The 51,536-nt window shown below is 42.5% G+C and overlaps 2 protein-coding genes across 3 annotated transcripts; both read left to right on the top strand.

Moving 5' to 3' along the window:
- The first annotated feature begins 13,765 nt into the window (after window positions 1–13,765).
- On the top strand, window positions 13,766–14,151 carry LOC115864211 (large ribosomal subunit protein eL42-like). Its single transcript, XM_030877732.2, has one exon. The coding sequence runs from the start codon at window positions 13,783–13,785 to the stop codon at window positions 14,101–14,103; it is 321 nt and encodes a 106-aa protein (XP_030733592.1). The 5' UTR covers window positions 13,766–13,782; the 3' UTR covers window positions 14,104–14,151.
- An 8,672-nt stretch (window positions 14,152–22,823) lies between these two features.
- On the top strand, window positions 22,824–49,930 carry ACTG2 (actin gamma 2, smooth muscle). 2 transcript variants are annotated; one of them, XM_030877597.2, is made up of 9 exons: window positions 22,824–22,876; window positions 32,367–32,536; window positions 32,924–33,052; window positions 38,637–38,747; window positions 41,251–41,335; window positions 44,011–44,172; window positions 44,982–45,173; window positions 46,895–47,076; window positions 49,732–49,930. In XM_030877597.2, the coding sequence occupies exons 2-9, from the start codon at window positions 32,411–32,413 to the stop codon at window positions 49,873–49,875; spliced, it is 1,131 nt and encodes a 376-aa protein (XP_030733457.1). In that variant the 5' UTR covers window positions 22,824–22,876; window positions 32,367–32,410; the 3' UTR covers window positions 49,876–49,930. The 2 variants fall into 2 exon arrangements, with proteins under 2 accessions (XP_030733457.1, XP_060165267.1); XM_060309284.1 differs by having other exon boundaries at window positions 22,861–23,046.
- Window positions 49,931–51,536: the final 1,606 nt, after the last annotated feature.

Genomic DNA, 51,536 nt, shown 5'->3' with positions numbered 1-51,536 from the left:
TTTGTAGCACATAGACCCAAGTCAATAAGTAGCAGCTATCAATAATAGTAATAATAATAATAATAAGGCCCAAGGCCAGTAGTTTGCTCCAAATCACACTTTGCGGACTCTCGTCTTTCAGAGGAGCATCCTTGCCTTTCTAGAGAGATGGACAGAGGATCCTAACAGCCCAGGCTCAGCTGAGTCCCTATACGCTGAGGCCTTTCCCAGGGAAACCAGAGCACTTAATCACAAAATGAAGGTGGGGGGGGCGTGCCTTTCATTAAAAGCCACCCTTCTGTGGGCAGGCCTGAAGTGTCAGATAAAGCTTTACCTTTAGATGACTATCCAGCAGGGCTTCTCTGGTGGCGCAGTGGTTAAGAATCTGCCTGCCAATGCAGGGGACACGGGTTCGAGCCCTGGTCTGGGAAGACATAACCGCGGAGCAACTAAGCCCATGCGCCACAACTACTAGAGCCTGTACGCCTAGAGCCCGAGCTCTGCAACAAGAGAAGCCACCGCAATGAGAAGCCCGCGCACCGCAACGAAGAAGAGTAGCCCCTGCTCACTGCAACTAGAGAAAGCCTGCGCACAGCAACGAAGACCCAACACAACCAAAAATAATACATAAAAATATAAATAAATTTATAAAAAAAAAAAAAAAGAACCATCCAGCAGGGAGGCTACCAACCCTACTTTTAAAGCCCTCTAGTCCCCCTTCCCCCATCCCTCCCCTCTAGCTTCTCCGGTCTCCCAGGCTGAAAATAGCCACCTGGGGCACTACATAACAAAGGCTTGCCAAGAAGGATGCAGGCAGGAATGGGGAGGGAACTGCCTGATAATAAGTAAGGGAGGGAACGGGGATCCTGGGACACCTTCCAGGTCAGCCCAAGACCCAGGACTCCTAGAAAGAGGAAAGGGGTGTGATGTCCATTTCGAGCTCCTCCAGAGTTGGGGTCATCCCTGAGGGCAGGCAGGAAAAGGGCATGTGTCTTTTTAGTTAGCTGGCTGATAGGTTTCAGAGTTCTTCCTTTGGCTGTCACTTCTCCATTTAGCACTGACTGTCCAAGTGCTGGCTATCTCATAGCGACCACACGTGGGGTTTTTGGTATATTCTGTGCAAACAGTGCCCCCCACCTAAACTGCACACTTCCTTGATATGGGAAATCTGGTCTAGTTCAAACGCTTTTACCCTCCCTTAGCCCCACTCTAGGGATACACCCTCCAGGGGTGCACGCACAGACTTGCTCTTGGCTTAGATATTGGCAAGAAGGCTGAAGCCCACCCACCTTCCTTGTGCCCACTGGACCTGTGAGGACACCCCAAATGGGGTTGTCCAGTCTGCTCCACAGACTTCCCCACTGTCTGCCCTGTCTCATTGCCTTCCTCCAAACCCCTTCAGGTGGGCTCAGGGCAGATCAATACAGCCTCTGCACTGGCAGACACCCAAAAGGAGAATGAGAACTATTGCACCTGGATCTTCCAAAGGTCCTCTTGGAATCCCCACTCACTTGGCAGGGGTTACTTATTAGCAAGCCCTCCCCTCCCCACAGAGAAAGGAGAAAATTCCCTCTCACCATAACACTACTCTCCTTCCAAGGCTGAGGGCTCCAACTGGGAAGACTCAGTCTCCTTCTCTCTCTAGCTTTCTCACATAGGTGTCTGGGGACTCCAAGTGGGGGGCAGGGACGCTGCTCCCAGAAAGTAGGGGGTTAAGCTGCCCCTCAGTAAGCCTTGGGGAAGGCATTAGGCTCCGTTTTTTGGCCATCTCCTATAGCTTGTTGTTTGCAGTTGGGGCCATAGCAACGATTCAGGGAAACAAAAATGTTCACTCAACATTCTGTACACAGATAAGAGTTAATCCTGTTGTTCAGATCCTCTAAATCCTTCCTGATTTTTTTGCCTCCTTGTCCTATCAGTTACTGAGAATTTTCTCAGTGTTAAAAATCTATCAACGTGATTGCAAATTTGTGTCTTTCTCTTTTTTGTTTGGTCAGTTTTTGCCCTTGCTCTGTGTGTGTGTGTGTGTGTGTGTGTGTGTGTGTGTGTGTGTGTTAGGTGCATATAAATGTGGAATTGCTATATCCTCTGGTGGACTGACTCTTTTTTATTATAAAACATTTCTTTATCTTTAGGACTGTTCCTTGCCTTAAAACCTTTGATGTTAGTACAACTTTCTTTTGATTAGTGCTGCTTTCAGTTTTACTGAATCCTTGCATTTAAGGCGTATCTCTTATAAGCAGTGTTGATTATTGTTGATTTAATATCATCAAATATGCAGTCCAAAAAAAATTTTTTTTTTCGGTACACGGGCCTCTCACTGCCGTGGCCTCTCCCGTTGCGGAGCACAGGCTTCGGGCACGCAGGCTCAGCGGCCATGGCTCACGGGCCTCGCCGCTCCGCGGCATGTGGGATCTTCCCAGACCGGGGCACGAACCCTTGTCCCCTGCATCGGCGGGCGGACTCTCAACCACTGCGCCACCAGGGAAGCCCCAAAATTTTTTTATCTTTATTTTATTTATTTATTTTTGGCTGCATTGGGTCTTTGTTGCTGCATGTGAGCTTTCTCTGGTGGTAGCAAAGGGGGACTACTCTTCATTGCAGTGTGCAGCCTTCTCATTGCAGTGGCTTCTCGTTGCAGAGCTCGGGCTCTAGGCACCCGGGCTTCAGTAGTTGTGGCTCGCAGGCTTAGTTGCTCCCCGGCATGTGGGATCTTCCCTAACCACGGCTCGAACCTGTGTCCCCTGCATTGGCAGGCGTATTCTTAACCACTGCGCCACCAGGGAAATCCCCACCCAATTGCTTTTAAATTGTTCTCTTTATCTTAATATTCCACACCCCACCCCCACCACCACCCTGCATACCATGGTTCCACTATGATGTGTCTAGGAATGATTTTCTTTGTATTTATCCTACTTGGGATACACAGTACTTCTTGAATCTGTAGCTTAATGTATTTCACCTGTGTTGTTGGAAATTTCTTGTCCATTATTTTTCAAATATTCTTCTTGTCTCATTCTTTCCTCTCCTTCTAGGACTGCAATTACACATGTTAAACCTTTTCACCATATTCCAAATTTCTCTTTTTTGTATTTTTCCAAAATATAGATCATCTGTGATCTGTTTCTATTGTTTGCTTTTTCTGTTTCAGTCTTACTTCCTGGTATTCCTGATAATTTTTCAATTGAATGCCAGATACTGTGGACAAATATTTGTACAGGCTCTTTAATAGTATTATCTTCCTCTAAAGAGAATTTACTCTAAATTTTCACAGGTAGTTAGAAATCACCTTTTTCCAATCTGGAATTGAACTTATTTATTTATTTATTTATTGCGGTACGTGGGCCTCTCACTGTTGTGGTCTCTCCCGTTGCGGAGCACAGGCTCTGGACATGCAGGCTCAGCGGCCATGGCTCACGGGCCCAGCTGCTCCACGGCATGTGGGATCTTCCCAGACTGGGGCACGAACCCGTGTCCCCTGCATTGGCAGGCAGACTCTCAACCACTGCGCCACCAGGGAAGCTCTGGAATTGAACTTATTTTAAGCTGGGTTCAGTCTTTGTGAGGCCTGGTCTATTTCTGGCTTGCCCTTATTCTCTAGAGCATAGTTTTTTTATGGGACAGTATTAGTTAGGGTTGTCCAAAGAAATAGAACCAAAAAGAGAGAGAGAGAGAGAGAGAGAGAGAGAGCGCGCGCATACAGCCAGCAGGCTGCAGATCCAGGGAAGAATTGCAGTTTGAGTCCAAAGGTGGTCTGCTGACAGAATTTCTTCTTCCAGGAAGATCAGTCTTCTTCTATTAAGGTCATCTACTGATTGGATGAAACCCACCCACATTGTGGAGGATAATCTGCATTACCCAAAATCTACTGATTTAAATGTTAATCTCATCTAAAATATACCTTCACGGAAATACCTCAATTAATATTTGACCAATTATCTGGGTACTGTGGCCTAGCCTAGTTAATACATAAAGTTAACCATCACAGGTCCCAGTGGAAAGCCTGGAGCGTTTGACAGTGCCCCTCCTCCACAGTGGGCTCTGAACTCCAGTGTTTTTCTCCCTAGCCTCATAAGTCTGCCAAAAGTACTGATAAGCTTCCCATTCTCTCAGTTACTGCTTCTTGCTCAACTTCTTGGTCTCTGCCCTATGCTGCTTAAACACTGAAAGATGTCTCAAGAGGAAAATGGCATAGAATATCAAGTTCACCAGAATGAGTTTTCTCTCTCCAGAAACCTGGCCTCTTATGTCCTATTTTGGTAGTTGGCTGGTGCCTTCAAACAGGTGTTTTCAGGTTTTATCCTAGGGGGAGGATCATTGAGATGCTGAGAAGACATTTTACTAAATCCAACTCCCAATTAATAACTCTTAATAAACGTTTGGTGGAACAATACTTCCATAATATGTAAAATAATGCATATTATATTGAATTCTATTTAATGGGGAAATGCTAGATCATGATCCTCAATGACACATTGGGAACATGCTTCAGTATTACCTGTGTAATTAACAGAACACAGTTGCCTGGGTGCCACCTCAGATTTAATGAATTAGAACTTGTGAGGGTTGTAGGGATGGTTAAGAACACTGAGCTAGAGGCATTCTCATTAAAGACAAGGATGCCAGTTGTAAGAGCAACACATTAAACATTGTTCTGAAAGTTCTAAATAGTGTAATAAAAATAAGAAACTAAATAAAATGTAGAAATATTGGTTTAAATAAATACGATTTTCAGATGATATGCTATCTACTCAAAAAAAAAAACCCGTCAAACTAATGAGATAGTTTAGCAAGATGACTAGATATGTGTGTATAATAATATATTATATATGTATATAATAAAATGCAAGTTTCCTATATGTCAGTAATCAGATAGAAAATATAACAAAAATGTTAATATAGTAGCATCAAAAAACATAAAAACCTAGTTTGAAAAACAGAACTGTGCAAGGTCTATATGAGGAAAACCTTGAGATGTTATTAAGGGACATAAAGAAAGTTTTGAATAAATGGAAATACATACAATTATGTAAAGGTATAGATGTTTTCTAAATTAATATGTAGGGAATTCCCTGGTGGTCCATTGGTTAGGGCTTCAGGCTTCATGCTTCCACAGCAGGGGGCATGGGTTCAATCCAATCCCTTGTCGGGGAATTAAGATCCCACATGCTGTGCAGCCAAAAATACATAAATGCGTTAATTAATTAATTAATATGTAAATTCAATATAACCAATTAGGATCTCAACTCTTTCAGGGGATATGGTGAGAGAATTTCACAAAATGACTTTAAAGTTTTTCTGGAGAATAAATAAGCAATAATAACAGAGAAATATTTGAAAGAGAATAACAGTGCAATATTTACTTCAGCAGATATTAAAACCTAGAGCTATATTTAAAATGCTGAGATACTGATGCAGAAATGGGCAAATAAAGGAAGACAGTAGAATATAGAAAGAGAGAATATTTTAAATCATGGAGATGGTGTTGACTAGTTTATAAATGATGTTGCCTAGTTAACAAAATGCTGGTAATAGCTTTGAAGGAAGAGAGAAGACAGGGGAGTTTGATCCCTATCTCTTGTTTACATTAGAATAGATTTCAGCTGGATTAAATAAAGATTTCAATATAATAATGAAATAATGAAAGTGCCAGAATAAAATGTAGGTGAATATATAATTATGAGTAGAGGAATTTTTTTAAACGTGGCCCCAAGATACATACCATGAAGGATAAACAGATATTATTACATCAAAAGTTAAAGCTTTATCAGAGTAGCGTCTACCTTGGGAGGATTATCAACTGGGAGAGGTTACATGGAAACCTGATGTGGGTAATGATTATACGGGTATAAAGACTCACTGAGCACTTAAAATTTGTGTACTTTTCTAAATGTATGTTATCCTTCAATTTAAAAACACTTTAAGTAAAACTTCCTTTTTTAAAAAGATACCATGAAAATAATTTTAAAAGAAACGACAAACTAGGAATAACTATTTGTAACATTCACGGCATACAAAATGTTAATTAATATCTTAAGTATATAAAGAATTATTATAAATCAATAAGAAACAATTAGGCACGCTAATAAAAATGCAAAAAAACCTCACAGGCAATTTACAAAAGAAGAAATACAAACTGACAATAAACAAGAAAATATGTGTAACTCACTAATAACCAAATAAATGCAAATTTAAACCCAGTACAGCACTATTTTTCACCTATTAGATTGTGAAGGTTAAAAGGTTTGATGCTCCACACTGAAGAAAGAGGCAACAGCTATCCATAAAACAGTCCTCTCACCAAAAATATTAAAACCCACGCAGGCTACACAGGGATGCTCCCACATAAAAATAGCCCTCCAAGACCACAGGAGATAATTGTTTCTCCTAAACTCATAGAATAAGAGAAATATAAGCAAAATGAAGAAGCAGAGGAACCACTCCCAATTAAAAAATCAAGAGAATTCCCTGAAAGAATAAAAAATGAAACAGACCTCTTCAGTCTAATAGACATGAGTTCAAAAAGGAGATAATAAAAATACTGAAGGAATTAAGAAAAGCTATTGACAGAAATGCAGATTCCTGTAAAAAAAGGAACCAGAAACTGTAAAGAGGAGCCGAAAAAAGTAGAAAACTCATTTGCCAAGACAAAACCTGAGCTAAAGGCAATAAATAGCAGATTGAATAATGCAGAAGAATGAATAAGTGATCTGGAAGATAGAATTATGGAAATCAACCAATCAGAACACAAAGACAAAAGAAAAAAATGAAAACAGTCTAAGAGACCTATGGGATAATGTAAAGTGTGACAAACTATGCATAATAGGGATCCCAAAAGGAGAACAAAGAGGAAAGGGATCAAAAATGTATTTGAAGGAATTATGGCTGAAAACTTCCCAAACCTAAAGAAGGAAACAGATATTCAGGTACAGGAAGCACAGAGGGTCCCAAACAAGATGAACCTAAACAGACCTACCAAGATATATTATAATTAAAATGGCCAAAGTTAAAGAGAGGATTCTAAAGGCTGCAAGAGAAAAACAAAGAGTTAATTACAGGGGAACCCCCATAAAGCTATCAGCTGATTTCGCTACAGAAATGTGGCAGACCAGAAGGGAGTGGCAAGGTATATTCAAAGTCCTGAAAGGGAAAAATCTACAACCTAGGATACTCTACCCAGCAAGATTATCATTTAGAATGGAAGGAGAGATAAAGAATTTCTAAGACAAGCAAAAACTAAAAGAATACAGCAATACTAAACCTATCATAAAAGAAGTAATGAAAAGTTTTCTAGAGGGGTGGGATAGGGAGGGTGGGAGGGAGGCTCAAGGGGGAGGGGATATGGGGACATGTGTATGCATATGACTGATTCGCTTTGTTGTGCAACAGAAACTAACACAGTATTGTGAAGCAATTATACTCCAATAAAGATCTATTTAAAAAAATAGAAAAGAAGCAAGAGTCTATAGGTTAGAGAATATCACAATTGGAAAGTTAATCACTTAAATAAGCCAGTATACAGATTAAAAAAATATATAAGATAAATTTTTGTGAAAGCAATAACCAAAATGAATAGCAAAAGGATAAACATGAAAATGTAAAAGAGGACATCAAAATCATAAAATGTAAGGGATGACAGTAAGAAAATGTAGATGATTTTTTTTTTTTAGAATGTGTTTGAGCCTATATGATTATCAGTCTAAAGCAAGTAGATATAGTAGTGGGTTAACATACTTGAAAAACAAGGTAACCACAAATCAAAAACACAATAGATTCACAAAAACCAAAAAGAAGAGAACGCAAGCATAATACAAAAGAAAATCATCAAACCAAAACCAAATCAAACCAAACCAAAAGGAAAAACAGAAAGATAACGAAAGGAGCAAAGAAGAAATAAAAAATCAACTGGAAAACAAGGTTTAAAATGACAATAAATACATATCTATCAATAATTACCTTAAATGTCAATGGACTAAATACTCCAATCAAAAGACACAGAGTGGCAGATTGGATTAAAAAACAAGAGCCTACAGTATGCTGCCTACAAGAAACCCACTTTAGGGCAAAGGACACACATAGATTGAAAGTGAGGGGATGGAAAAAGATATTTCATGCAAGTGGAAATGACAAGGAAGCAGAGGTCACAATACTCATATCAGACAAAACAGACTTTAAAACAAAGGCCATAAAAAGATTTAAAAAAAAGAGAGCTCCAAACCAAGATCTAACAGGACTCAAGAATTCTAATGAATTCAGGTATAACTCTAAAGTGGTGAAGGAGGTTTCAGGCATAGTTTGATTAAACTATCCCTTAAACACATCCAACTCCCCTTGCTGTGAAACAATGATTATCTGGCAACTTCTGATAGTCTGGATCAAGGGTTGGTTGGCAAACTGTTTCTTAAAGGGCCAGATAGTAAATATTCTAGGCTTGCAGGCCACTTGGTCTCTGTCACAGCCAATCAACTCTACTGTTGTAGCACAAAGCAGCCAGAGACAGTGCATAAACATGGGAATGGCAGAATTCCAAGAAGACGTTATTTGCAAAAACAGGTGGCCAGCCTGAGGGCTGTAGTTTGCCAACCTGTGGTCTAGATGGGGAACAATATTCCTTTCATTTTAAAGAGAATTTGGGTTTATCAACAATATCAACAGTAGTTTATACTTATTACCAAGTAATACATGGAACAGAACATCAATCACCAACTGCTAATGTGATCAGCGAACCAGTCAATTCAGTGTGAGTAGACAGAATTCTGGATTTTGATCCTCACAGCACCTACAAGAGGCCCAAGGTGGGCAGCCAGTATACCTCCCTATCTGAGATCCTATGGCTACAACCGAGTAGATGTAAGAATGAGCTCTAAGAAAAAAAAAAAAAAAAAAAAAAAAAAAAGAATGAGCTCTAAGAACCCAGAAGTCACCATTTTGGCACCACTAAAAAAATGGCAGTTTGGAATAAAAATTGAGGGAATGTCAGTCAGTACAAAATCATCGCAACAATCAGTAAAATCCTCTAATGGGTGGTGACAAAAATTCAATAACATGTTTGTAGAAGAAAGATATCAAGTATAAAAAGTGGCAAACCAAATTCTGGTCCCCAAAGAGGCCTTAATACTAATTCTAGAAACTAATGATTAAAATAAAATGGTGAAATAAAATGTGAGGGCATTAGTATAATTTGTCCCTCAGTTTAATGAAAGGTATGGAAGGTATTGATAGTCACAAGAGGGTAACTGCAAGCTAACTCCCAAAGTGCAGTTAAGAATCATAACATTAATTAGATCAGCCATCTACAGAAATGATACAAACCAAGAAATGTATGGTATCAGTTTTAGGAATAATCCAAATCTAACCCAGGTGATCTAGACAGTGAGTGGGACATAGTTTTCTTTTCTTTTTTTTAAACATCTTTATTGGAGTATAATTGCTTTACAATGGTGTGTTAGTTTCTGCTTCATAACAAAGTGAATCAGCTATACATATACATATATCCTCATATCTCCTCCCTCTTGCATCTCCCTCCCACCCTCCCTATCCCACCCCTCTAGGTGGTCACAAAGCACCAAGCTGCTCTCCCTGTGCTATGTGGCTGCTTCCCACCAGCTATTTATTTTACATTTGATAGTGTATATATGTACATGCCACTATCTCACTTCGTCTCAGCTTACCCTTACCCCTCCCCGTGTCCTCAAGTCCATTCTCTACGTCTGCGTCTTTATTCCTGTCCTGCCTCTAGGTTCTTCAGAACCTTTTTATTTATTTATTTACTTTAGATTCCATATATATGTGTTAACATACGGTATTTGTTTTTCTCTTTCTGACTTACTTCACTCTGTATGACAGACTCTAGGTCCATCCACCTCACTGCAAATAACTCAATTTCGTTTCCTTTTATGGCTGACTAACATTCCATTGTATATATGTGCCACATCTTCTTTATCCATTCATCTGTCGATGGACACTTAGGTTGCTCCCATGTGCTGGCTATTGTAAATAGAGCTGCAATGAACATTGTGGTACATGACTCTTTTTGAATTATGGTTTTCTCAGGGTGTAGGACATAGTTCTTGATGAAATCAATGGTAGAGCCTGATAAAATGACCTGATTAGGTGAGAGCCCTGATATGGTAAGAGTGCAGCTTCCACTTACTTGCTACAGAACACTTACTACATGCCAGAAGCTTTACACACATGATTTCATTTATTCCTCCCAATAGTCATATGAAGAAATATTATTTATGGATGAGAAAATTAAAGCTTAGAGATGTTAACTTGCCTAAAGTTAATAGTAGGGGGCAGAGCTGTAATTCAAACCCAGACCAGGACTCTACAACTAATTGTGTTTTCAAGCGGATCATCTGTAGAACTCTATTCTGCAAAATGTTCGATGGGCAAATCAGTTGGGAAATTCTGAGTGTTTACTGTACTCTAGGACTTCTCTGAGCCTTTACTATAAATTTAAAGACCAGGGAAAATAGCAACTGGATTGACTGGCCTTTCTAGACCATCTCTTTACTTGTCCTTCCTCTTTCTAACTGTATAAAGTGAATAATTAACAGAAAATAATACTTCCAGATTGTGGACTAGATATGGTAGGAGTATGTAATTAGGGTGCTCAAAAATGCTTAGATTTGTGACTCAGTATTTAAAAATGAATATTTATATGTAAAAACAAAAGTAAAGATAGGGTTTTTTAAAAATTAAACTTAAAGAAGTACATTGGCTGAACTTGCCTGGTGGTGCGGTGGCTAAGATTCCACCTGCAGGGGACACGGGTTCGAGCCCTGGCCCGGGAAGATCCCACATGCCATGGAGCAACTAAGTCCGTGTGCCACAGCTACTGAGCCTGCGCTCTAGAGCCCGCAAGCCACAATTACTAAGCCTGTGTGCCACAACTACTGAGCCCGTGTGCCACAACTACTGAAACCTGCACGCTTAGAGCCTGTGCTCTGCAACAAGAGAAGCCACCGCAATGAGAAGCCCACATACCACAACAAAGAGTAGCCCCCACTCGCCACAACTAGAGAAAGCCCACGCTCAGTGACGAAGAACCAACACAGCCAAAAATAAATAAATAAATTAATTAATTAAAAAAAAGAAATACATTGGATAATAATTACAGTAAAGAGTATGCTCTAAGAATAGGAGTAAAAGCTGTTTGGCTTCCCTTGGTGGTTTGGCTCATTGAAGCTCTTAGCTGTAAACAAGCAGAAGATGATGCAATCTCTGACATAATTTAAACTGGGTAAAGCATTTAAAAAAAAAAAAAAAAGGTTTGATGCACTCTAGTTAGGTTCCAGGAAAATAAGCACTCTCATACCTTAGTGGGAGAATAAATTGCAATGACTTTCTGGAGGTCTGGCTTAGCAAAATTATTTCTAATTAAAATGTGTATTCTAGGGACTTCCCTGGTGGTCCAGTGGTTAAGACTCCACTCCCAATGTGGGGGCCCGGGTTCAATCACTGGTCGGGTAACTAAATCCCGCATGCCACAACTAAAAGAGTTTCAGGCATGCTGCAACTAAGACCCAGTACAACCAAATAAATAAATATATATATATATATTTTTTACAATTATGATTTTTAATATGTTTCATCTTTAGTTTATTATCTTATTTTTTTGTAACTATTTGTGTTTTCTTTTTTTAAATTAATTAATTAATTTATTTATGGCTGTGTTGGGTCTTCGTTTCTGTGCGAGGGCTTTCTCTAGGGCTTTCTCTAGGGCTTTCTCTAGTTGTGGCCACTCTAGTGGGGGCCACTCTTCATCGCGGTGTGCGGGCCTCTCACTATCGCGGCCTCTCTTGTTGCAGAGCACAGGCTCCAGACGCGCAGGCTCAGCAACCGTGGCCCACGGGCCCAGTTGCTCCACAGCATGTGGGATCCTCCCAGACCAGGGCTCGAACCTGTGTCCCTTCCTTGGCAGGCAGACTCTCAACCACAGCGCCACCAGGGAAGCCCATATACATTTTTAAATGTGTATTCTACTTAACCAAGAAATTTCTCCTTTTGGAATGATCTAAGGATATAATCCCATAGGTACCCACACATAAGTAAAAGCATATTCATCACAGTATTGTTTATAATAGTGACAAAGTGGAAACTACTTATTACAGTCAATCAGTAAAGGGTAGTTTGATAAATACATTGAAATATATGCAGCTAATAAAGTGGATAATGATGAAAATCTATGTTTATGGACACAGGAAAAATAAGAAATTCCAAGACATTTTGTTAAGTGATTAAAAGTGGGATTTTATTTATTTCTTCATTTAACAGATGTTTCTTGAGGGCCCACATGTGTCAGGTCCTCCTGTAGTCATGGAGGATACAGCAATGAGCAAAAAAGCAAAGAACTTGTTGCCTTTCTAGAGTTGATATTCTAGTGGCAAATGAAAGATAATAAAAAGTGAAATAAATTATGCAGCATATAAAGCAGTGTGTACAGTACTATAAATGTGTATTTGTATTGAAAAATATCTGTTCATAATGGTTGTCTGGATGGTGGGGATTTTTATCTTCCATTTCATACATTTTCTTTTTTTTTCTTGAAATGTTTTGAACTCCTTTTAAAGCAGAAGACATCAATGAATTTCTATTTTGACAAAACATAAAAAGACAAAATTTTATTTTAAAGAGTGTCTGGATAAATGAGATATGCTGTTTCCTTCCTTCAGAGAAATTGAAACATCAACAACTGTGAAATGGGAGAAATTTTTTGACATTATAAATAAGTGCTCACCTCAATACATAAGGCAAATACTAACAGCCATAAAAGGGAAAATCGACAGTAACACATTCATAGTAGGGGACTTTAACACCCCACTTTCACCAATGGACAGATCATCCAAAATGAAAATAAATAAGGAAACACAAGCTTTAAATGATACATTAAACAAGATGGACTTAATTGATATTTATAGGACATTCCATCCAAAAACAACAGAATACACATTTTTCTCAAGTGCTCACGGAACATTCCCCAGGATAGTTCATATCTTGGGTCACAAATAAAGCCATGGTAAATTTAAGAAAATTGAAATTGTATCAAGTATCTTTTCCGACCACAATGCTATGAGACTAGATATCAATTACAGGAAAAGATCTCTACAAAATACAAACACATGGAGGCTAAATAATACACTACTTAATAACGAAGTGATCACTGAAGAAATTAAAGAGGAAATAAAAAGATACCTAGAAACAAATGACAATGGAGACACGACAACCCAAAACCTATGGAATGCAGCAAAAGCAGTTCTAAGAGGGAAGTTTATAGCAATACAATCGTACCTTAAGAAACAGGAAACATCTCGAATAAACAACCTAACCTTGCACCTAAAGCAATTAGAGAAAGAAGAACAAGAAGAACCCCAAAGTTAGCAGAAGGAAAGAAATCATAAAGATCAGATCAGAAATAAATGAAAAAGAAATGAAGGATAGCAAAGATCAATAAAACTAAAGCTGGTTCTTTGGGAAGATAAACCAAATTGATAAACCATTAGCCAGACTCATCAAGAAAAAAATGGAGAAGACTCAAATCAATAGAATTAGAAATGAAAAAGGAGAAGTAACAACTGACACTACAGAAACACAAAGGATCATGAGAGATTACTACTAGCAACTCTATGCCAATAAAATGGACAACCTGGAAGAAATGGACAAATTCTTAGAAATGCACAACCTGACAAGACTGAATCAGGAAAAAATAGAAAATATGAACAGACCAATCACAAGCACTGAAATTGAAACTGTGATTAAAAATCTTCCAACAGCCGTGCTGATAGCGCTGTCGAAAACATGGTGAACGTTCCTAAAACCCGCCGGACTTTTTGTAAGAAGTGTGGCAAGCACCAACCCCACAAAGTGACACAGTACAAGAAGGGCAAGGATTCTCTGTATACCCAGGGAAAGCGGCGTTATGACAGAAAGAAGAGTGGCTATGGTGGGCGGACTAAGCCGATTTTCCGGAAAAAGGCTAAAACTACAAAGAAGATTGTGCTGAGGCTTGAATGTGTTGAACCTAACTGCAGATTTAAGAAAATGCTGGCTATTAAGAGATGCAAGCATTTTGAGCTGGGAGGAGATAAGAAGAGAAAGGGCCAAGTGATCCAGTTCTGAGCTTCATATTTTGTTTTGTTATGAAGGCAATAAACATTTGAGATTGTTAAAAAAAAAAAAATCTTCCAACAAACAAAAGCCCAGGACCAGATGGCTTCACAGGCGAATTCTATCAAACATTTAGAGAAGAGCTAACACCTATCCTTCTCAAACTCTTCCAAAATATAGCAGAGGGAGGAACACTCCCAAACTCATTCTACGAGGCCACCATCACCCTGATATCAAAACCAGACAAGGATGTCACAAAGAAAGAAAACTACAGGCCAATATCACTGATGAACATAGATGCAAAAATCCTCAACAAAATACTAGCAAACAGAATCCAACAGCACATTAAACGGATCATACACCATGATCAAGTGGGGTTTATTCCAGGAATGCAAGGATTCTTCAATATATGCAAATCAATCTACGTGATACACCATATTAATAAACTGAAGGAGAAAAACCATGTGATCATCTCAATAGAAGCTTTCGACAAAATTCAACACCTATTTATGATAAAAACTCTCCAGAAAGTAGGCATAGGGGGAACTTTCCTCCACATAATAAAGGCCATATATGACAAACCCACAGCCAACATCGTCCACGATGGTGAAAAGCTGAAAGCATTTCCTCTAAGATCAGGAACATGACAAGGTTGCCCACTCTCACCGCTCTTATTCAACATAGTTTTGGAAGTTTTAGCCACAGCAATCAGAGAAGGAAAAGAAATAAAAGCTATCCAAATCGGAAAAGAAGAAGTAAAGCTGTCACTGTTTGCAGATGACATGATACTATACATAGAGAATCCTAAAGATGCTACCAGAAAACTACTAGAGCTAATCAATGAATTTGGTAAAGTATCAGGATAGAAAATTAATGAACAGAAATCTCTGGCATTCCTATACACTAATGATGAAAAATCTGAAAGTGAAATCAAGAAAACACTCCCGTTTACCATTGCAACAAAAAGAATAAAATATCTAGGAATTAACCTACCTAAGGAGACAAAAGACCTGTATGCAGAAAATTATAAGACGCTGATGAAAGAAATTAAAGGTGATACAAATAGATGGACAGATATACCATGCTCTTGGGTTGGAAGAATCAACATTGTGAAAATGACTCTACTACCCAAAGCAATCTACAGATTCAATGCAATCCCTATCAAACTATCACTGGCATTTTTCACAGAACTAGAACAAAAAAATTTCACAATTTGTATGGAAACACAAAAGACTCCGAATGGCCAAAGTAATCTTGAGAACGAAAAATGGAACTGGAGGATTCAGGCTCCCTGACTTCAGACTATACTTCAAGGCTACAGTAATCAAGACACTATGGTACTGGCACAAAAACAGAAAGATAGATCAATGGAACAGGATAGAAAGCCCAGACATAAACCCACATACATATGGTCACCTTATCTTTGATAAAGGAGGCAGGAATGTACAGTGGAGAAAGGACAGCCTCTTCAATAAGTGGTGCTGGGAAAACTGGACAGGTACATGTAAAAGTATGAGATTAGATCACTCCCTAACACCAAACACAAAAATAGGCTCAAAATGGATTAAAGACCTAAATGTAAGGCCAGAAACTATCAAACTCTTAAGAGGAAAACATAGGCAGAACATTCTGTGACATAAATCACAGCAAGATCCTTTTTGATCCACCTCCTAGAGAAATGGAAATAAAAACAAAAATAAACAAATGGGACCTAATGTAAATTCAAAGCTTTTGCATAGCAAAGGAAACCACAAACAAGACCAAAAGACAACCCTCAGAATGGGAGAAAATATTTGCAAATGATGCAACTGACAAAGGATTAATCTTCAAAACATACAAGCAACTCATGCAGCCTAATATCGAAAGAACAAACAACCCAATCCAAAAATGGGCTGAAGACCTAAATAGACATTTCTCCAAAGAAGATATACAGATTGCCAACAAACACATGAAAGAATGCTCAGCATCATTAATCATTAGAGAAATGCAAATCAAAACTACAATGAGATATCATCTCACACCAGTCAGAATGGTCATCATCAAAAAACCTAGAAACAATAAATGCTGGAGAGGGTGTGGAGAAAAGGGGACACTCTTGCACTGCTGGTGGGAATGTGAATTGGTACAGCCACTATGGAGAACAGTTTGGAGGTTCCTTAAAAAACTACAAATAGAACTACCATATGACCCAGCAATCCCACTACTGGGCATATACCCTGAGAAAACCATAATTCAAAAAGAGTCATGTACCAAAATGTTCATTGCAGCTCTATTTACAATAGCCTGGAGATGGAAACAACCTAAGTGTCCATCATCGGATGAATGGATAAAGAAGATGTGGCACATATATACAATGGAATATTACTCAGCCATACAAAGAAACGAAATTGAGCTATTTGTAATGAGGTGGATGGACCTAGAGTCTGTCATACAGAGTGAAGTAAGTCAGAAAGAGAAAGACAAATACTGTATGCTATCACATATATATGGAATCTAAGAGAAAAAAAAAAGGTCATGAAGAAGCTAGGGGTAAGATGGGAATAAAGACACAGACCTACTAGAGCATGGACTTGAGGATATGGAGAGGGGGAAGGGTAAGCTGTGACAAAGCGAGAGAGTGGCATGGACATATATACACTACCAAATGTAAAATAGATAGCTAGGGGGAAGCAGCCGCATAGCACAGGGAGATCAGCTCGGTGCTTTTTGACCACCTAGAGGGGTGGGATAGGGAGTGTGGGAGGGAGGGAGACGCAAGAGGGAAGAGATATGGGAACATATGTATATGTATAACTGATTCACTTTGTTATAAAGCAGAAACTAACATACCATTGTAAAGCAATTATACTCCAATAAAGATGTAAAAAATAAATAAATAAAATCAAAAAAAAATAATAAGTGCTCAAATGTAAATCGAAACCACAATGATGCAGAGCAGTAGGAACTCTCATTCATTGCTGGTGAGAATGCAAAATGGTACAGCCACTTTGGAAGGCAGTTTGAAGTTTCTTACGAAACTAAACATACTCTCACCATATGATCCAGGAATCACACTCCTGGGATCTACTCAAATGAGTTGAAAATGTTATGTACACACAAAAACCTGCTCGAGGATGTTTAGAGCAGCTTTATTCATAATTAACAAAACTTGGAAGCATCAAGATGTCCTTCAGTAGGTGAATGGATAAATAAACTGTGGTACATCCAGAGCAAAGAATATTATTCACTACTAAAAAGAAAGCAGGGGCTTCCCTGGTGGCACAGTGGTTCAGAATCTGCCTGCCAGTGCAGGGGACATGGGTTTGATCCCTGGTCCGGGAAGATCCCACATGCCGCGGAGCACCTAAGCCCGTGTGCCACAACTACTAAGCCTGCACTCTAGAGCCCGTGAGCCACAACTACTGAGCCCATGTGCCACAACTGCTGAAGCCCACGTGCCTAGAGCCTGTGCTTCACAACAAGAGAAGCCACCGCAATGAGAAGCCTGCACACCGCAGCAAAGAGTAGACCCCGCTCGACGCAACTAGAGAAAAGCTCGCGCGCAGCAGTGAAGACCCAATGCAGCCAAAAATTAATTTATTAATTAATTTAAAAAAAGAAGAAATCAGCTATCAAACCATAAAAAGACATGAAGGAACCTTAAATGCATGTGACTAAGTGAAAGAAGCCAGTTTTAAAAGGTTACATACTATACAATGTAAACTATATGACATTCTGGAAAAGGCAAAACTATGGGGGCAATAAAAAGATCAGTGATTGGCAGGGTTTGGAGAGTGGGGAGGGATGAGTAAGTGGAGCACAGAGGATTTTTAGGACAATGATTCTGTCCTGTATGATACTACAATGATGGATACACGACATTATATATTTTCTAAACTTAGAGAACGTACAACACCAAAAGTGAACTCTAATGTAAACTTGGGGGTTAATGATATGTCATTGTATCAATAGGTTCATCAGTTTTAACACGTGTGCCACTCTAGTTGGGAGTGTGCTAGCGGGGAAAGCTATGCATGAGTAGTTGTAGGGGATATACGGAACCCTCTGTACATTCTGCTCAATTTTTCTGTAAACCTAAACTACTCTAAAAAATAAAGTCTGGGGCTTCCCTGGTGGCGCAGTGGTTGAGAGTCTGCCTGCCGGTGCAGGGGACACCGGTTCATGTCCCGGTCTGGGGGGATCCCACATGCTGGGGAGCAGCTGGGCCTGTGAGCCATGGCCACTGAGCCTGCGCGTCCGGAGCCTGTGCTCCGCAACGGGAGGGTCCACAGCAGTGAGAGGCCCGCGTACCGGAAAATAAAAAAAAAATAAAAATAAATAAAGTCTGTTTAGTTTAAAAAACACACACACAATGATATGCCACTTCACATCCATTAGGACGGCAACTATCAAAAAGTGTTGGTGAAGGAAGTGGAGAAATTGGAACACTTGTGAGCAGTTGGTGGGAATATAAAATGGCGCAGCCGCTGTGGAAAACGGTGTGGCAGTTCCTGAAAAAGTTAAAAATGGAATTACCATGTGGTCCAGCAATTTCACTTCTGAGTATATACCCAAAAGAATTGAAAGCAGGGTCTTGAAGAGGTGTTCGTACATGCATGTTTATGGCAGCATTATTCACAGTAGCCAAGAAGTGGAAAAAACCCAACTGTCTTTCAACGGATGAATGGATATACAAAATGTGGTACATACATACAATGGAATATTACTCAGCCTTTAAAAGAAAGGACATTCTGACATGTGCTACACCATGGATGAACCTTGAGGACATTATGCTAAGTGAAATAAGCCAGTCACAAAAAGACATATACTGTATGATTCCAATTATATGAGGTACCCAGGATTGTCAAATCCAGACAGAAAGCAGAATGGTGGCTGTAAAGAGGAATAGGGAGTTGTAGTTTAATGGGTACAGAGTTTCAGTTCTGCAAGATGAAATCATTCTGAAGATTGCACACAAAGTGAATATACTTATTAATACTGAAATGAACACTTAAAATTGTAAAAATGGTAAATTTTATGTTATGTGTATTTTACCACAATTAAAAATAAAATAGAAAATAAAAGAACTAAAGATGTTATGAAACACAGACACCAAAAAGGGAAAACATTTGATTAAACTCCAATAAGGCAAATGCTACCAGACAAAACCAAAAGGCAAATAAATGTTAAACTGGCAGGAAAATAATTGCAACCCTTGTGATAAACAAAAGGTTAATGGTATCACTAATGAAATATACCAAGAACTCTTAAAACTCAAGAAGATAAAGGCAAAACATCCAATAGAAAAATAGATAAAGACATGAGCCAGCCATTCTCAGAGAAGGACCCCACCCCAAAAAGGTTTAATAACTGCCAAACACGTTCATTCTCATGAGTTATCAAATAATTTAGAATTTTAATTTTAAAACAAGAAGATGCTAAATTTCTCCTTTTGGATTAGGAAATGTTTAAAAGATGGCTAATTACCACATGGTTCTTTTGGGCACAAAGAGAGCCAGAGAAGCAAAGATGCTCAGTTGACCAACTGTCCACCAAAACAAACATCTTAAAATGCAAACACCTGTTTCCACATTTTCCTTTAAAAAAAACAAACAAACAAACCATTGAATGAATTTCTTTTATAATCGGGAAGAAAAAACTAAACCAATTCTTATGTGGTGAGTCACATGAAAATTAGCATGTTTCCAAACGTAATAAACAAATGTAATGGACCAAAAAAAACCATTGACACTCAGGGTCTGAAAGAGTATGAAGAAGGAAATGTTCTCATACACTATCGGCAAGAGTGTAAACTAGTACAACCTTTTTGGAGGACAGTTTGGCCATTTCCATCAATATTTCAAATGTTCGTGCTTGATCAGACAATTCCACTTTGGAAAGTTACCATGTAGATATACTCACACACACACAGAAGGGCACAATTTATAAAGTTTTATTAACTGCAGCAATGTTTGCATAAGTGAAAAATTGGAAATGACTCAAGAGCCCATCAATAGAATATTGGTTAAAAATTTTATGTTAAAAAATATATATTATGGTATATCCCTACTATGGAAAACTATGTTAGGGTTTAAAAAATTATATGAACTGATTTGGACAGCCATCCAAGAGTATTATTAAGAGAACATGGGAAGTTTCAGAACAGTTGTAAAAACATATGTTATAACATAATCCTGTTTTTATAAAATAATATAAAAATTAGTTCAAAAAATCTAGGAAAAATCTGAAAGAATACACATCATACTGAAAGCATGTCTGAGCCATCTCTGACTCAGGTCTGTATGAAATTGTTGGAAACGATACACAATTTTGTATTCTTTGAATTTTTTGCATTATTTTTGAAACCAGGAGAAAAAATAAAGAAATAACTGTTTAAGGGTGGGATTCCTCATACTATAAAAAACTGAGTACCTCTGGCACCTGGTTTAACCTCTGGTCTCCTCCACCTCTTTTCTCTCTATCAAAGTCAAGGCAGACTCCACCTCCCTAAGCATTTCCTAAGGGCTTCAGTTTATTCAGATAGCCTTCCTCTGTGATCTCTGGACTGTTTCGACCCTGAACCACAACCAGTTCCCTTTGATTATAGGCTCTTTATTGTTTATAAGCGGATTGTGCCAACCAAGGTGTGAACATTCACCCTGGCCACAGTGCAGAATGATTAGAAGAGAATGGAGTCTCCCAAGGAGGGAGACTAGCGGGTAGCACACGACCTGGGCACTGGCTCTTAGCTACCCCGCCCAGTCAGGACTGACAGCACTGTGTCCCTGCTGGACATTTCCCACCTCATCTGTTGCCCTGCATGCCCCCCACCATCCACAGCGAGGGCTTTTTTAGGGACCAGAAAGACTCAGGGAAGCTTCCCAGGGGGCCTGGAATTTAGACTTGGTACTGAGCACTGAGGCCAATGGTCAAAAGATTAGTAAGTATACCTCATGATGGCTACGGTGTCCCTTCTCTACAGGGGCAGTCACAAGCCTCCATGAAAAGCCTTCCCTACTTCTTTCCTCTGGGTTCTCTAAGCAGTGGCCGCTCCTTACCCATACCTTTGCCTGCCTCAGTCCTTAGTTAATGGGCAAGACAGACCTACACCGAGCCATTGTGTCATGACACCCAAGCCCACTGAGAACTCCATGCAGTGTCTCCAAAGCGGGTGCAATTGAGCCTGGTCTGGTGCAAGTCCAGGACAGCTAAAAGCCGAAGGGAAATGCCATCCATACCTGGGAAAGCAATCCCATGTGCCCTCCTCACCTGTTTCCCCTCACACAAGCTTCTAACCCCTGGCCTGAGTCACCTGGGGGCCCAGGACAGCGTAAGCAGGTATTCAATTCTTCTGGTGAAGGGTAGGTAGGGTAGGTATCCTGGACACCTGGGTGGGAGGGGAGAGGTTTGTAAAACACAGACGGCTGAGTCCTACCCCCAGGGTTTCTGATTCAGCCCATCTGGGTGAAACCTAAGGATCTGCATTTCTAACACGTTCCAGATCATGCAGTCGCTGCCTTCCAGTTGGCCTGGGGACCATACTTTGGGAACTGCTGGGTTTGAAGATGGGGTGGAGTCAGGAAGACCAGTCAGGAAGCTGTGCTGGACAGGACCAGAGCCAGAAGCAGAGCAGGGCCAGCAGGGATAGCAGGGAGGATGCAGAGCATTTCTGAGGGGAGGGGCACCAGAAAGGTGTCCAGGTGGGTGTGGGCATGAGGGAGAGCAAGGGGTCTAGACAACTCAGATTTCTAGCTTGAAGGACCGAGGGGAAGGACTCTGAAGTAGGGAACCCAGGAGGCACAGCAGCATCGAGGGTAGGGGACGAGGATTCTGCTTTGGAGGGTCATCTGGGTGGGGATGTCCAATAAGCAATCCGTAATTTTAGTCTGGATCAGGCAGGAGGCATTGGGACTGTGGGAATGTGGAGGTGAGAGTAATTGCCATAGAGCTGGTAGCGGCTAGCTTGGGAAATGAAGCAGCTACTCAGGAAGAGGACATGAGAAGAAGAGCAGGAACCTCAGGACTGTGGACAAGCCTACAAGCTTGCGAGTCTTATTAGGTGTGCCTCCACACTGAAGCAGCTACCTTGGGCTGTATTCCCAATGTTCAGGGACTGGCAGAGGGAATCCAGGAAGGAAAGGAGAAAGGAAGGAGACAATGAGGTTCCAGGGGAGGCTTCCGCTGTCCTGGGTCCCCAGGTGACTCAGCCCAGGGGTTAGGAGCTCGCGGTGGGTGGAGGCAGCAGGTGAGGAGGGCACGCAGGATTGCTTTCCCAGGTATGGATGGCTTTTCCCTTTGGCTTTTAGCTGTCCTGGGCTTGCACCAGACCAGGCACAATTGTATCCATTTTGGGGACACTGCCAAGGGGTGGCGGGCATCAGGGCCTGAGTAGGGAGGTGTGGAGGGAGGAGGCCCACTGCCATTCTTGGTATGGTTCTCTCTCCAGGAACAGAGCTCCATCTGGCCTCACTCTGGGCAGCTTATAAGGCCTGGTGTGAGTTTTGTTTATGCAAGTGCAGCATAAAAGGAACAAATCTGCCAGCACCGAGGCTGCTGCCTCTCGAGTCCTTTTGCATACATTTTTCAAATGATAATTCACTCTACCCAACCCCCTTCCCACCCCCCCACAAGGCCGATTTATTGAAAAAAGCACCTTATATGGTAATACTGCTAACACACCGTCAGCTGGCCTTTTTAGGGACTCTGCTTAAAGAAGATCCGCCTCTGGGGTTTTATATTGCTCTGGTATTTATGCCAAAGACACACCAGCCCTCAGTCACTGGGAGAAGGACCTCTCATACACTCGGTGAGTACTGTACAGCTTCTGCCGTCTCTGTCTTTCTGGGGCTGCCGGACCCCTGGGTGCAGGAGGCGCCTCCAGATTGGCCTGGCTTCTGTGACGCTGGCCCAGGTCACACGTCAAGACCCTCGGTGTGCAACTCTGCCTACAAGCACACTGCTGCCTGCCAGGAAAAGGTATTTCTGGCCATGGGGCATCCTGGGGCAGGAACAGCCTGGAACGGGACTCCCTGCCCTCCTAACTGGGTGGTGGGTGGGATGTGTCACCTGCGGTCTCTGCTCTCACTGCTCATCAGAGCCAGCGCAGATCTACACCCATGAGGTGTGCTTTGTCGTGGCTCAGAATGTCTGGGAGGCTGTTTTAGGGGAACAGACGCTTTTCAGAGAAATGACTTCTGCTCGGGACATTTAAATCCAAACCAATTATGGCCCCTGTGTCTGTGTCTACTGGGGATGGGTGAGTATTTTCTTCAGACCCCCACGGGTCTCTCTGATTCATACTTGGCTAAGCGTTTTCTCACCCTTGAAAGCTCCAGGGTCATTGGAGGATGCAAAAGGTGGAGTGGAGTGGAGTAAGTGTCCTGGGGCATCATGAGGTTTTAGGGCTGGAAGGAAGTGGAACCATCTAATTCGTTCTCTGATGAGGACACTGAGACCTTAGAGAAGTTAAGCAACTTGTACAAAAGACCCACACCTGGCTGTGAAACCACCCATCAATGCCATCATCTTCCCCCAACGACACACACACAGACACAAGAGCATAAATAATTAAGAGGAAAATAGACCAAGGGGCTGTGTCCGCTTTTGCAAACAGAGTCTGCTAACATCTCTTTACAGCTGAGGCTGGCTGGGGTAGTGATGCAGGCCTTGGAGGCAGACTCCCCAGCTACCAAAGTTACCTCAATTTCCTCACCTGTAAAATGGGTGTAATGGTAATAATACCTATCTGGCAGTGCTGTTGTGAGGATTAAATGAGATAATATATGTATAAAGTGCTCAGGTCAACACTATCAGGGCCTGGCCCTGAGTGCTCAAACTTTAAAAATCACCTGGACAACTTGTTAAAACACAGATTGCTTTGTTGCCTCCCACCCCAGATTTTGACTCAGTAGACTGGGGTGGGGCCTGATAATTTCCATTCCTGATAAACTTCAGGGGATGCTAAGGCTGCTGGTCTGGGACCACACTTTGCATAGGGAAGCTGTAGCACTTGCTTTTATTATTTGAATGGGTTTAGACCTTGAGGTTAGCCCTTGGGCTGCAGCAAGACAGAGATTCCTGTGACAGAGATGCATGGGCACTAGAGAAACTCTAATGAGCAGAGATTCTACATGTTACGCCTGGGAAACCAAGATGGGCAGAATGATATCATGACCTTGAAGCTAGATTTCTTTCTTCCTTCCCTTTGTTCATTCTGACATTTATTGAGCACTTGTTATGTACCAGGCACTGTCTCTGCTCCTTAGGGACAGTGTAGGGGCTTCTGCAATCACTGGGAGAGATAGATGAGAACCATGGAGAAGATAAATATACGAAAGGGGTAAAGCACAGGAGGAGTCCCTCACCCAGCCCAGAAGTTATCAGGGAAGGCTTTCTGGAGGAAGGGGTACCTGAGCTGGGTCCTGAAGTAGGGGTAGCTCCAGGACAGAGGGAGCATGGTCTTTGGGACTTTTTAAGGAGCTCAACTCCACTGAATATAGATTTCAAGGCAGGAAGCAGGGAAAGCTAAGGTCAGAGGGGCAGGCAGGGCCAGATTACTAGGGATTGGGCAATGGGGCACAACAGAAGGATGATAGCAAGAGGTCTGCCCTCTAAAGGGACTGCTCGGGCAGCTGTGAGGGGAGTGGACTGGGCAGGGCAAGAGTGCTACAGCAGTGCAGTGGCCCCAAGTTGGTGGCTGGAGCTGCATGGAGGCAGAAATAAGAGGGCCTGGGGATTGGTTGGGAGGGAGGAGGAGGCAGTCAGGGTGTTGGGCTTGGGTTCCATCCCGGGTGGGTGGTGCAGATCTCTGAGGGGCCATTCCAGTCAAAGGACGGTGATGAGGACAGCAGTCTCAGAGGTGGAGTTGAGGTGCCAGGGCATGGGGTGTAGATGCCCCATGGGCTCTGGAGCTCAGGAGAGGGGTTGGGACTAGAGCTGAGCAGGGGGAGAGAGTGAGTGGCCGAGGTAAAAGGCAGAAGAGCAGTTCCAAACGGCAGATTCCTGAGGATCAGAAATATTGCTAGCCAAAAGCCATTTGTTTTTGCTCTTTGCAGTACGCGGGCCTCTCACTGCCGCGGCCTCCCCCGCCGCGGAGCACAGGCTCCGGACGCGCAGGCCCAGCGGCCACGGCCCACGGGCCCAGCCGGTCCGCGGTATGTGGGATCTTCCCGGACTGGGGCACGAACCTGCGCCCCCCGCATCGGCAGGCGGACTCCCAACCACTGCGCCACCAGGGAAGCCCCAGAAGCCATTTTTAATTTAATTAGTGTATATTAACCAAGTCGAGATACCCCGAAGTTAATAAGATGTGCTGCTAGAATTTTCCACCATAGGAGTGTTTCTTGTGAAGTCATTGTATGGATATATGTGTTTGCAGATTATAATAGGCAGCGCTTACTTGTCATTTGAAGCCCTCACTCCAAGATGTTTCCCCAACTAATATTTGAAATCTCACTATCTGAGAGGCCCTCCTTTTAGGACTCAGACTTTCCCCTAAAATGAAAACATCCTTGGGAGCTGGCATAAATTCAACCTTCCCTTCAATAATCATTGATTGGTGAAGTGGATCAATTCATCTCCTTCCGGTATGGTAGGCTTCATCCGGGGGGCAAGCTCTAATGGAGAAGAGTAAGAGAGATCATAAGAATTATTATTTTTGCAGCCCTTTACAAAAGGGGCTGGCAAACTTTTTCTGTAGAGGGCAAGATCGTAAATATTTTAGACTTTGTGAGTCTAAAGGTCTCTGTCACAGCTACTCAACTCTGCCATTGTACCGGAGCAGCCATGGACAGTATGTAGTGAATGGGTGTGGCTGCGTTCCAATAGAACTTTATTTATTATTTGATTTTCATATAATTTTCTTGGGTCATAGAATCTTATTCTTTGGCTTTTTTGCAGCCATTAAAAAATGTCAAAACCATTCTTAGTTCGTGGACCTCACAAAAACAGGCGTTGGTTTGCTGACCCTGATTTAAATTGATTTCCAATTTATAAAGTACTTCATTTCCATTATTTCATTTGATCCATTATCGTGGGAAACGAATGTCACCATTTCCATTTTACAGTTGAGGAAACTGGAGGCCAAAGAGGGAGCCGTGGGACTTCGCCATGGGAAGGGGTGCCCAGAGGGAGGAGAGCAAAGAAGGAAGGGCAGGAGAGAACTCTGAAGCGAAACCCTTCTCCTTCAGAGTGAGGGTAGGGGGCTCTCATCTTGTCCTCATGTTTGCTTGGGGGTGGCCAGGGGGATGCGTGGGTGAGCAAATTCTTTGTGCTCATTATGTCTTTGGATTTTGGCCAGTTTTCAGAGAGGAGCGGGGAGCTGTGTTTCTAACTCTGTGAAATCCTCAATGAAGCCCAGATGTAGTACGTGCTGAAAGAGCCAGAACAGTGCACTCGGCTTTCTGCGAGTGCGAAGTGGTGTGACCCAGGAAACCACAGTGACGTTGGCTCTGGTTCAATTGACACGCTCAAGTCTAGCCACAAATTACCAGCAAGTGGCTGAGTGAAGTTTAGAATTTCCCCTGGCAGAGACATTCCAGGAGAGCCTGGCTCCAGGGCCCAAGTCTTCTCCCCGGGCAGCACAGCACAGGCTACGCCAAGCTCCACTCCAGGCCAGCTGTCTCAGCTGCTGGGAAACAAAGTCCAACGTTCTTTCTTACTATGGGTGGGGAACTTCAAGGGGAGACAAAAGGGTTCACTGAAAAGCCAGACAGGCTTGAACTATAAGTCACAAGAGAGAGGGGACCCCAGAGGGAGACAGTCACAGAGGTGCAGCTTTGCCTCTTGGCCACCTTCTAGCTTTCGAGGTTGTTTTCTCCTCAAGGTGGACCACCTGCTAGAACAAGGAAACACAACTCTTTGTGACCAGCTTGTGAAGAAGACTGTCCCAGTGTGGTTCTAAATCACGCCCACATGACCGAGCAGCCCTGAGACTGGCCTGTGGGGACTCGAGCTCAGCTTGCAGGGACAGGGGCAGAGCAGATCGTCAGGGGAAGGCCAGGAAGGTGGTGGGATCGCCATCCAACATACACTGAGCACCTACTACGTGCTAAACACCGATGCAGGGGCTGTAAACATAAATCTAGACCTAGGCATGGCATAGGAGGGGCTCAGAGGCTCAGAGAGAGAAAAGAACACAGGCCCTTTTGTTTTAGGGCTTTTGCTGCCAACGGTGCTAGAGAGACAGAGAGGCAGAAGCAAAAACACCAAACATGGAGAAGTTGTGAGGGTTTCACTGAGGTGGTGGGGAAGGTGCAAGCCCAGGCTTCGAAGCCTGTCCTGGGCTGAGGCCACCAGCCCTGCCTCTCCCAGTGAGGAGCCGGAGAGCTAAGTCCTTTCACTTCTCTGAGACTTGGTTTCCTTATCTGTAAAATGGAACTAAAAATATCTTCCCTCAGGGCTTTTGTGAGGATTAAATAGATAATGTATGTGAAAGGCTCCCAATTTTTAAAAATTAAAAATACATTTTTACCAAAAATGGAAGCACAGAACATGTTGTGTTTCACCTAACAGAGCAGCTTGCACTTTTCCCAGGATATTAAATATTCTGCTCTCTCTGTCGTAAGGAGGTTTCTGGAACCTAGTTTAGAAACCATTTTATTTATTACTCAATAACTTTTTTTCGCATTAAAGTTGGCCAAATCTTTGCACTCACCCATGAGTGTTTCCCAAGGATAAATTCCTAGAAGTGTCTTTGTGGAGTTAAAAGATATGTACACTTTTAAGGCTTTTGATAAGTAGTTTTGAATTCCCCTTTAGAAAAGTAGTACAGTTTGCCCTGTCAGCCGTGAACGGGGGCCCACCTTCCCACAGCTCTGCTGGCAAGGGTGGCCCTAAGAACCGGACACAGCGCTCTGGCCGAAGGTGGGGCTAGCTTTTATCATGGCTCCAGGACACTGCAGACTGTCGACAAGACCCCAGGTCCTGCTCACAGAGGCTGAACGAGAGCTTTCACAGTTTGGTTATCTAGACTCACATCCGCACCCTCATATTTATCCTATTAAATTTAATCTTAGTGGACTCAGTTCATTTTCTCTGCTTTTTGAGATCTTTCGGATTTCGATTCTTCCAGCCAACGTGTGTGTTTTATCTGGACATTTGATCAGCATGTACTCTATATTTTCATCCAACTCATTTATAAACATGTCACATGAGAAAGGATCAAGAGTGGAGCTCTGAGGCATATCATTGCCTCCAGGTTGACAGTGACCTATCAATTAACACCTTTCAGCGACAATAACTCAGGCAGCTGTAAATAAGCCTAACTGATTTATTGTTCAGCCCACATGGCTTTATCAATAGGGATATCACGGGAGAATTTGTCAGATGCCAAGATCAAGTGAAGCTCAATGTCTCCCGCCTTCTCCTGCATTTCCAGCCAGGGGGTCCTGCGGAAAAAGGGAGGCTGGCAGTCTGCCAACACTTGTTCTTGGTAAACCCTAATCAATTTCAAGAAATCACTGCTTCTGTTTTTTAATTTAGTTATTTTTATTTTATTTAGTTTTGGCTGTATTGGGTCATCGTTGTGGTGTGCGGGCTTCTCGTTGTGATGGCTTCGCTTACTGAGGAGCACGGGCTCTAGTCGCACGGGCTTCAGTAGTTGTGGCTCACGGGTTCTAGAGCGCAGGCTCAGTAGTTGCGGCGCACGGGCTTAGTTGCTCCGCGGCATGTGGGATCTTCCCGGACCAGGGATTGAACCTGTGTCCCCTGCATTGGCAGGTGGATTCTTCTTTTCTTTAATTTTTTTAGTTATCATATTCCAACTTTATTGTCATCAATAAAATACCAATTAATATTTTTTTTCTTTTCTAGACAAATACTCCCATATAGCCTACTAACTTCAACACAGGACACCTCTAGCACAACAAGAGTCTATCCTATTTGAACAAAATTCCTGGGATTCACTTTCCTTAGTAAAATTCACTGTTTTTATGTTATGGCTAGTCTAACTCCAATATCCCACTACCACCACCTCCCCCCGCCACCCCCAAAGCCTTTGAAAACAACAGAAGGGGGAAAAAATGTTTTAAAATTCTAAAATTTTATATTCTATTTCCCTCTGAATTGCTTGGAAGAAGCTTACTTTTTTTTTGAATTTTATTTTATTTATTTTTTATACAGCAGGTTCTTATTAGTCATCAATTTTATACCCATCAGTGTATACATGTCAATCCCAATAGCCCAATTCATCACTCCATCCCCACCCCCCCACCCCCGCCACTTTCCCCCCTTGGTGTCCACATGTTTGTTCTCTACATCTGTGTCTCTATTTCTGGGCAGGCAGATTCTTAACCACTGCGCCACCAGGGAAGCCCACTGCTTCTTTAATAGTGCTTTCTTTAATAACACCTTCTGGAAACCTGCCTAATTTGCATATCAAGATTATCTGAGGTTTTAGATATCTGCCTTCTTTCCCTTTTTGAATATTGGAACAACATTTGCCATCTTCTCTCCTGACATCTCTCCATTTCTCCATTGGTCTAACATGGCAGAAGGTTAAGGATCTTCCCTGCAATCCAGAAACTGTTCAGACCAGAGACAACATTGTTTTGAACAACTAAGTACTTTCCTTCAATCTCCACCTCATCTCAGACCAGTGTCCTCTCACCAGTGTTTGTTCTACCTTTGTTATTCTGAAAATCCTTCTCCTTGACATCCATTGATTCATTCACTCATTCATCTGGGTAAAAAAAGGTTTAAGAGCCCACCCTGTGCCAGACATTGTGCTAGGCTTACAGAAGAATCGCTGGAGAACAGGACAGGCCCAGCTCCTGCCTTTACAGAGCTACAGATGAGCCCAGATGTGCAGAGTTGATCATTGCTGGGACAAGTTCAAGGTGCTGTGGGGCAAAGAAGAAGGGCCACTAACTGAGACCGGTGGGCCAGAGAGACTGAAAATGCAGTGTTAATGCAGAGGCCTGACAGGGGATGGGAGTCAGTAGCAAATAGGTTGGGGGAAGGGTGTTCCAGACCCTGTGTCTAAAGGGCCAGAAGGGAGACAAGATGACATATTCGGAGAATGGAAAGGAACTCCACATAGCCAGAGTGAGAAGGCCAAGGGGGGTCGGGGGGAGATAAGCCTGGAGACATAGGCAGGGGCCAGACCCTGTTGGGCCTTGTAGGCCAAGGGCGAGAACTGGGACTTTATCACTTTGAACATGGGTGATCGTGAGGATCAGCAAGGACAAGCAGAGCTGGATTCAAGAAGTCACAGTGGGCCTGTCCCCTAGTGTGCACGCTGCTTTGAATATAACAGGCAAGGGCTTCCTTTTAGCCTGCAAACTGTGTGAATAAGCTTCTGCTCAGTCTCTAGGTAGCCTTTCTGACCTCCCGTTCTCAGGCTGTGATTCTGTCTCCTCTTTGCTTTGGTCATGGTATTTGCTGTCCTCCTTCCACGTAAGGGTGTTGGAGGACCAGCATCCCAGGTGTCTAGGGCAGCTCTCTTCTTCCCCTCCTGCCGCTCGTTCCAAATGAAGCTTGGTGGGCTGTCCTCTGCAGCCACCTTCTCTCTCCATGCCTCTCTTCTCTGGACTCCCACCTCCCCCGGAGCTGGGACCCTCTCCACTTCCACTCTGCCCCACTGAGGGGCTTCTCAGGCTGGAAGGCAATCCACACACCATCTCCTGAGCTGCCATTTCTTCTCTTGCTTCACCAAGTGCCAAGAATTTGTCAGGTGTGGTCTTTTTACACTGCCCCTCACCCAAAGAAAGAAAACCTGCAACAGACATTAGAAAAATTCATTCCCTCATCACTTTGCAGTCGTCCCAATTCAGATATCAGCACTGGAGGAAGGACTTCTCTGTTTTTCTCCATCTGAAGCAACAGAGACAGTGAGTCCCATCACGAATTCTCTCACTTTCCTCTCTCCTCTCAGGTTGCCCTGTCCTCCTCAAGGGGCTCCTACCCTTAGGATTGTACATTTTCACCTGCATCTTTTTTTCCTTAATGATATGTATGATTGATTTTAATTATAAACTATACATGGATACAGTCTCCTTGTTAACAATTAAAACATTACAGCACTTCTCCTCTCAGTCCCCTTCCCACTTCCAGGTAACCACTATGATCAGTCTTAGACTTTTTTTTTCCAGAACTTTTTGCTATGTGTTCACATCCACACAAAAAGAAAATTATGGAAAATGCACAATATTGTTTTGTGCTCTTAAAAGAACTCATAAATGGTTTTATGCTGGACATTCTATTCTGCAACTTGCTTTGTTCACTCAGCAGAATGGTTTCGAAATCTATCCACATTAGTCCACGTCGATCTGCCTGGCCCTTCTCTTAACCTCAGTACAGTATCCCACAAGGAACTTTTGGATAGTACCAGATTGTGTGTTGGTGTGTTTCTCTGATTAAAGAGTGCCAGTGTTCCCACAACTTTGCCAACACCTATAATAAAACTTTGAATCTTAACAATACGATGGGTGAAAATGGTCTTATTTCATTTGCATTTCCTGATAGCTAGTGAGGCGGAACATCTTTTCATGTAATTGTTGGGTGTTTGCATTTCATTTTGTCAATTATCTATTCATAGTCTTTTTATTTTTCTCTTTTGGGCTATTTACTTCTTTCTTATTGATTTGTAGGAGTTCTTTTATATAGCAAATAGTAACCCTTAATTATGTTTACTGCAAATTTTTTCAATTCCTTTTCTAAACTTCAAGTCTTTAGAGATTCTTTCCATTGGATTAATGCTTTGTAGTCATTTCAGGTCTTCGAGAGGCAGGTGGATTAATTTGCTAGGGCTGCCATAATAAAGTACCACAGATTGGCTTAAACAAGGGAAATTTATTTTTTCACAGTTCTGGAGGTTAGAAGTCTGAAGTCAAGGTATCAGCAGGGCTGGTTTCTCCTGAGGCCTCTCAACTTGGCTTGTAGATGATTTGTCTTCTTGCTGTGTCTTCACATGATCTTCCCTCTGTGTGTGTCTGTGTTCCAATTTCCTCTTATAAAGATACCTGTTCTATTGAATTAGGCATACCTGACACCAGTCATATTGGATTAATGACCTCATTTTACTTTAATTACCCCTTTAAAGGCCTTATCCCCAAATACAGTCACACTCTGAGGTACTAGGGTTAGGACTTCAACATAGAAATTGGGGAGTAAACAGTTCAGCCCAAAACAGTAGGGTAGAGGGAAGAAGCCCAAATGCCAGAGAGTAAGGGGCCAGGTCCATACCTTCCCTCCTGGAACTAGGTCCTGGTTGCCGATGGGGTCAGGCCCCAAGACAGCCAAGAATACTGTCTCCAACGTGATTTTGACAAGTGGCCAATTACCTCTCTTCTCCCCAGTTCCCTAGGTGCTCTAGCCCCTGGTTCACTCGGCCAGACTCACCATGTGTGAAGAGGAGACCACTGCGCTCGTGTGTGACAATGGCTCTGGCCTGTGCAAGGCTGGCTTTGCAGGAGATGACGCCCCCCGGGCTGTCTTTCCTTCCATTGTGGGTCGTCCTCGCCACCAGGTATATGTTCATCTGGACCCAAGGCTTTGAGTTAGTAGGAGGACGCACTGCACTGTGGAGTATATGCTGAGCTGCACGCGTGTGTGCGTGTGTGTGTGTGCTAAGTAAGGTAAGGTAAGAGGAAGACGTGTATGGATTGGCCCTGTTCTCTCAGAAAATGACATTGTTTTAGGACAGAGAAGAGAGACAAGAAATCCTCTGCCTTCCCTCCTGCCATCTCCACATTCATTGGTATCTGCCTCACCCTGTCTCCTTCAGTCCGGTTTCCAGGGGAAGAAGGACATTTTCCCTATCTTTAACCTTCTTCAGAGACCCTCCAATACCTGAATTCCTCTAAGTGGAGCTCTCGGCCAATTCTGTTCTCCTTCCTTCTCTTTTGCATTGCAGGGTGTAATGGTGGGAATGGGCCAGAAAGACAGCTACGTGGGGGATGAGGCTCAGAGCAAGCGAGGGATCCTAACTCTCAAATACCCCATTGAACACGGCATCATCACCAACTGGGATGACATGGAGAAGGTATTGGTGGACACCCCCTTTAGTGTGCTCATTTTAACATCATCAAGACCCACCCTCTGCCCTGTCAACTCTTCCTCTGCAATGTTTCTCACATCCTTCTTTCCTTCCTGTCCATCCCCCTGGGCATTCCCCAGCCTCAGCTGCCAACATCTCTCACTAGACGATTCCAATGGCTTCCTGACTGATTTCTTTTTCTCCTGCCTCACTCACCTAATTCATTCTCTGCACTTCTGCAAAGCTTGTCTTTCTAAAAACAGACCAGATCATGTCACTCATCTCCTCAGACTCTTCACTAACCAACAGTAGGTTCCTAACTCACTGTCTGGCGTTTGAGGACCTGGTCCCGCCTAAGTCCCAGCTTTATCCTTTCCAGCTTTCACTCCAGCGCAGTGCTTATCCTTCTTTAAAATGCGTTGCTGCTTCCAGAAAGGCAAATAGCTTTCTCCCCTTTATTTTCCGTCATGACCTCAGATAGGTGCATTGATGCTATATTAGTATGATGCTTCTCTAGTGAAAAATTTAAATAGGAATCTCTACCGGTTTCTAGAAGCTTTTTTCATGTCAGAAGATGTTGAGGGGTCGCCTTCCCTGGCAGCCCAGCGGTTAGGACTCTGCACTTCTGCTGCAGGGGACGGGAGTTCGATCCCTGGTCTGGGAACTAAGATCCCGCATGCCACGTGCCCCCCCCCAAAAAAAGATCAAACTCTCACTAGATACCTAGGAAATATTAATATCAGGAACAAACCACCTGTAAATGATAAATGAAAATAAAATACTTTAAAAAAAGAAGACGTGGGGGGTAATTTTTTTTTTTTTTTTTTTTTTGCGGTACATGGGCCTCTCACTGTTGTGGCCTCTCCCGTTGCGGAGCACAGGCTCCGGACGTGCAGGCTCAGCAGCCATGGCTCACGGGTCTAGCCGCTCTGCGGCATGCGGGATCCTCCTGGGCCGGGGCACAAACCTGTGTCCCCTGCATCGGCAGGCGGATTCCCAACCACTGTGCCACCAGGGAAGCCCGGGGGGTAATTTTTAAATGGTAGTTTGTGTTCCACAAAATCACGTGCAAAATGCTAATAGAGCCTTTCTAATATTCTTTTTTTAATTGAAGTATAGTTGCTGTACAATATTTCGAATATTCTTTTGATAAATTCCACTGACAGTTGTCTGAGAATTCTTGTTTCTGCAATGACTGTCTTTTGAAATGTAATAGAGGGCTTATTGAGCAGACTGCAACTGGGAATAAAGAAAGCTGATTTGAAATCTGTAGTACACATATACTTTTCTCTAAACCCTAGATTCAATTTCTCTAAACCCTAGATTCAGTCACTCTGAATGTGACATAAATAGATAAAAATACAATAGCTCTTGCTTCACTCCGTGGGATGGTTAAGAGCACAGACACTGGAGTCAGTGGCAGGGAGATCTAGGAGCAAATCCCTCCCTCTAAGCCTCAACTTCCTTATTTGTGGAAATAAAAATACTTTCTTCATTAGGTTGCTTTGGAGGTTGAACTAGGCAAATATTTAGTATAATCCCAAGGCATGGAACATACTTAATGCTCCATACGTGGCACATATTATTATATTTCTAATGATATCTAATTTGAAAACATAATAGACAAAATATTTTATTCACAGTAGTAATATGAACTCTTTAAAGAAACCCCTAAAATATATTCTGTGCCTTAAAAGAAAAACTGAATAGGATAAAGCTGTCAAATCTTCTCAAATTCATTTATAGGCTCATTGCCATTCTAACAAAAATCTCACAATTTAAAAAATTGTATATATTTAAGGTATACAACTTGATGATTTGATATGTGTATACATTATGTAATAGTCACCATATTCAAGCTAATTAACATATCTACTACCTCACATAGTTTGTGTTTTTTTTTTTTTCCCCTTGCAGTGAGAACACTTAGGATTTACCCTCTTAGCAAATTTCAAGTATACAGGACAGCATTGCTATTTTTAGTCACCATGCTAATATATTAAGTTAGATCTCCAGAATTTACTCATCCCACATAATTGACACTTCGTATGCCTTGACTAAGATAGCCTCTCTTTTCCCTTCCCCCAGCTCCTAGTAGCTACCGTTTTACTCTCTGCTTCTATGAGTTTGGCTAGAAATATCACGAGTTTTAATTATGCAAGATCATAAAGTGTGGAAAAATAAATAAGACAAAATTTATGAGAATAAAATGAATAAGAAAAACTATGAGAGGAGACTTGCTATATCCAAATAGTAAAATATAATATAAAGTTATAAAAATTAAAACAATTTGGTACCAATACAGAGGTAAAAAAGAAATACATGGTAAATGAAACTTCCAAGACCAGAGGGTAGAGAAGGATTCAATAATTCAATGAATTATTCTGTGACAACCAATTCATTATTTGGGGCATAGGGAATCTGTTTATGGCCATTACTTCATACAATTTCATCAAACACATATCAATTGAATATGAAAGTTAAATATAAAAATTCAAATGATAAAAAATACAGTATAGTAAGTGTGAGTATTTATCAAATTTCTGGTGAAAGAAGAGAAAAAGAACGACAAATGTAAGGGCTTCCCTGGTGGCGCAGTGGTTGAGAGTCCGCCTGCTGATGCAGGGGACACGGGTTCGTGCCCAGGTCTGGGAAGATCCCACATGCCGTGGAGTGGCTAGGCCCGTGAGCCATGGCCGCTGAGCCTGCGCCTCTGGAGCCTGTGCTCCACAACGGGAGAGGCCACAACAGTGAGAGGCCCGCGTACCGCAAAAAAAAAAAAAAAAAAAAAAAAAAAAAAAATCCCAAGAGTGACAAATGTGACTTCTTAAAAATCATAACTTCTAGTGTGTGAAAAACAAAACCAAATTTAAAAGGCAAACAACAAATTGCAAAAAATATTCACAAGTGCAAAAGAGGATTAATACAAACAACTAATGTAAATTGATAATTAAAAACATAGTCTCCACCAGACAAATAATCAAGGGACATGACCAGATAATTGGCCAAATAGAAATTATCAAAAGTTGAAAATCTGAAGAAGTTTAAACATATTTGAAAAATTATTTAAAAACTTATTTAAAAATTCAAAGTAAAACAACTAGGTATTAATTTTATCTATCAAATTATTTCATATTAAGAGTGAGAACACTGAATGCACTTAAGAGTGAAACAGGCAATTTCTATTCTGAAGTAAAGACAAACTTAGCCTCTTTGTGGGTGATAGAAACCAAAAAGTTTTCCAATTGCCATACTCTTTAGTTCAGTAATTCCATTCTTAGAATTTTTTTCTTTGGAAAACATCCTGAATAGAAAAAATAAAATGTAATATGTACAAAGATAGTTTTCACAAGATTATTTATAAACAAAAATCAAAGATACCATGAATAGTAATGTGATTAAATATATGATGATGATGGTATATGATGAAATGTTGTGTAAACATTAAAAAAATTTTAGTTCAATTTATTGAAAATAAATGTTTACTATGGAAAAGAAAATTATTTATGTTACATTAACTGAAAAGTGACAGGAAACAAAATTGAACATAGAAGTGTAAGAGTAGTAAATAATAAATAAATGAAAGCGTATGAAGTAAATAAATGGTAGTAGTAATAAAATTTAAAATACATAAAGATGAAAGATCAGGGAGAAGAAAAAAGCCAAAGTGTTAACTATTTATTATTAAGTAATGGAAATATGAGAAATTTTAATTTCTCTTAAAAATATTTTCCTAATTTAAAAATTGTCAACATCCTTAACTTTTAAAGTACTTTATAAAAGCTTCCGAAAATGAAGTAAGATGAAGTGCAGATGCTTGGGCCCAACACCCAAAGATTCTTTTTTTTTTTTTACATATTTATTGGAGTATAATTGCTTTACAATGGTGTGTTAGTTTCTGCTGTACACCAAACTGAAGCAGCTATAAATATACATATAGCCCCATATCCCCTCCCTTTTGAGTCTCCCTCCCACCCTCCCTATCTTACCCCTCTCGGTGGTCACAAAGCACCGAGCTGATCTCCCTGTGCTATGCGGCTGCTTCCCACTAGCTATCTATTTTACATTTGGTAGTGTATATATGTCCATGCCACTCTCTCACTTCTTCCCAGCTTTCCCTTCCCACCCAAAGATTCTGACGTGTGAGCCTGGGATACAGCCTAGGAACCTGCACCTATAACAATTATCCCAAAGCATCCGGGGCCCACATTTGAGGAAATACTGACATCACATTATTAAGCCTAATTGCCATCTCCTTCATGTCTCCTGTGACACCTCCACAGCCCAGGGCCTCTGCTTGTGCCATTTGCTCTGCCTCAGATGCCCTGCTCAGTCTCTGGAGACCTTCCTTTGCTTTCAGGGCCTTCTCAAATCTCCTGGAAAACGAACTTCTCCTGCCTCTTCCTTCATTAAAATATGGACGTGTCTTGTATTTTGTCTTTTTGACTGCCTTTCTCCCTTCCAGACTTTGAAACTAAGATCACATTTAGCACCATCCTAGTACAAAGCCAGGGGTCCCTAAATACATGGGTACAATGGAATCAGAGGACCCTGTGCCTCACCTCTGAAGAAATCAAAGCCCTGTGTCCCTGCCACTCTTTGCCAAATTCCTCTGAAATAAAGCCTCCTGTTTGCTGTCCTGGATCACTAAAGAGGGAACAGTGCACAGCGGGAAGAAGTAACTTCCTCTAAATCAGTGATTCTCAACCGGGGCGATTTTGTCTCCCAGGGGCATTTGGCAATGTCTGGAGATATTTTTGCCCCTCACAGCTGGAGAAGTGCTACTGGCATCTAGTGGGTGGAACACGGAGATGCTGCTAAACTTCAGCCCCCCACAATAAAGAATTATTGAACTTAAAATGTCAAAGCGCTGAGGTTGAGAAACCCTGCTTTAAAGAACAGCCTGGTCAATAATAGACATTGACAGTTAATGCATATCTGTCAGGCTTCAGCAGGAGACAGTATACACTCAGCTGGGGTTCTGAAATTAATTTAAGGAAGGACTACTTACAGATGTGAGCAGGGTTAGGGAACCGGAAAGGGATGCAGAGGCGTTCAAGTACCAGCAACAGAGGGAAGCTCTTCCAGCTGGAAGGCTGAAGAGCAAGAGCAGCGTGACTAGAGCTCAGTGAGAGCTGGAGCCTGAGGAGGGGCTGCGCAACAGGAGCTGTGCTCAGGGAGGCCACAGTGTTGCCGGAAAATCACCCTGCCCTTCTCCCCCCTCCCACTCTCCAACCTCTTGCTGGTATCTTCTCTCAGCCAAGCACAGCCAGAAGCCAGAGAGCTGCAGAGGGCCTTGTCCCTCAGGGCACAAAGCAGGGGAGACAAGGGAGAGGTGTAAATAGGAGCCAAGGTCAGACAGAAATAATCAACACACTAAGTATATTGGCCCCAGGTCTGAGTCCTGTCTGGGGCCTTACTGAGAGGGAATATAACCTCTAAAGAGCAATCAATTCCCATGGCTGACAGGCCTCCAGATCCAGTCCATTCTGAGAACATTGTGCCATCCTCCCCCAGCATGGGCATGTCCATAGGAAGTCTCCAGCCCACTGGGAGTCTGCTGGACTCATCTGACTTTTGTCCCAACCAGATCTGGCACCACTCCTTCTACAATGAGCTGCGGGTAGCACCTGAGGAGCACCCCACCCTGCTCACGGAGGCCCCGCTAAATCCCAAGGCCAACAGGGAGAAGATGACCCAGGTAAGAGGCCAGGAAGACTTGAGCACTGGCACAAGAACACAACATGGCTGCTTGGCCAGATTCTTTCTCCCATTCATGCATCAATGCAACAGATTTTTTTTTTTAACATCTTTATTGGGGTATAATTGCTTTACAATGGTGTGTTAGTTTCTGCTTTATAACAAAGTGAATCAGTTATACATATACATATGTTCCCATATCTCTTCCCTCTTGCGTCTCTCTCCCTCCCACCCTCCCTATCCCACCCCTCCAGGTGGTCACAAAGCACCGAGTCGATATCCCTGTGCCACGTGGCTGCTTCCCACTAGCTATCTACCTTACGTTTGTTAGTGTGTATATGTCCATGACTCTCTCTCACCCTGTCACAGCTCATCCTTCCCCCTCCCCATATCCTCAAGTCCATTCTCCAGTAGGACTGTGTCTTTATTCCAGTCTTACCCCTAGGTTCTTCATGACATTTTTTTTCTTCTTAAATTCCATATATATGTGTTAGCATACGGTTTTTGTCTTTTTCTTTCTGACTTACTTCACTCTGTATGACAGACTGTAGGTCCATCCACCTCATTACAAATAGCTCAATTATGTTTCTTTTTATGGCTGAGTAATATTCCATTGTATATATGTGCCACATCTTCTTTATCCATTCATCCGATGATGGACACTTAGGTTGTTTCCATCTCCGGACTATTGTAAATAGAGCTACAATGAACATTTTGGTACATGACTCTTTTTGAATTATGGTTTTCTCAGGGTATATGCCCAGTAGTGGGATTGCTGGGTCATATGGTAGTTCTATTTGTAGTTTTTTAAGGAACCTCCATACTGTTCTCCATAGTGGCTGAACCAATTCACATTCCCACCAGCAGTGCAAGAGGGTTCCCTTTTCTCCACACCCTCTCCAGCATTTATTGTTTCTAGATTTTTTGATGATGGCCATTCTGACTGGTGTGGGATGATATCTCATTGTAGTTTTGATTTGCCTTTCTCTAATGATTAATGATGTTGAGCATTCTTTCATGTGTTTGTTGGCAGTCTGTATATCTTCTTTGCAGAAATGTCTATTTAGGTCTTCTGCCCATTTTTGGATTGGGTTGTTTGTTTTTTTGATATTGAGCTGCATGCGCTGCTTATAAATTTTGGAGGTTAATCCTTTGTCAGTTGCTTCATTTGCAAATATTTTCTCCCATTCTGAGGGTTGTCTTTTGGTCTTGTTTATGGTTTCCTTTGCTGTGCAAAAGCTTTGAAGTTTCATTAGGTCCCATTTGTTTATTTTTGTTTTTATTTCCATTACTCTAGGAGGTGGGTCAGAAAGGATCTTGCTGTGATTTATGTCATAGAGTGTTCTGCCTATGTTTTCCTCTAAGAGTTTGATAGTTTCTGGCCTTACATTTAGGTCTTTAATCCATTTTGAGCTTATTTTTGTGTATGGTGTTAGGGAGTGATCTAATCTCATACTTTTACATGTATTTGTCCAGTTTTCCCAGCACCACTTATTGAAGAGGCTGTCCTTTCTCCACTGTACATTCCTGCCACCTTTATCAAAGATAAGGTGTCCATATGTGCGTGGGTTTATCTCTGGGCTTTCTATTCTGTTCCATTGATCTATCTTTCTTTTTTTGTGCCAGTACCATACTGTCTTGATTACTGTAGCTTTGTAGTATAGTCTGAAGTCAGGGAGCCTGATTCCTCCAGCTCCTTTTTTCGTTCTCAAGATTGCTTTGGCTATTCGGGGTCTTTTGTGTTTCCATACAAATTGCAAAATTTTTTTTTTTTTTGCAAAATTTTTTGTTCTAGTTCTGTGAAAAATGCCAGTGGTAGTTTGATAGGGAATGCACTGAATCTGTAGATTGCTTTGGGTAGTATTGTCATTTTCACAATGTTGATTCTTCCAATCCAAGAACATGGTATATCTCTCCATCTATTTGTATCATCTTTAATTTCTTTCATCAGTGTCTTATAATTTTCTGCTTACAGGTCTTTTGTCTCCTTAGGTAGGTTAATTCCTAGATATTTTATTCTTTTTGTTGCAATGGTAAATGGGAATGTTTTCTTGATTTCAATTTCAGATTTTTCATCATTAGTGTATAGGAATGCCAGAGATTTCTGTGAATTGATTTTGTACCCTGCTACTTTACCAAATTCTTTGATTAGCTCTAGTAGTTTTCTGGTAGCATCTTTAGTATTCTCTATGTATAGTATCATGTCATCTGCAAACAGTGACAGCTTTACTTCTTCTTTTCCGATTTGGATTCCTTTTATTTCCTTTTCTTCTCTGATTGCTGTGGCTAAAACTTCCAAAACTATGTTGAATAACAGTGGTGAGAGTGGCAACAGAATTTTTTTGAGAATTGCTCTGTTTGTAGTCCATGCCAGAACGTAAGGGAGGTGGGAGTGGGGTAAATAAGCACAGTTCCTATCCTTAATAATATTACAAACCATTTTTTGGACCAAGAGGTGCTGTGATTTCTGCCAGATAGTTTTCTATTCTGCATTGTTCTTTCAGATCATGTTTGAAACCTTCAATGTCCCTGCCATGTACGTCGCCATTCAAGCTGTGCTCTCCCTCTATGCTTCTGGCCGCACGACAGGTGAGTAGCCCTGTAACCCGTTCCCTTTCTGACTTGAGAGGGAGGAAGGGAAAGCTGGGCTCTTGCAGAGATTCCTGTTCAGAAGAATCAGTGGGACAGTCAAAGTCCAAGGAAAACCTTGGTTGGGGATAACAGAAGGGAAGCGCATGTAAAATGCAGATGTGAGTCTACCCAGTATAGCTGGAAAGAATTTACATGAACAAACCATGACTAGTACAACCTGCAAGGGCCATTTCCCTCACCAGTAGTTAGTCTGGGAGCTTGTACACCCTTTCCAACAATGCTAGAATGTTTCTGCTCGTGAAGCAGCAATGGCAGAACCAATGATGTTGGATGTGTAAGTACGATGTGGCCTTGGTATAGAAAGGAGCTCAGGGAAACAGAGGGAACTTCAAAATAAAGTGATTTTTAATAGGGGCTTGACAGCTTGCATGAACATCTTTCTTTTTTTACATCTTTATTGGGGTATAATTGCTTTACAATGGTGTGTTAGTTTCTGCTTTATAACAAAGTGAATCAGTTATACATATACATATGTTCCCATATCTCTTCCCTCTTGCGTCTCCCTCCCTCCCACACTCCCTATCCCACCCCTCCAGGTGGTCACAAAGCACTGAGCTGATCTCCCTGTGCTATGCGGCTGCTTCCCACTAGCTATCTACCTTACGTTTGGTAGTGTATATATGTCCATGCCTCTCTCTCGCTTTGTCACAGCTTACCCTTCCCCCTCCCCATATCCTCAAGTCCATTCTCTAGTAGGTCTGTGTCTTTATTCCCGCCTTACCCCTAGGTTCTTCATGACATTTTTTTTCTAAATTCCATATATATGTGTTAGCATACAGTATTTGTCTTTCTCTTCCTGACTTACTTCACTCTGCATGACAGACTCTAGGTCTATTCACCTCATTACAAATAGCTCAATTTCGTTTCTTTTTATGGCTGAGTAATATTCCATTGTATATATGTGCCACATCTTCTTTATCCATTCATCCGATGATGGACACTTAGGTTGTTTCCATCTCTGGGCTATTGTAAATAGCGCTGCAATGAACATTTTGGTACATGACTCTTTTTGAATTATGGTTTTCTCAGGGTATATACCCAGTAGTGGGATTGCTGGGTCATATGGTAGTTCTATTTGTAGTTTTTTAAGGGACCTCCATACTGTTCTCCATAGTGGCTGAACCAATTCACATTCCCACCAGCAGTGCAAGAGGGTTCCCTTTTCTCCACACCCTCTCCAGCATTTATTGTTTCTAGATTTTTTGATGATGGCCATTCTGACTGGTGTGAGATGATATCTCATTGTAGTTTTGATTTGCCTTTCTCTAATGATTAATGATGTTGAGCATTCTTTCATGTGTTTGTTGGCAGTCTGCATATCTTCTTTGCAGAAATGTCTATTTAGGTCTTCTGCCCATTTTTGGATTGGGTTGTTTGTTTTTTTGTTATTGAGCTGCATGAGCTGCTTGTAAATTTTGGAGATTAATCCTTTGTCAGTTGCTTCTGAACATCTTTCAAACATTCATTCATGTATTCATTGATTTGTCCATTTATTCATTCATTCAAATATTTTCCATTACTCCCTACCATGTGCCAAACACTACAGGCCATGGGCACACACTGTCAAACAAGACAGACCAGCCATTATGGAGCTAACAGCCTAGTGGAGGAGAGATAAAAGTAAAGGATAATTTCACTGCAGGTGATAAGGATGGTGATGGGGAAATATAGGTATATGCAGTTCTGTATCCCGTGCTTTGTGCTTGGTTTTATGCTGTGAACGTCATGTTCAGTGGCCACACAGTAGTCATTGTGTGATGGTTCCATGATTGATTGCTTGATTTTACCATTTCTCTATTGCAGGACCTTTAGGTTGTCTCCAATTTTTATTTTTTATTATAAAATATGTTGTGACCAACCTCCTTGTATAAGAGTAAGCTGCTGATCCCTGGATATTTATTTTGGATCTGGCTCTTACTGAATCATCTGATTAACTCTAGTCATTTCTCAGTTGGTTCTCTTAGGTCTTCTAAGTATACAACCACGTTATCTGCAAATAATGATGATTCTGTTCCCTTTTGATGATAGTACCTCTTATGTGTATTTTCTGTCATACTGCATTGGCTAGAGCATCCAGGACAATATTAAATAATAATAATATAGTAACAATATTGTAGTGTTTCCCCATCAATTATGTGGCTGTTGGATCAGGAGAGATTTCTTATCACATTGAGAAAACTTATTTCCTTTCATGGTTTACTAAAAGTTTCATCAGTAGAGGACGTTATTTTTTTTCAAGCTGGTTTCTATAGTCCTTTTAGCACTACACATGTGTTAGTTTGATGCCTGAAGGATATGCACATTATCCAGTCTCACTAAAGAACGTGCAGCCTAGATGCCAATTGACGTGTGCATTTTTGTGAAAGTGTTTCAAAGCATATAAGAAAAGGAGACATTTTACTTGCCTTCTAGTCTCATTTGGGAAAACAAACCGACATACACAAAAATTGATGTACACAAAACATATGATTGATAATTCTCACCATGGGTGAATTTTCTAGCTGCTAAAGAAAAATATGGTAGTTGAAGATCTTTTGGTAACAGGTCCCAGAAAGAGACAGATGAAAGAAAATACTAAAGGTTTTCATAGGTCTTATCCTCTCTGTCCTTAGGCATTGTCCTGGATTCAGGGGACGGTGTCACCCACAATGTCCCGATCTACGAGGGCTATGCACTGCCCCACGCCATCATGCGCCTTGATCTGGCTGGCCGCGACCTCACAGACTACCTCATGAAGATCCTCACAGAGAGAGGCTATTCTTTTGTGACCACAGGTACCCAGCCTCTTTCTGGACTTGACTTGAGCTCAGAACCAAATCTGATCTAGGACCAGAAATTCTCATGACTAATGAGAAGTCAGTGGCCCTGTGTCCTCAAACTCTTTTAGGGTAAACGGGGAGGCCCTAGGCTGGGGCTGGGCCCCTAGACCAGACCAGATAGTCAGGGCAGCCTTATTTAAGGAGGAATGTTCCCAACCAAGACACCTTGGAGAGGGAGACAAGGCTTAGACCTACTCATCCTAAGAAGCGCTTGGCTTTTCCCTCTTTTAAGTGTGCTTTCACAGCACTCCTTCGCTCCCCAGGGACCTGCTACCTCTGTCCATGTCCACACCAGGATCAGAGCTAGTTTTTATTCGGCAGAATGTTGGTAAGAATCTGGTGGCACATTTCATTACCTAGGGGGTTTATGGTTTGTCTGAGGACAAATGGAAAAAGTAAGGTCTGAATTTCTAAGGGAAAGTGGCCCCCTGGGCAGGAAGAAGTTTTGGGTAGGAGTCTTCCTAGATTCTGTACACTCCCAGCATATAAGCCTCCATCTAGATGGGAAATGTGTCCTGAAAGGCCCTCAGGAAGGCCTGCAGCTTTGTCAGGGCTGAGTGATGAGAGCAAGACAAAAGCACATAAAAAGTTTTGCTTGGGAATCGAGATTTTGAACTTTCACTTTAGAAAGAGGAATGAAAACATTAACATTCATCTTGAGACTGAACCCAAAAGAGAAGGAAGAAGTTTTCATGGAGATCAAAATAGGACAACCAAACTAACAGAGCTGAGTATCTACTCTCCGTCATTTCTACTCTTTCTAGCCGAGCGAGAAATCGTGCGAGACATCAAGGAGAAGCTGTGCTATGTGGCCCTGGACTTTGAGAATGAGATGGCCACGGCAGCCTCCTCTTCCTCCCTGGAGAAGAGCTACGAGCTGCCAGATGGGCAGGTCATCACTATTGGCAATGAGCGCTTCCGCTGCCCCGAGACCCTCTTCCAGCCCTCCTTCATTGGTGAGGCTCGGCCTGTCGTCCTGGCCAATTAGGAGGGCAGGGATGGAAAGAGAAACACCAGGAGTCACTCACACTGTTTATTGTTTATACTTAGCCTATATTTTTCCAGGAAGGACCAAAAATACATAAACAATACAACTAGATTAAAATCTAATTTTAAATATAAGGGTAAGGAAATCAAAATAAAGGAAAAGTGGGATGGGAATATAAACATGAAACTAAGAATGAGATTAAAACATAAAATATTTCTTGGATCCCTCAACATTTAAATCATGGGGTCTGAAACCTATAGCAGTAAACAGGGTGAGTTTGGGGATCAGACCTGGTTTTAAATCCTGATTCTGCTCGTTCAAGTGCTGTACCTTGGACATGTTACCTTCTTCAAAACTCAGTTTTCTTATCTATAAAGTGGAAATTATGATAGCACCTACTAGATAGGGTTGCCACAAGGATGAAATAAGATAATATTTAATACAAGGATAACTACTTTCTTGAGAAGAGAGAAAGAGAAGAGAAAGGCCTGTAAGCAAATGTTGACATATAGTGTAGTGGTAAATAGCAAACTGGACAAAGCGCTATAGGCCTAAGAAATCAGGGAAGGCTTCTCAGAGAAGGTGAATATTTGAATAGAACCTTGAAGAATGAGTGTCATTTTATGGTATCTGGGAATGGAAGGAGTGCAGAGTAGGGAATGGCGTGCAAGGCAAATGGAAAGGTATGTGCAAAGTGTGGAGGAGTGACAAGTCATATTCTATTTGGGACATGATGGGTGAGGTGTGTGTGTCTGTGTGTCTGTGTGTTTGCACACAGAGGAAACGAGAGAGCCACTGGACCACACAAAGAGCATGGGGGTTAATCATATCAGCAATGTAGAGCCCCTGGAAGTTTTTAGACAGCAGAGTAGCAAAGTCAGTATTTCACTTTAGGAAGATTCCTCTATCTACAGTGTGGAATTATATCACATGGAAAAAAGACTGGAGATGGGGGACCCCAGGTAAGTGGGCATGAGCTGGTATGGCAGGCAGGGCCTTTTACTCTGGAAGATCTTGGTTCCAGACTAAGGTAGCTAGATGTCAACCAATAGGCAAAGATGATATGATGGGTATATCCATACAATGGAATATTACTTGGCTATAACAGACTGTAACATGGATGGGCCTTGCAAACCTTATGCTACGTGAAAGGAGCCAGACACAAAAGAACAAATATTGTATGGTTCCATTTATATGAGATGTCCAGAATAGGCAAATCTATAGAGACAGAAAATAGATTAGTGGTTGCCTAAGGCTGGGGAAGGAGTGCAGGGGAAAATGGAGAGTGTCTGCTGATGGGCATGGAGTTTATCTGGGGAGGATTAAACATGTTCTAAAATTAGATTGTGGTGATGGTTGCACAACTCTGTGAATACACTAAAAACTAGTGAACTATACACTTTAAAGGGGTGAATATTATGGTACATGAATTATATCTCAATAAATCTGTGAAAAAAGTGATACAATGAAAGTATTCCTTTAGAAATATTCATCAGGGAACAGTGTGAAAGATCAGTCAGAACTGGGGGAAACTCAAGGCAGGGCGATGACCAGTTAGAGAGTCTGATCTTATAATCCATTAGGGAGGTGACTGAGGCGAACCAGGGTAGCTGCATCAACAGAAAGGTCACCTGAGGAGCTGTAGGTGTGACATGGTGGATGCTGACTAGCTACTGCGATCTCTACTAGGCATGGAGTCAGCTGGAATTCATGAAACAACCTACAATTCCATCATGAAGTGTGACATTGACATCCGCAAGGATTTATACGCCAACAATGTCCTCTCTGGGGGTACAACCATGTACCCTGGCATTGCTGACAGAATGCAGAAGGAGATCACAGCCCTGGCCCCCAGTACCATGAAGATCAAGGTGGGTCCTGCCCTGGCTCCCTCCATCCTGTTCTTTGTACAAAGACCTGTGTACTTGGGAGATGCTCCGAGTCGGGCTGCCAGGCTTACAGCTTGGTGGCCTCCTGGGTGCTCCATCATTCTGGCCCGAGACAGATTTCACCTTGGGGGATTATGTTCTTTGGGCCCTCATAAGCGGGAGACACATTTAGCCTGGGCTCTCAAACACAATTTCATGGACCCCATATGAGAAGGAGGTGAAAGAATTTGGAATGGAGAGAAGTTGAGGGGCTTGAGGAGGAAATGAGGAGGGAAAGAGGGAAAGAAAAGAAGGAGACAACGCCACACCATCTTTAAACTTTAAACTTTAAAAAGGACTTGGGTGGGGCTTCCCTGGTGGCGCAGTGGTTGAGAGTCCGCCTGCCGATGCAGGGGACGCGGGTTCGTGTCCCGGTCCGGGAAGATCCCACATGCCGCGGAGCGGCTGGGCCCGTGAGCCATGGCCGTTGAGCCTGCGCGTCCGGAGCCTGTGCTCCGCAGCGGGAGAGGCCACAACAGTGAGAGGCCCGTGTACCGCCAAAAAAAAAAAAAGGACTTGGGTGTCACCCCAGAGGAGGGTGAAAGTTCCAAAGAGAGAATGTTGGCTATAGGACAGGCTGCTGGTTCAAACTCACAGGAACATTCCTTGATTCCTGGACAGCCTCTGATGTGCTGTCTCATCTTGGTCACAGTCCTCCCACACAATGCTTCTCACTGCATAGGCCTCAACAGAATGGGAGCCCACCTGTCTTACCACTTCTCCCCAGCCTCTGGTCCCCAAGCAATCAGACAGACACTTTTAGGGCTTCTAGGAACTTTGCTACTACAGGATTAGAAAGAGTTAGGAGTAAAATAGAGATAACAGATAGGTTGAAAGTCACAATAAAGTCACAATAAAGTTGGTCTCTGGGGAGTAGGCCTGATCTGAGGAAGTGTGTTCTCTATGTCAGTATTCTAAGAACCTTCTTCACAAAGGCTTTCCCCCTGCCTAGCAGATGGTGCTTGGCACAGGGAAGCAGAGCAGGCCACCAGAAAACAGGTGAGCAGCGGGCTCTTCTCACCCAGAGCCCATTGGAGCAGCCACGCTTACCGAGGTCTGCCGCATGGGGGGCAACGTGCCAGGCCTGGGGCAGCGGCTTTTTACTAGGACGACGTGTCAGGATACCACACCTGATTCTGATTCAGCAGGTCTGGGGTGCCCCCACCACTTACACTTACAAATGGACACCAATGATTTGATGCATATTCCAATTTATGAGCCACTGCCCTGAGTTCAATAACATTGCCGGCCTCCCAGGAGTTTAAGATCTGATCTGTAGACATGATCAATGGAAGAACAGCTTAAATAAGACCAGAGGAGGGGAAAGCACACTGCAGGCAGGGGAAACAGAGTGAGTAAGCAAAGATGGCCGGGGATGTGTGCAGGTACAAACACCCCAGCCACATTGGACTGGGGGAGGTGAGGCAAGTTCCAGGATATGCAAGTGTGGAAGGATATGGAGTACGGTGGGAATGGGGCTGAGATTTAGGGCCTCCAGCCCAAGACAACCCAGAGTTTTCTCACAACTAGAACTGCCCAGCAGTAAAATCTGTTACCTGCTTAATGGCTGTGCCAGTCCCTGAGGTATCTGTCAAAGGAGCAATGGGGTGACTTTTGTCTGCCTGAATAAGATAACTTCTAAAGACCCTACTTATTTAGCTATTCCATGATCTCTGCAATTTAGGAAATATGTAGGGAGATTCTTAGGAGACAAAAAAATCTATTTCATGTCTGGTTTGTTCTAGCACTAAATTCTTAGTCCCTTCAGAAACAGGAATTAGTTGAAGAGTCATGGTCCTTTGAGATATACTTTTAGGTGGAGTTCAAAGTTGTCTGACATGACAACCAATTTCTAAAGGCCAAGCTCAGGAATCCCAGTGGCATGTATGAATTTGAGAACTTCTCAGATACAAGAGACTATTGAGTAGACTGGCTTAGACTCAGGGATGGAGGAATCCCAGCCCAAGCTGCCCACGCATCCAAACTCTAGGCAAGAACAGAACAGCACTCCCCTTACAGATGTTTGTATTGGTTAGCTATTGCTGGGTAACAGCAACTATGAAATTTCAGGGCACGTAATAATAAGCATTTATTGCTCATGTATCTGCAGGTCAGCTGGGAGTCAGCTGATCTAGGTCAAGCTTGGCCAGATAGCTCTGCAGGCCCAGCCAACTCAGGTCAGGGGCACATCTCTCACTGTGGGGCCCAGGCTGAAGGTCCAGTAGCTCTTCAAGGGAAATTCTTCTCATGAAGATGGCAGAGACACAAGAGAGTGTGCCTACCTGCATGTCTGAAACACATTTCTAGCCCCTGTGTCAAGTCTGCTGACATCCCACTGGCCAAAGCAAATACAGGGCCCAGCCCGAAGTCACAGGGTGGAACACTGAACTCTTCTCATGGAGGGGCAGGGGGATGGGGTGGGAGGAAGAGTGACAATCTGAGCAATAGTCTAATCTACCACAAGGTTTCTCCTGTTCCTCTCTGACCACAGAGGCTGTTCTTTTCCAGGACAGTCTGGCAGTGTGGTGAGATGATTCCTGGACCACCTTCCCTATTCCTTGGCGACCGATCATGATTCACCACATTTGCTCTTTGCAGATTATTGCTCCCCCAGAGCGGAAGTACTCAGTCTGGATCGGAGGCTCCATCCTGGCCTCTCTCTCCACCTTCCAGCAGATGTGGATCAGCAAGCCAGAGTATGATGAGGCAGGGCCCTCCATCGTCCACAGGAAGTGCTTCTAAAGTCAGAACAGATTCTCTGGGGGTCTCCTTGAGACTGCTCTGTTAACAATCATGAAACAGTAAAACCTACAAGCCTTACTTCTCTGTGTGGGACTCTTTATTTTCCTGGGCTGACTCTCACACACAATGCTAAAGGCTTTTCACACCTATTTCTAGTCCACACAATGACCCTGAGAGGTAGGTTCTATTATTACAGATGAGGAAATTGAGGCTTATAGAAGTTAACACCTTGCTGAAGATCACACAGAGCCAGGGTTGAAATCCAAGTGTATGTGATGCTAAAACCTAGTGCTTCTTCTGCTATACCACCTTATTTCCTTTATCTTGAACATTAGTAAGAATGAGGACTAGATGACTCTTGGAGGGAGGAGGGTTAAGAAACAAGGGCTTTGGGCTTCCCTGGTGGCGCAGTGGTTGAGAGTCCGCCTGCCGATGCAGGGGACACGGGTTCGTGCCCCGGTCCGGCAAGATCCCGCATACCGCGGAGCGGCTGGGCCCGTGAGCCATGGCCGCTGAGCCTGCGCGTCCGGAGCCTGTGCTCCGCGACGGGAGAGGCCGCGGCAGTGAGAGGCCCGCGTACCGCAAAAAAAAAAAAAAAAAAAAAAAAATAGAAAAGAAAGAAAGAAGCAAGGGCTTTCATAGATGTAAGTCCTTGTACTCAAGGGTGATACACTAGAGACTGTGAACAGAAAGGGAAACGCAGGGCTTATAAGCTGTAACATGTGAGTGGTTCAAACACAATGTTATTTAAACTTAGGTGAAGGATGGTCGTAGTGGGCTTAAGATCTCTATGAGGTCCTTTGTCATTGAGGACTAAGTTGTATTTTGTCCCAAAAGCTAATCAAGAAAGGAGCAGCATCCCAAGGAAGAATATTTTCTCTTCCTGCACTCCTGTTCCCCCTCTCTCTTCTCCTTTTCTCTCTGTCTCTGTCTCTCTCTCATTACTTGCTACCCACTCCCTGCCCTTGGTCAAGTCTGTTTAATTTCACAAGTATTTACTGAATTTTTGGCATCTGCAATTACTGGATGAGGCCAAATGGGATTTATGTACCCCACAAAGATGATTCCTGCCCATCAAGGTCACACTGCATAAAGGGGGAGACAGACACATACATATAAGACAATGATTTGAGGTGAAATAGAAGCCCTCACAAAATACTATGAGAAAATACGGGATAATAATAACAGCTAACATTGACTGAATGCTTATAATATGCCAGGCACTAGGTTAAGAGCTTCCATGGATTTTCTCATTTAATCCTCACCACAGCCCTATGAGGCAGGTACTAGTGTCATTCTCATTTTATAGCTAGTTCACTAGTTAACTAGATTTCCCAGCTAGTTATTGGCAGAACTAAGTCCTTACTTCTGCCTGGTGTGCCCTTTGCTCCTGCCACCTGGCCAGGTCCCATCCTTGATATTCCTGAACAGAACCCAACTGGTCTTCCCAGACACACCCATTTGGAGACAGTGGAGCCCAGTGGAAGCACACAGACCTCAATGTCAGACATTCTTCCTCCACCATCCCTGCACTTGCCCTCTGGGGGTGCAGTAGAGAAGCGTATTTTCTTTTTCTTTTTTTTAATAAATGTATTTATTTACTTCTGGATGCATTGGATCTTCGTTGCTGCACGCGGGCTTTCTCTAGCTGCGGCGAGTGG

This window comes from Globicephala melas, chromosome 12 (assembly GCF_963455315.2).
Source record: "Globicephala melas chromosome 12, mGloMel1.2, whole genome shotgun sequence".
Classification (NCBI taxonomy): Eukaryota; Metazoa; Chordata; class Mammalia; order Artiodactyla; family Delphinidae; genus Globicephala; species Globicephala melas.
The sequence above is the reverse complement of the archived record's forward strand: the minus strand, read 5'-3'. Positions and strand labels throughout refer to the sequence as shown.

What these genes read in the sequence shown, in the direction of transcription:
- LOC115864211 (XM_030877732.2), top strand. Translation starts at nt 13,783, where the DNA reads ATGGTGAACGTTCCTAAAACCCGCCGGACTTTTTGTAAGAAGTGTGGC.
- ACTG2 (XM_030877597.2), top strand. Translation starts at nt 32,411, where the DNA reads ATGTGTGAAGAGGAGACCACTGCGCTCGTGTGTGACAATGGCTCTGGC. An exon ending in TGCTTCTGGCCGCACGACAG is followed by an intron (nt 41,336 to 44,010) that starts GTGAGTAGCCCT and finishes CTCTGTCCTTAG; the next exon opens with GCATTGTCCTGGATTCAGGG. An exon ending in CCAGTACCATGAAGATCAAG is followed by an intron (nt 47,077 to 49,731) that starts GTGGGTCCTGCC and finishes TGCTCTTTGCAG; the next exon opens with ATTATTGCTCCCCCAGAGCG.